The sequence below is a fragment of the Petromyzon marinus genome, chromosome 19 (assembly GCF_048934315.1).
Source record: "Petromyzon marinus isolate PM22_M1 ecotype Great Lakes invasive population chromosome 19, UKy_Petmar_22M1.pri1.0, whole genome shotgun sequence".
In the NCBI taxonomy this organism is placed as follows: domain Eukaryota; kingdom Metazoa; phylum Chordata; class Hyperoartia; order Petromyzontiformes; family Petromyzontidae; genus Petromyzon; species Petromyzon marinus.
Genome location: NC_133685.1, coordinates 8,056,851 through 8,128,939, shown reverse-complemented (window position 1 = coordinate 8,128,939; position 72,089 = coordinate 8,056,851). Strand labels below are relative to the sequence as shown.

The 72,089-nt window shown below is 52.5% G+C and overlaps 1 protein-coding gene across 2 annotated transcripts; it reads left to right on the top strand.

The window, feature by feature from the left end:
- Positions 1-17,536: 17,536 nt before the first annotated feature.
- LOC116943874 (uncharacterized) lies at positions 17,537-71,776 on the top strand. Of its 2 annotated transcripts, none has more exons than XM_032957156.2 (10): positions 17,537-17,905; positions 62,997-63,126; positions 63,695-63,791; positions 64,719-64,774; positions 65,356-65,406; positions 66,128-66,239; positions 66,906-66,942; positions 68,318-68,416; positions 69,053-69,133; positions 70,070-71,776. In XM_032957156.2, the coding sequence occupies exons 2-10, from the start codon at positions 63,000-63,002 to the stop codon at positions 70,880-70,882; spliced, it is 1,473 nt and encodes a 490-aa protein (XP_032813047.2). In that variant the 5' UTR covers positions 17,537-17,905; positions 62,997-62,999; the 3' UTR covers positions 70,883-71,776. The 2 variants fall into 2 exon arrangements, with proteins under 2 accessions (XP_032813047.2, XP_075924247.1); XM_076068132.1 differs by lacking the exon at positions 17,537-17,905 and adding an exon at positions 21,323-21,540.
- Positions 71,777-72,089: the final 313 nt, after the last annotated feature.

Below are 72,089 nucleotides of genomic sequence, written 5' to 3'. Positions count from 1 at the left end.
GGTGGCGATGACGCACCTCCGACGAGAAAGAAGTCCAACATACGTACATACATACAACATACGTTGAACTCATTTTGCACGACCGTACGTAGCCAACCGTTCTAAACACCTCCTAATCGGAAGTATGTGATACATTATGAGCGTTTTACGTGCGCATCGATGAGCAAGTAAAATCGATTCGTACACTCACGGTGCGTGCATCAATATGTACATATCTTACAATACATGCATTTAAATAATACATCCAACAATAGCTGAATAATGCCATCTAAAACATCACCAGCAAGACTGCGTCCGATCTTGATTTGAAGCTTTCGTGACTGCAGGAAATCCATACTCTTTGGTTATTTCGGTAAAGTCACGTAGTAGGTATAAAATGAAATAAATTACGACGTTTCGGGCGCAACACAAGCGTCCGTCATCAGATGGGGAAAGCGATGGTCTGCTGCTGCGGCGCAGACTGATTTAAAAGGTTTGAAATGGGTGTAGCCCAGGGGTCATAAAGAAGACTGCGTCCGCCTCGTCTACGTGTTCGGGATGGCTTTGCACACGCGAGCGTCCGTGGGTGGCGTTTGAGTTGAGCGCCACGGTGGGCTAGCAGATGTTAACTACCTCGCCTGGTGTGCAGGTGGTCGTCGTGTTCGATCCCGACCCCCTAACGCCTGCTGTTTATTTGCACTGTTCGTGTCTCGTTCATCATCATCATCAGGGTGACTAGGAGATGTTAACTCCCTCGCCTGGTATGCAGGAAGTCGTCGGTTCGATCCCGACCCTAACGCCTGCTGTATATTTGGAGTTTGCGTGTCTTTCTTCCCGTGGTCACGTGGATTTTTCTCTGGGTCCTCCGGGTTTTCCCTCCACATGTAGAATCAACATCACGCGTTTAGAGTATTTGCAGCTCCGAACCCGGCCACCCAAGTTCGATTCCCGCTCACGGCCAACACCAGCGACGATTATCTAAATCTGTCTCGGGCCTCCCCAAGGGTCGACTCAGCCTCAAATGAGTACCTGGTGCGGTGTGTAGTAAGCATCGCCACTGGGGAGACAAAGGCGGCCGGGCGTGGTGCTGGCCACCCACCCCCTCGTGTGCCGTGCCGGCCTTCATAGGTGCTACTCGCTAACAGCACTTGCCCCTACAGTCTGTGAAGGCTACCCGGGGTATCTTTGTCCATTTGTACCAAGGCTAAATGCGACGAGTTTAGCAAATGATTAATGCCGCTGGTGCGCAGCCTTCGGTTTGCGCCAGTCGCAGGCGCGGACTGACAATCCCTTTATTGGCAAATGATTAACGCTCTGATAGCTACATAAATATCATCAATATATAAAAAGCCCCGAATCAAACAAATGATCTGCTTTGGCATTGGTGCCACAAGCACAGATAATAATAGCAACTACAAAAAGAAACCTCAACACATTCGTCGATAACACCGTGTGTGACCTTAAACGATATATAATCGGCGACGTTTCGGGCTATGACCCTTCATAACACGTGAATTGAGAGGCGAGAGAGATGGAGTGGACAGCGAGAGAGTTGAGGTTGGCCCCGATGAGAATTGCATTTTATAAATGTTATCTGGCGACCAGTTTTTTTTTAATAACCGTGTGAGTAGATCCCATAATTGTAGCTATTCTGAGTACCAGACAGTGCCTTCAATGATCATATAAAAGCTAGATTGTAGCAATTCACTACCACAAAGACAAAGACCTCCCGTATAGCCTTTTAAACAGACTGTAGGTTGCAAGTGCTGTTAGCGAGCACCTATGAAGGCCTGCACGGCGCACGAGGGGGTGAGCGGCCAGCACCACGCCCGGCCGCCTTTGTCTCTCCAGTGGCGATGTTTACTATACACCGCACCAGGTACTCATTTGAGGCTGAGTCGACCCTTGGGGAGGCCCAGGACCTGTTCAGATAATCGTCACTGGGAACTTTCTGACCCCGCCCCTACTGGACATCTGTGAAAGAGAGCTCTACAGCTTTATGGGATTCCTTCTGCTGTATAAATACATATTCTGATAGTGACCGTGAGCGGGAATACGAACTCGGGTCGCCGGGTTCGTAGCAAACCACTGCGCCAACAATCCCACCTCCACCACCGTCGCTACCGCCACCACCGCCACCACCTCCTGTGGGCGATTAATTCACTTCGACAATTCGCTAATCGATTGCAAATTAATCGATGCTTAGCTGTCTCGTTCCCGTCGTCTCCTCCCTGCTGCTGCTGCTGTTGTTCCACGTGTCCTTGTTGTTCCGAATTGTCGGCCCGTATGTCACTTCCCCACGCAACGCGAGTTAGCGTCAGCAGTTGCATTAATTTACACTATCTCTACAATGTACGTGTATCTGTTGATTTGCATGCTAAAGCACACACACACACACCTACATTATTACATGAATCTCCGAGCCCATGTACACTATGCATGTGTGTGTCAGTGTGTGTATACACAGCGGTAGTGTAGCGGTTAGCGCGATGCGTTACGAACTCGGTCACCCGGGTTCGATTCCCGCTCACGGCCAACACCGGTGACGGATATCTGAACCGGTCCTGGACCTCCCCAAGGTCGACACAGCTTCAACTGAGTACATGGTGCGGTGTGTAGTAAACATCGCCACTGGGGAGACAAAGGCGGGCGGGCGTGGTGCTGGCCACCCACCCATAGGTGTTGCTCGCTAACAGCACTTGCCCCAACAGTCTGTTACAGGCTATACGGGCGGAGGGGGGGGGGTCTTTGTCTTTATATACAGTACCGTATAGCCTGATGACTGGAATCAATGCATCGTTATTATACCCCTTGTTTATGAAACGTGAGTAGATTTGGCAAATAATGAGTAGATTGGTTGTTTACATAACTACTGGCCTTCGAAGAGCGTTCAGACTTTGATCAGCGCGCCTGTGCGTGATGCACTACAGACAACGATCCCCCGTATAGCCTGAACAGACTGTTGGGGCAAGTGCTGTTAGCGGGCAGCACCTATGGGTGGGTGGCCAGCACTACGCCCGGCCGCCTTTGCCTCCTCCAGTTGAAATATTTACACGTTGCACCATATACTAATTTCGGGCCGAGTTAACCTAGGGGAGACCCGAGAACGGTTCAGATAAACGTCTCCGATGTTCTCCGTGGGCGGGAGTCGAACTCGGGTCTGCCGGGTTCAAGGCGCAGCTCGCTAAGCCATTGCATTACCGCTCCGCACGCAATAGACAAATGGCACGTGCTATGAAGAAGGGGCATTTCCCGAAACGTCGACGATATTTTTTTCTATTCAGGTCACAGTGTTGTTGATGAGTGCGTTGACTTGGTTGACGTTGTTGTTGTTGTTGACTGTGTTTGTGCAACCCCTGCAAAACGCAGCAGCGGCTCCGATTAGCACGGTTGAAAGAAGTTCAACGTACATACTACACACGTCGCCAAAATTGCGTGCTCCAAAGACGCTGACGCCGTGTTTGTGTGATCAGCGCGGTGCATTCGTGATTGGCTGGAATGATGAGAGTGTGTGATAATTACCGCACTTTAAACTAAATATAAACTTTTCAATTAACCAGGTAAGGCCCACTGAGCTACGTAGCTCATTTTCAGAAGCGACCCAGCTATGACAAATGATAGCTCAACGAAGTGGCTTATCACGTGATGTTAATTTTACAAGCGGAGGGAGAAACCCGGAGGACCCGGAGAAAAATCCACGCGACCACGGGGAGAGAGACACCGCAAACTCAAAATATATAGCAGCAGCAGGCGTCAGGGTCGGGATGGAACCCACTACACCCTGCATATACGGCGAGCTAGTTAACATCTCCCCACCGTGATGATGATGAGAGAGAGAGACAGACACCGCAAACTCCAAATATACAGCAGCAGCAGCAGGCGTCAGGGTCGGGATGGAACCAACGACCTCCTGTATACCAGGCGAGGTAGTTAACATCTCCCCACCGTGGCGCCCAGCGTGCACATCACACGCTTACGCCGCTTTGTCACGAACAAGGCCGGGAAATGTTCCTATACATTTGTAATGTGGGGCAATAGCCGTGCAGCAACGAGACTGGCCGGTGCATGGTGCATGCGCATGCACCATCGAAAAAGGTGGACGCGTGTTGAACTTCGTTCGCTCTGTACGTTCGAGAGAACCTGGCTCGGGTTAGAACTCCTGACGTGGAGATCCCCGGCATTCGTGTGAAGGAATGTTTTTTTTGTTTTGTTAACAGTAATTTGTATTATGGGAAATGACGAGAAACATCCAATCGTCATCGTAATCATCATCAGAATATTTATTTAGACTGGAGGAATACGATGAGCTATAAAGCTCTTTTTCACGGATGTCCTATAGGGGCTTTGTAAGAACTTTACAACAACAAAAAGTACAACAATGTGATAGTAGTGCTGAGTTAAAGAAAGGTAACCAAATCAACCCATGCATACAAATACAGTGGTACCTCGGTATAAGTTGTTAATTCGTTCCAGAAGGTAGGTGGACTTATACCGGAAATGATGTGAATACCAAACTAATATTTCCCATAAGAAATCACGGGAAAGAAAATAATCCGTTCCAGAGTAAAATAAAGTATATTTTATATGGCATATTATTATACATTAATGGGGTCGTATAAAATCATTTAGACACTACTTATTACTAAAATGCATGCATACATTAAAATAAAAACACGTGAAAATTCACAGAGAATTACAGCAAGGGGGTTGTGCACTGAACGAGATCTACAGGCAGACTGAGGAGCGGCGCTTTGTCTCAGTCGTGAACGGGGTCTACGCGGGGACGCGGTGACTCATCCAGACCCAGACAAGTTCTAGCAAGCGTGTCGTATCCCAAGCAAGACGTCGTATCCCGAGACATTTATTTCTCGTAAAAACACGACGTATACCAAATTCGACGTATTCCAAAGCGGCCGTGTAACCGAGGAATGACTGTAAAACTAAACCATCCCCATCCTCGCAAAGCCCACTCAGGTATTCACTTGTTTTTCAGAAGCGATCTGGCCACAAACGATGGCTCAACAAAGTGCCCCCCATCATTTGGACATTTATAGCGGCAAAATGATCATCGTGACACTGAGCGAATAATTTAATTTGTTTACGCGGGTTCCAAACATTAAGCCCCTGAAGCAATTTTACAAGGACAACCCGCGAATGTCCTTGGTGGGAAGAAAACAATCACGTATAAAAAGCAACAGAAGTAAATATAAATCATAACAGTAAACAGAATAACAGCGCCGGCTGGAAAACCACGCATTTAAAACAACACACACGGATCTGTGTTTCATGATTTAATCCTTTGTCCTAGAGGAATCCGATGAGCTATGAAGCTCTTTTTTTCCACAGATGTCCAGTAGGAGCACGGGGTCAGAACGTCACAACAAACAAACAATTACAAAAACCGATAGGAGTGCAAAGTATTGGAAAGATAAGCAAGTCCCTAACACTACGTACATAAATACAGTATATAAGTACGATTTGCAAAAGTACGTAAACCTAGACCCGTGCGCTCTATGAATACGCCAAACACGAGGCTCACACAATTCAACGTTCTGCGGGAAATGCTGATTATTGATCGATGGCTGTGCTTTTGAGCCGTGCTTTTGAATTCGTGCAACAGTAACAATCATTTGCCGTGTGCTCCACACTCCATCATTCTTTGCGCCGCGTTAGAAGATAGTCAAACGCATAACTCACCGAACGCTGTCTGTCATTCGTGCGGTTCCCGGTAAGCGAGCTACGTAGGCATCTCATCAGCAAACTGCGTGTCGGACTTGATTCGCTATGGCTGGGGTACTCGTGAATTAAACAAATAAAACCCCGTAGCTCTCGCTGGGAGAGAGGTGACTTCATCTGCACGGAGCATCTGGTTAACATCTCACCGCGGTGGCTAGGAGATGTTAACTACCTCGCCTGGTATACGGGAGGTCGTGGGTTCGATCCCGACCCTGACGCCTACTGCTGTATATTTAGAGTTTGCGGTGTCTCTCTATCCCAGTGGTCGCGTGGATTTTTCTCCGAGTCCCCCGGTTTTCCCCTCCACATTTAGAATCAACAGCACGCGTTTAGAGTATTTGGCTGTGACTATACCTTTCCATGTGATACGCTACTTCGTTGAAAAAGAGCTATGAAGCTCAGTTATCCTTACCTGGTAAAAGAAAATAGTAGTTCATAGTTTATTTATGGTTTAATTGTCTTTTAACTCTCCATATAGAACAATTGCCAAACGTAACAAAGCCTTTACCGTTGCAGCAGCAACCTTTGGAACAACCTTGTTTCCTCCTTTAATCTTCTAGTAAATTTTCCTTAAAACTATATTTCCAAGCAGAATAGTGCCACATACAGCAGCCACATTTGCAAATGCGATAAGTGACTTTGATCCTCACCGTAGTGTCGATAGTTTAATTTAAATGTGCAATGTTAATGAGGGACTGTGTTTTGTTGTTGTTGTCTTGGTGTGGTGTGGGACTGATGTTGTTGTCTTGGTGTGGTCTGGGACTGTTGTTGTTGTCTTGGTGTGGTCTGGGACTGTTGTTGTTGTCTTGGTGTGGTGTGGGACTGTTGTTGTTGTCTTGGTGTGGTCTGGGACTGTTGTTGTTGTTGTCTTGGTGTGGTCTGGGACTGTTGTTGTCTTGGTGTGGTCTGGGATTGATGTTGTTGTCTTGGTGTTGTCTGGGACTGTTGTTGTTGTCTTGGTGTGGTCTAGGACTGTTGTTGTTGTCTTGGTGTGGTCTGGGACTGTTGTTGTTGTTGTCTTGGTGTGGTCTGGGACTGTTGTTGTCTTGGTGTGGTCTGGGATTGATGTTGTTGACTTGGTGTGGTGTGGGATTGATGTTGTTGTTATCTTGGTGGTAATTGGCAGCACGGCCTCTCTGAGTGATTTTTTTCTTGGTTCAACACAAGCAAACTCTGGACTAGTTTCGACGTGCCGTGTCTCATCAGCAGAGCCAGGCTTGCACGGGGCTGAGCGTGAGCGGCTATGGCTAGCTGCCTGTGTAAGGATTTTGGCTATAAGGGTCCAAGTGTGAGTGGCTATAAGCTAGACGGGTCTAAGTGTGATAGACGATAGGCTATACGGGTTTAAGCGTGAGTGGTTATAGGCTAAACGGGTTTTTGCATGGCTATAGGCTACAAGGGGCTGTGCATGAGTGGCTATAGGCTAGACGGGGCCGCTGTGTGCCTTTAGGCTTCATGGAGCTGTGCGTGAGTGGCTATGGATAGCTGACTGTGAAGCGCTGTCTCTCACTGGCATAAATTATCACGCGCGTCAACTTCGCTTGCGGCAGTGATGTTCACGCGCGCGTACGTCGTGTGTTAATATGCGGGGGTAGTGTGTTAATATGCGGGGGTAGTGTGTTAATGTGCGGGGGTAGTGTGTTAATGTGCGGGGGTAGTGTGTTAATGTGCGGGGGTAGTGTGTCAATATGCAGTGGGGTGGTTAGCGTGCTGCGCTACGAACTCGGCACCCACCTGAGTTCGATTCCCGCTCCCGGTCAACATCGGTGACGAATATCTGGACCGGTGCTGGGCCTCCTCTGGGTCGACTTAGCCTTAAATCAGCAGCGGGTGTGGTGTGTAAACATCAGCGCCGTACGTGTCGCTGGTCACCCGACTCACTAGTGTACCGTAGCAGGCATACTGCACACACCCTGCATGTCCATCTACATATATACACACACACACGCATTGTGTGAAGTTGTAATCGAGTACATTCCACGATGTGTATATTTTATACACACGTGTTCACAAGTTCAGATGTATACACGTACGGTTATTCACACGCAACGTTTAGATGTATACACAGACACATTACGTGTGCATATGCCCAGACACATGATTACACACACATTAACAAGAAAAGACAAAGATCTCCCGCATAATATTCAACGGGCTGTTGAGGGGCAAGTGCTGTTAGCGAGCACCTATGAAGGCCGGCACGGCACACGAGGAAGTGGGTGGTTAGCCAACCTCGCGTCTGACCGCCTTTGTCTCCCACAGTTGCGATGATTAATTAAACACCGCACCAGTTACTGAGTCGACCTAGGGGAGGCCCAGGACCGGTTCAGATAATCGTCACCGGCGTTGGCCGTGAGCGGGAATCGAACTCGGATCGTCGGGTTCGTAGCGCAGCACGCTAACCGCTACACCACCGCTCCCCTTCACAAGACAAAGAAACGCACGCACGGATACAAACTACACGCGAAAGCGTTAATCCTGCAGTGGGTCCATAGACCCTGCATGCCCATATACCCTGCATGTCATATAGAATGTATGTCCATATAGAATGTATGTCCATATAGAATGTATGTCCATATAGAATGTATGTCCATACACTCTGCATGTCCATATACCCTACATGCCCATATAGCATACATGCCCATATACCCTGCATGTCCAGTTACCCTATATGCCCATATACCCTGCATGTCGATATACCCTGCATGTCCATATACTCTACATGCCCATATACCGTGCATGCCCATATACCCTACATGTAGACATATTCTGAATGCCCATATACGTTGCATGTCCATATACCACACGGATGATTTGTCGGCTAACATTTGTAAAAGTGAAGACGCACAGTGTCATTCCATTTAATTTAACACTGGCATCAATAACACTGACAATATTACCTAAGGTTATCATGATTAATATCACCAGTATCTTCCCCTTATTTTTGTCGGGTCACATCCGTCGTTTGTGATCGAACTTGAGCAAGAGTCCTGAATCGATTGAGACAACGAGACGTAATCGACGATGAAAGTTGAAATATTACACAGCTGTAAAAAAAAAATTATAATCCTAAACTTATATAAACATCTGACTGATTCTAAATTCGTGTTAAAATACATAACTCACAAATGCTCTTAGTATCGATTGAAGCCAATTTGAAGACTTGTTAATATAAATGAAATACCCCTCGTGCGACGTGATACAATAAATATAATAGTACTTGGCACGGGCCGGACACTGCAGTTGGAACGACCCAGGGAGGATTTGCGTGGCCCCCTGCGAAAGCGTGGCACGCAAATAATTCGTGAAGCGTTCCATCACGAACAAACAACCCACCCCCGATATACGACGTGTCCGGACTTTTGGGCCGCCCTCCCCGTATTGAGCGAGAGGGGCGTGCGGTGTGGATTCACGGTCGGTGCGAGTCAGCGAGCGCGCGGCGGCGGTCACTGGGCGAGTGCTTCGGGGCAGTGCCTCGCCACGTCGATGATGATCCTCCACCACCGCGGAGTGACGGAGCGAGTGGAATGGAACAAAGACAAAGAGCCACCCCACCAACAACCCCAAACACCCGCACGCCCTTCACAGACTGTTGGGGGCAAGTGCTGTTGGCGAGCGCCTATGAAGGCCCGAACGGCATGCGAGGGGGTGGGGTGGCCAGCAACCACGCCCGGCCGCCTTTGTCTCCCCCGGTGGCGATGTTTTACTGCACACCGCACCAGAGAGAGAGAGAGAGACGTATGAAATGAGCCGAAATAGGGGAAGCACAGGACCGGTTCAGATTACCGTCACTGGTTGGCCGTGATCGGGAATCGAACTCGGGTGGCCGGGTTCGTGGCGTTGCGCGCTGCCGCTCCCCACAATACGCGCGAACACACACGGACACACACGTACACATCTACACACGGACACTGCACAAACACATGGACACACAGAATACACACCGACACGCACGGATACACACGGACACACGTTGACACGAGGACACACAGCTATACACGGACACACACGCACACAGTGGACCTACGGGCACACACATAGATGCAGTCCATACACACGCACCGATGCATATGAATACACACATGGAGCCACACACACGTAGAGACTATAGGATCTATAGAGTACAAGGTGACTGGTACTCAACCAGAGCAAATGGCCCAGATGCACACATATACGGCGCAGTATATATACACACAGTCCACGCATACATACGGTATGGTCTGTGCAAATGAAACTGATTAAACTTAACTTTAAGCCGAAATACACACAAAGATCCCCCGTATAGCCTTTAGTAGACTGTTGGGGCAAGTGCTGTTAGCGAGCAACTATGAAGGCCGGCACGGCACACGATGAGATGGGTGGCCAGCACCACGCCCGGCCGCCTTTGTCTCCCACAACCAGTGCCGATGTTTACGACGCACCGCACTAGGTACTAATTTAATGCTGAGTTGACCTAGGGGATGCCCAGGAGCGATTTCAAATGAGCGTCAACCGAACCCGGATCGGCCAGTTCATAGAGCGGCCACATACACAAACGCAAAGACAAAGATCCCCCTTGTAGCCTTAACAGACTGTTGGGGCAAGTGCTGTTAGCGAGCGCCTATGAAGGACAGCACGGCACCCAGTGGCGATGTTTACACACCGCACCAGGTAACTAATTTGAGGCTGAGTCGACCCTAAGGGGGGAGGAGGCCCAGGACCGGTTCAAATAATCGTCGCCGGTGTTGGCCGCGAGCGGGAATTCGAACTCGAGTCGCTGGGGTTCGTAGCGCAACGCGCTAACCGCTGCACCACCGCTCCACGCGGACACACACAGACAGATCAACCCGTGTGTATAAACCTCGTATACACAGATGGTGCGTCCCCCACGCGAGACGTGTACACACAGCATACACAGAGACACACAGACAGACGCGTGCCAATCGACACACACACACACGCGCCCTGCGCTTAGCCGCACACACACACAGAATACAGGCAGTATATATGCACGCACACACACAGTATACAGGGAGTATATATATATACACGCACACATACAGTATACAGGCAGTATATATATACACGCACACACACACAGTATACAGGCAGTATATACACACACAGTATACAGGCAGTATATATATACACGCACACACACGTGCACAGATGCTATGGTGTATACGTGGCGATGCTAAACATTTGTAGGAAACGAAACCAGACGTTGCGAACACACGGGCAGACACAGGCGTAACGATACAAATGGCATATAGGAATACTGCATGCACACGTGAAGTATACGTGCAGTACGAAGATCCCCAGTATAGCCTTAACAGGCTGTAGGGGCAAGTGCTGTTAGCTAGCACCTATGGAGGCCGGGACGGCACACAATGGGGTGGATGGCCAACACCACGCCCGGCCGCCTTTATCTCCCTTGTGGCGATGTTTACACAACCCACCAGATACTCATTCGAAGCTGAGTCGACCTAGGGGAGGCCCAGGACCAGTTCAGATAATCGCTACTGGTGTTGGCCTTGAGCGAAAATCGAACTCGGGTCGCCGTGTTCGTTGCGCAGCGCGCTAACCACTACACCAACACTCCCCAAAGACGTGCAATATATACACAAGAATACGCACGTGGTCTCCAATGCTACAGCACGTGCATAAAATAACAAGAAAAAACAATCCAATTGCGAACACACAAAGCCGAAGAGCCTCCCCGCGTAGCCTTGCCAGACTTTTGAGGACAAGTGCTGTCAGTGAGCGCCTATTAAGGATACAATATGGTGTTATGTGTAGTGGGGTTGCTCTTGGTTGGCATTGAGTGACACGCACACACAGACACGGGCATACACACAAGCAGGGATACACACTCGCGCGTACAAAGAAAATCCTCACACATGCAGTGTGTGTGCGTGTACATGGGGGAGCGGTCGTCTAATGGTTCGCGCACTGCGTTACGAACCCGGCGACCAGAGTTCCATTCCCGCTCACGGCCAACTACCAGTGACGATGATCTGAACAGGTCCTGGGCCTCCCCCCCCTAGGTCGACTCAGCCTCAACTGAGCACCTGGTGCGGTGTGTTGGTAAACATCGCCGCTAGGGAGACAAAGGCGGTCGGCCCATCCACCCCCTCGTGTGCCGTGTCGGCCTTCATAGGTGCTACTCACTAACAGCACTTGCCCCAACAGTCTGTTGAGTCTACACGGGGCGAGGGAAGTCTTTTGTTTATGCGCACACACACGTACTGCATATATACACGCGCGTGGTTCATACACACGCGTGGTGCATACACACACGCACGTGGTGCATATACACACACGCGTGGTTCAAATACACACGCGCGTGGTTCATACACACGCGTGGTGCATACAAACACGCACGTGGTGCATATACACACGCGTGGTTCATATACACACACACACGCGTGGTGCATATACACACACGCGTGGTGCATATACACACACGCGCGTGGTGCATACACACACACGGGTGGTGCATACACACACACGCGTGGTGCATGTACACAGACGCGCGGTGCATATACACACACGTGGTGCATATACACACACACGCGTGGTGCATACACACACACGCGTGGTGCATACACACACGCGTGGTGCATACATACACACACACGCGGTGCATACACACACGCGGTGCATATATACACACACGCGTGGTGCATGTACACACACGGCTACAATCGGTTAGTGTGCGCGCGCGCGCGTGTGTGCGTGTGTCTTTGCGCGTGTGTTCAAAAGCTGTTTCGTAGCGAGGAGAGCGACCGAGAGGCGTTTGTTTATACGGAGTTCGCCGACTAATCACCCACACAGCGGCTTCTTCTCGCACTGAGCGAGCGAGCGTCTACGGCGTTTCTCGCTTCACGCCGCCGCTCGATCTCTCTCGCCATCTCGCTCATCCACCAATTCTCTTTCTCAGCGCACGGCCGTGGCAAGGTACACGCACACACACACGCGCGCAGCCCCTGCACGACAGCAAAGACAAAGAGCCGGGGACATTGCGCGCGCACGGGCGTACACACACACACACGCGCAACGGTGCAAACGGCATGCAGAAATACGTGCACGTGGAGTGTATGTGCACGTGGAGTGTACGTGCACGTGGAGTGTACGTGCACGTGGAGTGTACGTGCACGTGGAGTGTACGACGTGCAAGTGCAGAGATAAAGATGCCCAGTGTAGCCTATAGCAGACTGTTGGGGCAAGTGCTGTTGGTGAGTAGGACCGTATGAAGGCCGACACGGCACACAAGGGAATGGGTGGTCAGCTGACAAAATGATACAAAGATCCCCCGTATAGTCTGAACAGACTGTTGGGGCAAGTGCTGTTAGCGAGCACCTATGAAGACCGGTACAGCACACGCGGTGGTGGGTGGCCAGCACCACGCCCGGCCGCCTTTGTCTCCCCAGTGGCGATGTTTACACACCGCACCAGGTACTCATTTGCGGCTGAATCGACCTCCCCATGCACGATGACACACGCAGAGAGTTACGCACACGGTGACACACGCGCAGTAGCACATAGTCACACACGGTTGGCTACGTACGGTACGAAATAAGTTCAACGTACATACCACACACACGCGCGCGCATAGTAACACACACTGTGATCATACGCGCAGTTACACAGTAACTCAGTCACACAGTAAGACACATTCACACGTGCAGTGATACACAGACACACGCACAGTAACACACACAGACACACGCACAGTAACACACACAGACACAACATCAGGAACACAGGTCAACGCAGTAACACAGACACGCACACACAGTAGCACACACATTAACACACTAACACACGGTTAACGCAGTAACACGGACACGCACACACAGCAACACACGCGGACACACAGTAGCACACCAACACACAGTCAACGCAGTGGTACACACGCGTGCACAGTGACACACACAGACACATGCGCAGTAGCACAGTGTTACATACACGCGTGCACAGTGACACACACAGACGCACGCGCAGTAGCACAGTGACACACACACACGCGTGCACAGTGACACACACAGACACACGCGCAGTAGCACAGTGTTACACACACGCGTGCACAGTGACAACACACAGACACACGCGTCCGCAGAAACAACAAAACAAAGTCAGGCGTTCTCTGTGGAGCTCAGCACCACACAGGGTGTGCGTCCAAGTGTTGTTTGCGAGCGCCTATGAAGGGCGGACAGCAACCGCATGGCCAATGCAGCTTAACAGCACCAGTGGCTGGTGGTAACCACACACACACACACGTGCACAGTGACACAGACACACGTGCACAGTGACAGACACACGTGCACAGTGACACACACAGACACACGTGACACAGACACACGTGACACACACAGACACACGTGACACACACAGACACACGTGACACACACACACCAGCCGGTGCTCGTTTTAAAGCCGAGTCAACCTAGGGGAGGCCGTCGCAACAGACGGTCGCGAGGCAGCGAATAACGATGGCTGGGTTCGCAAGGCGCGCCGAATAGCAGACTCGGAATCGTTATTTATATGCTGGAGGAATCCGATGAGCTATGAAGCTCTTTGTTTTTATCCGGCAGATGTCCAGTCGGGGCACGTGGGGTCAGAACGTGACGACGACGACGCTGCGGTTGCGACTTCATGGCGTGGGAACCCCGCCGAGTCCGCTCCCGAGTCTGCGAGGCATCCGTTCGCGAGTTCTCGTTATTGCGACATCGACATCTGTAACCCCCCCCCACCCAAAAAAAAGATAAAGGGAGCGCTTTATAGCTCATCGGATTCCTCCTCCTCCTCCTGTGTGAATACATATTCTGATTCCCGGACGTACAAGCCCGGTCGCCCGCCTGTCTCTCTAAGTGACATTCGGCAACGTCGGGACACGCCCGAATAACGACACTTATCCGGACGTGACCTACACACACATTCGTGACGGCTGCAAGTGCAAACGCTGTACGTACACCTACACATGTACTGTATATATACACACACGCGCGCGCGCGACTGTGTGTACGCGCGCGTGCGTGTAGTCGCTGCCGTGCGTGAGTGGGGAGCGGTGGCGCAGCGGTTAGCGCACCGGCGCGGCGAACCGGTTCGACTTGCGTGCCTTTAAACGAGCACGTGCTGCGCGGTGCGTCGTAACCATCGGCATTGGGGAGACAAAGGCGGCCGGGCGTGGTGCCGACCACCAACTCCGCCAACAGCACTCGCCGTGACAGGTCCGTCGAAGGCTACGCGTGGCACCTTTGTCCGCTGCCGCGAGATGTTGCCGCGTGTGTGGCGGCGAGCGGCGAGGAAGCTCCATCGCCTTCCTTTGTGTGCTCAAAACCTCGCTCGCTCGCTCGCCCGTTCGCGTCTCGTGGTGTGCAGCAACGACGCTGCGTGTACAGCAGCAGCAGCAGTAGCGGGGGCGACAGCAGCTTTGGCCGAGGGGCGGTGCGCGCGCGATTCCTCGGTGCTCGGAACGCAACGCTGGTGTCTGACCCCCCCCCCCCCCCCATTTGCATGCAGCGCAGAGCCTCTCTCTCTCACCATCTCTCTCTCTCTCACCATCTCTCTCACCATCTCTCTCGCTCTCGCCATCTCTCTCACCATCTCTCTCTCTCTCACCATCTCTCTCTCTCACCATCTCTCTCTCTCACCATCTCTCTCTCTCACCATCTCTCTCACCATCTCTCTCACCATCTCTCTCACCATCTCTCTCTCTCTCTCACCATCTCTCTCACCATCTCTCTCACCATCTCTCTCTCTCTCACCATCTCTCTCACCATCTCTCTCACCATCTCTCTCTCTCTCTCACCATCTCTCTCACCATCTCTCTCTCTCTCACCATCTCTCTCACCATCTCTCTCACCATCTCTCTCTCTCTCACCATCTCTCTCTCTCTCACCATCTCTCTCTCTCACCATCTCTCTCTCTCTCACCATCTCTCTCTCTCTCACCATCTCTCTCTCTCACCATCTCTCTCTCTCTCTCACCATCTCTCTCTCACCATCTCTCTCTCTCTCACCATCTCTCTCTTTCACCATCTCTCTCTCTCACCATCTCTCTCTCACCATCTCTCTCTCTCTCTCACCATCTCTCTCACCATCTCTCTCACCATCTCTCTCACCATCTCTCTCACCATCTCTCTCACCATCTCTCTCTCACCATCTCTCTCTCTCTCACCATCTCTCTCACCATCTCTCTCACCATCTCTCGCTCTCACCATCTCTCTCTCACCATATCTCTCTCACATCTCTCTCACCAGCTCTCTCTCGCCATCTCTCTCTCGCCATCTCTCTCTCTCTCACCATCTCTCTCACCATCTCTCTCGCCATCTCTCTCTCACCATCTCTCTCGCTTGCTCTCTCTCACCATCTTTCTCTCACCATCTCTCTCTCACTATCTCTCTTGCTCGCTCTCTCTCACCATCTCCCTCTCTCTCTCACCATCTCTCTCTCGCTCTCTCCCTCCTCCTGCAATTTCTCGCTTCCGCGCGCCGCGAGTGTGCGCGCACCAACAACAACAATAACAACCCCCGCCCGCACACCCCCCCCCCCCCTCCGTGTTCTCATAGAGGCAACATATGTTCGTTATCGTCCGCACCCGGGATAATCAATAACAATATGAATAACAACAATAACGATGAGGATAAAATACACACAGCAAGACATGGGGAAATATCTCCCGAATAGCCTTAAACAGACTGTTGGGGCAAGTGCTGTGAGCGAGTAGTACTTATTAAAGACAAAATATATTCCGGATAGCTATGAAGGCTAGTACCTATCACACACACACACGCTGCCGACTGTTGCCCTTGCGCGCGTGTGTGTGTGTGTGATGAGTCGGGAGACCCCTCTCACAGGTCCAGAGCTACCACCACAGCAGGCACCAACAACAACGCTGCTCAACAACAACAACAGCCGCATGGACAACCGCGGAGTGGATGTTCTCTGCGGCCGTTAGCGTTAGGAGCGCGTGAACGCGGCTCGGATCGCGTGAACGGGGCTCGGGGCTCGTGAACGGGGCTCGGATCGCGTGAACGGGGCTCGGGGCTCGTGAACGGGGCTCGGGGCGCGTGAACGGGGCTCGGATCGCGTGAACGGGGCTCGGGGCTCGTGAACGGGGCTCGGGGCTCGTGAACGGGGCTCGTGAACGGGGCTCGTGAACGGGGCTCGGATCGCGTGAACGGGGCTCGGGGCTCGTGAACGGGGCTCGGGGCTCGTGAACGGGGCTCGTGAACGGGGCTCGTGAACGGGGCTCGGATCGCGTGAACGGGGCTCGGGGCTCGTGAACGGGGCTCGTGAACGGGGCTCGTGAACGGGACTCGGATCGCGTGAACGGGGCTCGGGGCGCGTGAACGGGGCTCGTGAACGGGGCTCGGGGCTCGTGAACGGGGATGAGCAGCAGATCGACGTAACACGCGACACTCCCTTTCACTCTCCGCGCCCGCAACTCGGAATTAATTGTGGAGCGAGAGGAAGGCAGCGGACGGGGGCGCCGAGAGGCGTGTGGGGGGGTGCCGTGCATGGGGGGGGGGGGTGTTGGGTTGGTGGGGGCGAGTGGGTGGAGGGTGGGTGGGTGTGAGAAGGGGTTGGGCAGTGTTCGTGGGGAGCTCGCTGGGGTAGAGGGGGGTTGGGGGTTGGTGGATGAAGCGGGGTGGGAGGAGGGGGGAGTCGTGAGACCACGTGACCGGCGCGGCTTCATCATCATCAGCAGCAGCAGCAGCGGGCAGGGCTTCGCGGGGCGGGGCTTGCCGGGGGGGGGGGGGATGAACCCCACCGCGTGGTGCCCCACACCCCCCCCCCGGACACCCCCCCCCCCCCAGCATCGCCACCAACCCCACGCCTCCCCCTACCCGCCCACCGAGCCACACGCAGCCAACACAGCCGCCGCACACACCTCCCCATCCACCGCGCACGGCCGCCTCGCTCCGTCTCTCTCCTCCCCCTTTCTCTCTCTCTCTCCCCCCTCCTCTCTCCTCCTCTCTCGCACACACCACACACACGAGAGAGAGCGAGAGAGAGAGAGCGAGAGAGCATTACCATCATCACCATCATCGCAGCCGCCGCTGCCGCCGCCCGTGCACACGGCAGCAGCAGGAGCAGCAGGAGGAGCAGCAGGAGCAGCAGCAGGAGCAGGAGCAGCAGGAGCAGCAGCAGGAGCAGCAGGAGCAGGAGGAGCCCTTCGCGAGAGGAGGACAAAAACGCGCGAGGTGAGCGCGGAACGCCGTCACTGCGGAGGGGGCGACACAGGAGGGGTGGGGGGGGGGGCTGTGGGGGGGTGGTGCCCCCCACCCGAGGAAAAGGGGGGGGGGCGCCGCCGGTGAAGGCGTCGCGGTGACGAGCGGCTGTGGGGAGCGAAGAGGTGGAGGAGGTGGAAGAGGAGGAGGAGAGAGGGGGGTGGGGGGAGTCCGTGGTCTCTGTTTTCATGCGGGGCTATTTCAAGATGGCTGCGTGGCATGAATGCATGCGATTTAGAGAGAGGGAGCCAGAGCGAGAGGCAGGGAGGGAGGCGGTCTCGCTGCTACGATGATGATGCTGATGATGATGATTGTTGTGGTGGTGGTGGTGGGTGCTGGGCGGACTGGTGCGAGCGGTGATTGCCAACACTCCCGCCTGAGTAGAGACCCAAAGCCAGCGGATTCTTCTCCCTCCATCTCTGTCCGCATCGCTTGCGTCTCTCCCCCCCCTCCATCACCACCACCGCTGTGTCGCGGATGGACAATGCTGGCGTGTGTTGTGTGTGTTGTGTGAGTGTGCGTGTTGTGTTGTGCGCGCGCACGTGTGTTGTGTGTGTTGACGATGGTAGTTGTGTTGTGCGCGCGCGGTGCCGTGTGTGTTGTGACTGGTCCGCGTGTGTGTGTGTATGTGCGAGTGTGTGCGCGAGTGTGTGTGTGAGCGAGTGTGTGCGTGTGTGCGAGTGTGTATGTGCGAGTGTGTGTGAGCGAGTGTGTGCGTGTGTGAGCGAGTGTGTATGTGCGAGTGCGTGTGTGCGTGCGAGTGTGTGCGCGCGAGTGTGTGTGCGTTCGAGTTGTGTGTGCGTGCGAGTTCGTGTGAGCGAGTGTGTGTGCGAGTGTGTGTGTGAGTGTGTGTGAGTGTGTGTGAGTGTGCACGATCGCGTGCGTTCGGTACCTAAACCTCTCTCGACCGCGCATTGCAGCTTCCACGATTCTCACGCGTTCGCAGCAAATTAGCGGCGTGCGTTGTGGTGGTGTTCGATATCGATGTGCATCGTTGTTGCCTGCTGTGCGTGGTCTACCCGAGTCTTCGGGATTCATCGTCGTCGTTTGTTTTTGGTGGAGTGTCGCCCGCGCTCGCCGTCATCGCTTGTCCGTCTCTGTGTGGGTGACAATCTCCCCCCAACACACGTGGTGGTGGTAGTGGTGGGAGCGCATTGACATTCACGCGTCAGTGTCCGTCTCAAAGGTCGGTACAGAGCAGGGGGGGGTGAGAGAGAGAGAGGGGGGTGGTGGTTAGAACCTCCGATTTAACCGGCATGAAATAAATTAAAATAAAATATCGACCGACCCGTGGGTTAACGCGGACACAGCCGAGCGAACAGTGAACACACACGAGCGGGATGGTGTACACACACACACGCGTGTGTGTGTCAGTGTGAGCTATTACAGCACTTGCCCCAACAGTCTGCAAAGGCTAGACCGGGGGATCTTTGCCTTTGTGTGTATCTGTGTGTGGTAGTGTAGTGCGCGCGGGAGCGGTGGTGCAGCGGTTAGCGCGCCGCGCTACACGAACCCGGCGACCCGAGTTCGAATTCCCGCTCACGGCCGCCAAAACCGCCGACGATTATCTGAACCGGTCTTCACCCCCCTAGGTCGACTCAGCCTCAAATGAGTACCTTGTGCGGTGTGTAGTAAACATCGCTACTGGGGAGACAAAGGCGGTCGGGCGTGGTGCTGGCCACCCACCCCCTCGTGTGCCTTGCCGGCCTTCATAGGTGCACGCTAACAGCACTTGCCCCAGCAGTCTGTTGCGGCTATACGGGGGGGGATCTTTATGTATTTTCGTGTGTCAGTCTTTGTGGCTGTGTTTGTGTGTATCGGTGTGCGTGTCTGTCTGCGCCTGTGTGTGTATCTGTGTGCAAATGTGTTTGCGTGTCTTTGAATGTTTGTGTGTGCTCCTGTGTGTAGGCGTGTCTGCGTCCGTGTGTGTCTGTGTCTCTGCCTATGTGTCCGTGTGTTTGTGCGTGTATGTATCTGTGTATGCGCCTGTGTGTGTGTGCATGTATGTGAGTGTGCGTCTGTATTTGTGTCGTCTTCATATGTATCTGTGTATGTATGTGTGTCTGTATCTCTGTGTGTGTCTGTCTCTGTGTATGTATCTGTGTATGTGTCTGTCTCCCTGTGTGTCTGTTTCTGTCTCTATGCGTGTCTCTCTGTCTGCTTGTATGTATCTGTGTATATGGCTGTGTATCTGTGTCTCTGTCTGCCTGTGTATGTATCTGTGTATGCGCCTGTGTGTGCATGTATCTGTCAGTGTGCGTCTGTATCTGTGTGTCGCCTTCGTATGTATCTTTGCGTGCCCCTGTGTGTATCTGCGTATGTGTCTGTGTGTTTGTCTCTCTGTCTGTTTATCTGTCTCTGTGCGTGTGTCTCTGTGTATTTATCACTGTAGGCGCCTGTGTGTGTTTGTGTCGTATTCCTGTGTATCTGTGCGTGCCCCCTGTGTGAATGTATTTGTGTCTGTGTGTCTGTATCTGTGTGTGTGTGTCTCTGTGTGTGTCTCTCGTGTGTGTCTGTCTTTCTCGTGTGTCTCGTGTGTGTCTCGTGTGTGTGTGTGTCTGTCTCGTTTGTGCGTCTCGTTTGTGTGTGTCTGTCTGTGTGTCTGTCTCTCGTGTGTGTGTGTGTCTCTCGTGTGTGTGTCTCTCGTATGTGTGTCTCTCTCATGTGTGTGTCTGTGTGTCTCTCTCATGTGTGTGTCTCTCTCATGTGTGTGTCTGTGTGTCTCTCTCATGTGTGTGTCTGTGTGTCTCTCGTGTGTGTGTCTGTGTGTCTCTCGTGTGTGTGTATCTGTCTCTCGTGTGTGTCTCTGTGTGTCTCTCGTGTGTGTGTCTCTCGTATGTGTGTGTCTCTCTCATGTGTGTGTCTGTGTGTCTCTCTCATGTGTGTGTCTCTCTCATGTGTGTGTCTGTGTGTCTCTCTCATGTGTGTGTCTGTGTGTCTCTCGTGTGTGTGTCTGTGTGTCTCTCGTGTGTGTGTGTATCTGTCTCTCGTGTGTGTCTCTGTGTGTCTCTCGTGTGTGTGTGTGTGTCTCTGTGTGTCTGTCTCTCGTGTGTGTCTGTCTCTGTGTGTCTCTGTCTCTGTGTGTGTCTGTGTATGTCTGTCTCTGTGTCTGTGTGTCTCTGTGTATCTGTGTGTGTGTGTGTCTCTGTGTGTGTGTCTCTGTGTGTGTGTCTCTGTGTGTGTGTCTCTGTGTGTGTCTCTGTCTCTGTGTGTCTCTGTGTGTCTCTGTGTGTCTCTGTCTCTGTGTGTCTCTGTGTGTCTGTGTCTCTGTGTGTCTGTCTGTGTGTCTCTGTGTGTCTGTGTCTCTGTGTGTGTGTCTCTGTGTGTCTCTGTGTGTCTCTGTGTGTCTCTGTGTATCTGTGTGTCTGTGTCTCTGTGTGTGTGTCTCTGTGTGTGTGTGTCTCTGTGTGTCTCTGTGTGTCTGTGTCTCTGTGTGTCTGTCTGTGTGTCTGTGTGTGTCACGAAAGTTGTCTCTCTCTCTCTCTCTGCGCACCCGCCGGCCGGCCACTTCGCTGCTTTTCCCCTTTCGGGAGTTTGCGCGTCGAGAAAATGGCGGAGTCGGTTCTCATTTCACGCGAATCGCAGGAGACTCGCTCGCGCGCGCGATGGTAACGCTACGCACAACAACAACCGCAAAAAACAACAGCAACCAACACACACACACACAACCACACCACCACCGACCCTGCTTGCGGATGCTAAGAGAACTTCTCCCGCGCGCGAGAAAGAGAGAGAAAGACCATTGAGAAACCCGCACGGCGCGACATTTTCGCCGCTTTTCCCTCTTCCACACCCACCCCTCTCTCTCGCGCCGCGGCATCGGACGTGGCACGCGATTACCGCTTTACTTGTACATTTACTCACCACGCCACACACACCAACATCACACACTACACACCACACACACACTACGCCGCATGCGTGTATAGTCGTGTGGCGAGTGTTCTACCAAAGGGATACTCCGTGAACTTTGTCGACATTTTCGCCCGCCGCAGTCGGCGGCAGCTGTAGTAGGGATCGTTGTACGATAATCAGCGGACTAGTCGGTGTGGCGGTGTGAGTTTTCTTTCGTGCAGATGCCTAGCGAACAAACGTCTTGACGATAACCGTGCAGCAAAAATAAACGCGCGGCACTTTGCAGATGATTGCTCATCTCGCACGGAGTCGGAGGCAAACTTGGTGTTGACTGGAAGTCTTTCTCAACAGCCCAAGTTGAACTCATCATCGGTTAGGCGTGGTGGTGGTGTTGGTAGTGCGAGTTTTATTTCGGGCAATGTCTACCGAATCACCGTCTTGCCCTTAACCGTGAAACAAAAATAAACGCGCGACACTTTGAGGTGTTGTTTGCTCACCCACGCACGGAGGTAAAAACTCCGTGGGGACTCGAGTCTTCTAAACAACAGCCAGGAGTCTTCGTCACGTCGTGGTGCGTCGCAAATATATCTTCTCATCGCGATTAATTTTCGGGGTTTGCCTCGTTGCTGTCGGCGATTTTCGTTCCGGATTTAGCAGCAGCAGCAACAATCCACGTTTAATGATCACGCGCGCGTGTTGTGTGCGTGAGACGCGCCGCGCTATATACGAACGCGGCAGTCACCGGGTTCGATTCCCGCTCACGGCCAACACCGCTGACGATTATCTGAACTCGTGATGAGCCTCCCCCCCCCCTAGGTCGACTCGGCCTCAAATGGGTACCCGGTGTCATGTGTAGTAAAAATCATCGCCGCTGGGGAGAGAGAGAGAGGCGGCCGGGCGTGGTGTCCCTGGCTTCATATGTGCGACTCGCTAACAGCACTTGCCTCCGAGGAGTCCGTTTAGGCTGCACGGGGAGTATACCTTTGTGTTAGTTGTCATTTGAGACGAACTTCTTGCTGCTCGTTTGTGTTCGTGAAAGGGGGGGGGGGCCGGGGGGGGCCCGGCTTGTGCATCCGATTTAAGGAACGCGGTATTTTCTGGAATACGATTCGCCGCTGTTGCGCTTACTGTTGATTGCCCCACGGTTGTTCCCGACACGTGCGAGTGAGTGCGTGTGTGTCTCTGTTGTGGGGCAAGTGCTGGTAGCGAGTTACATGCTATGCCGTGGAGATCGTTGTCTTTTGGTGTGTCCGTGTGTGTTTTTTACCGTCTCTTACTTACCTGGCGGGGAGCGGTGGTAGTCGTGTGTGTGTGTCGGTTAGCGCGCCGCGTTGCGAGTTCGATTTCCGCTGACGACCACCACCACCAACTCCCGCTGACGATTTATCTGAACCGGTCCTGGGCTTTCTCCGAGGTCCAATCGGTCTCAAATGAGTACCTGGTGCGGTGTGTAAAAATAATCGCTACCGGTGGAGACAAAGGCGGCCCGGCGTGGTTGCTGGCCACCCACCACCACCCCCCTCGTTGCGCCGTGCCATGCTTTCATAGGTTGGTGCTCGCTAACGGCACTTGCTTCAACAGTCTGTTAAGACTATACGGGGGATCTTTGTATTTTGTTTGTCTGGTTACGAACATAGCGAGACGTGTGTGGTTCGCCCACCGCGCATAATATATCCACGAAACCGGCCGGGCGAGGGCTGAGTTTGATTCCCGTTCACGGTCTCCTGAGGTCGAGCTACGTAACGACACCCGCACTGACACACGCGTGGTGAAGCATGGCCAAGCAACCAGCGACGCGACGTGCGGGAGGAGTTATTCGCCCTTGCAGTTGTTTGGCAAATGTGTTTGTCAACGATTGCTCTTGTTGTTGTTGTTGTCGTCGTAATAATATATACACTGATCAATTAATCTGCGCACTGCGTGGCGCATGCCTTACCGGACCGCGATTATCATCGTGGAGTGCGTGACAACTCGACTGAGTGACACTGCCCCCGTGCCCCCCTGCACGCGCGTGATTAACAATGACAAGCACACGGCCGCGGCTATCAAAGATACTGGACACGTTGCCGACGCGCATGCAACGACACGCAGATAAAGATCCTCCCCCCTCCCTCCCCTCGTGTAGCCTTAACAGACTGTTGGGGGGGGGGCAAGTGCTGTGAGCGAGTCGCACCTATGAAGGCCGGCACGCACCGTGGCCAGCACCACGCCCGATCGCCTGTCTCCCCAGTAGCGATTATTACAGACCGCTGCAGGTGCTCATTTTGAGGCTGAGTCGACCTAGGGCAGGGCTATGACCGGTCACTGTTAATGGTCGCTGAGCAGGGGGTGTCGAACTCGGGTCGCTGGGGTTCGTATCTGCGGCGCACAAACCGCTACACTGCACACACCAAAACAAAGATACCACCCCCCTCCCGTATCGCCTGAACAACACACTGTTAGGGAGGGCAAGTGCTGTTAGCGAGTAACACTTATGAAGGCCGGCACGGCGCACGATGGAGTGGTTGGCGAACGCGCGCACATATACAGCACGTGCACTCGCACGCAACGTGTTTGTTAGTACATCATCATCAGCCATGCTCAATCCACTGCTTGATGAAGAACACCCCCCCCCCCCCCACCTAGAATCCGCTGTCACTTCTCGACAATCCTACCATGAGTACGGATACCGATCCAGCCGGCTATTGCCTTACACGCGAGATCGATTTTATCGCTCCGTCTCTCCCCCCCCCCACCCCCCCGTGTGTTACGGAACGACCTCTCGGACGAGTTCCGCTCTTCGGGTTCCCGTCTGCCCCTATTCTTGAAGCATCGTCCATCGTTCCTTCGAGCGATGTTACAGATAAATCTACATATCCGTGTGTGTAGCGTAAAGTTACGGATTCGGCAGGATACACGCATTGCGACACAAAAAAGTGGGTCTCTGTGTTAGTCCGTGGGTCGCTGTAAGTGTCTTCGTGTAAGTCCGTGGGTCTCTGTGTAAGTCCGTGGGTCTCGGTGTAAGTCTGTGGGTCTCTGTGTAAGTCTGTGGGTCTCTGTGTAAGTCTGTGGGTCTCTGTGTAAGTCTGTGGGTCTCTGTGTAAGTCCGTGGGTCTCTGTGTAAGTCCGTGGGTCTCTGTGTAAGTCCGTGGGTCTCTGTGTAAGTCCGCGGGTCTCTGCATGAGTCTGTGGGTCACTTCAGCAATCTACCAATCTCCGTGTAAATAATCGGCGCTTCCGCTCAGTCCAAAAACTCGCTACACTCACCAACCACGCGGTTTCAAAAGCGGGCGGTGCGGATTAAAACCGGTAACCGTTGTCGGAATGGCAAACTCGGTTCGGAGAGGCAACAACCGGGCAAGCGATTGCTGTAATTATTAGTTTTAGTTTGTTTAGTAACTCGCTCGCACCGACAAGTACTTCGCTCTGCGTCCACGTCTTTTTTTCCCCTTTCTCGCGAGGGTTCACATCACGCACGGCCGACTCGGGTGGCGTCAGTTCGCCAGGCCGAATCATCGTGCAAGAGTGCAATCGGCGCTTCCCCCCCCCCCTCTTCCTCCTCCTCCAATGCAAGGTTGCAAGAAGTTTCGCGTACTTACGGTATATTGAACTTCTTTCGCACCGTACGTCGCCAACCAGCCGTGCTGATCCGGAGGTGTTATTGATCGTAACTAAGACGGCAGCACGCTTGAGAAAATGTCAGTGAAGTCTCGCCGCCCCAACCCAAAGCTGTCTTTTTGTTCCCTGACGAAGGACCATGCCCGGCAACGTCGGCCTTCTGTAAAATAATAATGGCCTACGTACGGTGCGAAATAAGTTCAACAGATGTACATACATTACCGTTCTAAGGCGGTGGTGATGTATCAGGGTTTCTGTTGTGCAATTGATTGAAGAGCCGGGTCTATAGAGTTTACAAATCGATCTGTGGATTCGGCGCTTGCCCCAATTTCAGCTTTGGTAGAATAACAACAACAACAATGACGATAACAACAACAATGACGACAACAACAACATCGACGACGATGATAACGAGAGTTGCGCGTGCGACGAGTGACACGTTAGCGGTGCGCTCGTGTGGCGTCCCGGAATACGAGAGAATTATCCACCGCGTGCTCTGTGGGGAGACCTCGCTGCGGTGCTTGGCAGGGCTGCTTGCTCATCTTATGAACACGGAAGTAGGTCTTTCGCGACCAATATCAATATGTAAATGTGTGTCGTGAAACCCGCCACCACCCGACGCAGCCAATTAGCAAGGTTTGTGTCACGTTAACAGAACGTGGCCAATTCGTTACTGGTACAGCACACCGGTGTGTTGGAGAGCAAAGCCACGAGAACGAAGTTTTGCCAGCAATTAACAACCAACTTCATCAGGGCCACATCCAGATTTCTTGGAGAAATCCGTCTGTTTCGTTCCTAAAATAAAGGGATAGATGTGATGACATCACTTGTGAGCCCTTTGAATGCATATTAATGACGATGGGTATCCCATATTAAGGCTGCTTGCTGTGCGTGCGTTCGCGCGCGTGTTATGGGGAGCTACTCGCTCAGCACCACTTGCCCCAGCAGTACGTTCAAGCTATACGGGGGGGGGGGGGGTTCTTTGCTCGTGTAGCGGTTAGCTCACGGCCAACGCCAGTGACGAATATCTGAACCGGTCCTGGGCCTCCCCTAGGTCGACTGAGCATACAATGATTGCCTGGTGCGGGTGTGTAAGCATCGCCACTGGTGAGCCAAAGGCGGTCGGGCGTGGTGCTGGTCACCCATCCCCCCTCGTGTACCGTGCCGGCCTTCATAGGTGCTGCTACTCGCTAACAGCACTTGCCCCAACAGTCTGTTGAGGCTATACGGGGGGGGGTCTTTTTTGTCGAGGTTCCTGCGCGCGTCGTGGTGATAGCTAAAGCCAGCGCGTGTGTGTGCGCGTGCGTGTGTGCGCGCGTGTGTGCGCGCGTGTGTGTGCGTGTGTGCGTGCGTATTTGCGCGTGTGTACGTGCACGTGTGTACGTGCGTGTGACTCGTGCGCCTAATCATATTCATGCGTTATTGATTTGTTCCCTTCGTGGCTGTGAATGCATCCACGCGCGCGCGGGCACCCATAGATACGCGCACGCGCGCGAACACACGTGATAACGCGAGAACACACGTGATCACGCACACATGTGTACAGACGTAACGCACGCATTTATACGTTACCAAGTGCACATATTACACGGAAATACGCACGCGCGCGAACACACGTGATCACGCGCAGACGGGCCCGCAAACGCACATATATAATAACCATGCATAACAATGACATACACACGAACACGCACACACGCATGCGACAAATATAACATGCACACCATACAAAGGTCCCCCTTATAGTCCTATACTGTAGGGGCCAAGTGCTGTTAGCGAGTAGCACCTGGGAAGGCCGGCACGGCACACGAGGGGGTGGGTGCCCCCCCCCCTTTGTCTCCCCTAGTGACGATGTTTATGCATCGCACCAGGTACTCATTTGAGGCTGAGTCGACCTAGAGGAGGCACAGGACCGATTTAGATAATCGTCACTGGTGTTGGTGGCCGTGAGCGGGAATCAAACTCCATACGTGCACGCGAATACACGAACACAAAAACAAATACAAAGATCCCCCGTATAGCCTTAATAGACTATTGGGGCAAGTGCTGCTAACGAGCTCCTCTGAAGTTCCGGCACACACGCAAAGACACACACGCACACACACGAACAGACACACACGCACGCACACGAACAGACACACGGACAGACACACGCAAACACACACGAACACACACGAACAGACACACACGAACACACACGAACAGACACGAACAGACACACACGAACACACACGAACAGACACACGCAAACACACACGAACAGACGCACGCAAACACACACGAACAGACATACGAACAGACACACGTGAACACACACGCAAACACACGCAAACACACACGAACAGACACGAACACACGAACAGACGCACGCAAACACACGAACAGACACACACGCACGAACAGACACACACACGAACAGACACACATACGAACAAACACACGAACAGACACACACGCACGAACAGACACACACACGAACAGACACACACACGAACAGACACACACACGAACAGACACACGCACACACACACACGCAGTAGTCGGCCAGCCGCGCGCGGGAGTGCTGTTTGCATTGCACGCGCGTGCGTCTCACCCATTGATCGTGCGCGCGCCCAGCGCTCGCGGTGGAGACGGCGCGGGATTTGATTTTGGAGACGGGGGGGGGGTGAACAGGGTGGGGTGGTGGGGGGTGGACGTAGGGAGGAGGGGGCGGGGGTGGGCGGAGGGGGCGGGGGTGGGCGGAGGGGGGGCGGCTGTTGTGCGCGTGCTCGTGTGCGCGTGCTCGTGTGCTAGGTGTCTTTGTGTGTGCGCGCGCGCGTGTGCCATTGCGTGTGCACGCACGTGTGTCTTCGGTGCGGAAATCAATGTCCCGTGTGTGGTGGAGGTGAGGAGGATGAGGGGAGGTGATGAGGATGTGAAGGACCAGCGGAGACCCCACGAGCTCTGTGCAGCAGCGCACACCTGGGGCGGTGTCGGGGAGTCTGACGGAGATGGACGGCGTCTCGTTGCTTTTGGCGTTCGATCGTCGACTTCGTCTTCATCTTCTGTCGGCCCCTGGTTCAATGCCCCGCGAGGTGCCCGGCGGGCGGGCGAGCGGCCGCGCGTGACATTGACCACCGAGCACTGCGCTCCTGCGAATCTTGCCACCGGAGTTTCTTGAGCCGCCGCCGTGCACATTGACAGGCAGCGTGGGGGGGCTGTGGGGGGGGGGCTGTGGGGGGGGGGGCTGTGGGGGGGGGGCTGTGGGGGGGGGCTGTGGGGGCCACGAGCCCCCCCCCCCGCGCCAGTAGCCGGACGAACTCGGCCCGAGAATCGAAAACCAAACGACTTGATGACGAAAGCGGCGCGACACCGCGAATAACGCGGCCTATGTGACTCGTCATATGTAACAAGCGTAACTCGTGCTATGTGAATCTTGCTATGTAACAAGCGTAACTCGTCCTTTGTAACTCGTGCTATGTGACTCGTGCTATGTGACAAGTGTAACACGTGCTATGTGACTCGTGCTATGTGACTCGTGCTATGTAACAAGTGTAACACGTGCCATGTGACTAGTGTAACACGTGCTACGTGACTCGTGCTATGTGGCTCGTGCTATGTGACTCGTCATATGTAACAAGTGTAACACGTGCTATGTGACTAGTGTAACACGTGCTATGTGACTAGTGTAACACGTGCTATGTGACTCGTGCTATGTGACTCGTGCTATGTGACTAGTGTAACACGTGCTATGTGACTAGTGTAACACGTGCTATGTGACTCGTGCTATGTGACAAGTGTAACACGTGCTATGTGACGCGAGCCATGATAACGCCTACTGTGTGACACCTACACTCGTAAAACACACGCGTGTCCAGTGACAAAGACCCACCGTATAGCCTCAGCAGACTTTTGGGAACACGAGTTGTTAGTGGTGAGTAGCACCTATGAAGGCCGGAACGGCACACGGAGGGGTATGTGGGCTGGCCATCACCACGCCGGGACGCCTTTGTCTCCCCAGTGGCGCGATGTTTCCTACACATCGGTAGCCGTGGAGCGGAAATCGACACCGGGTCGCCGGGTTCGTGTGTATATGAAATATACACACGCGTGGAACACACGTGTGTATATGAAATATACACGAGTGAACGCTGCTAATGTGTCTCGTCAAGTCACTCGTGAACGCACTTTTTCCGTAAATACACTAGTGAACTTACTGCACACGTGTGTCCAGTTAATACACGAGTGAACACACCTACGGTATAGTAAATACACTAGTGAACTTACTGCACACGTGTGTCCAGTTAATACACGAGTGAACACACCTACGGTATAGTAAATACACTAGTGAACTTACTGCACACGTGTGTCCAGTTAATACACGAGTGAACACACCTACGGTATAGTAAATACACTAGTGAACTTACTGCACACGTGTGTCAAGTGAATACACTAGTGAACTTACTGCACACGTGTGCCCAGTGAATACACGAGTGAACACACCTACGGTATAGTCAATACACTAGTGAACACTGCACACGTGTGTCAAGTGAATACGCGAGTGAACACACATACGGTATAGTAAATACACGAGTGAACTTACTGCACACGTGTGTCAAGTGAATACACGAGTGAACACTGCACACGTGTGTCCAGTGAATACACGAGTGAACAAACCTACGGTATAGTAAATACACGAGTGAACTTACTGCACACGTGTGTCAAGTGAATACACGAGTGAACACTGCACACGTGTGTCCAGTGAATACACGAGTGAACACACCTACGGTATAGTAAATACACGAGTGAACTTACTTGCACACGTGTGCTCCGTAAATTCCCTCGTGAACACACGCGTGCATGGGACAACCCACCAACTGCATACGTGCACCTGTGTAGTTGAACATGCTACGTGCGTGTGTGTCTGGTGGACACATTTGTAAACGCACGCGCATTAGAGAACACGCGCACACGCGTGTCATGAACACACTCATTTGTAGTGAGCACGCGTGTGGAGTAGTGAATACACGCATGAACACTCCGCGTGTGTGTGTATGCTATACACACAGGCGAACGCACGTGTATAACAAGACAAAGATTCCCCGTATAGCATTAACACACTTTTGCTGCAAGTGCTGTTAGCGAGCACCTTTGAAAGCCGGAACGGTACCCGAGGGGGGGTGGGTGGACAACACCACGCCCGACCGCCTTTGTCTCCCCGGTGGCGATGTTGAGATACCGGCTCCCAGGTACTCATTTGAAGCTGAGTCGACCTAGGGGAGGCGCTGGATGGGGGTTCAGATAATTATCGTCACTGATGAACGTCAGCGGGATTGGAATTTCTGTGTCACTGGCTTCGTACCGCTCCACAAAGACAAAGATGCCCCGTGTAGCCTCGACAGACGGTCGGGGCCAAGTGCTGTTTGCGAGTAACCACCTAATAAGGCCGGAACCGTGGCACACGATGGGGTGGGTGGCCAGCACCACGCCCGGCCGCCTTTGTCTCGCACGCCCGCGTGTACGGCCGTTCTTAATTAAGGTTGATTATCTCCGCGGCTGTGTCCCGGGCTGCGCGTGCTGGTGTGTGTGTGTGTGCGTGCGTACGTACGGGTGTGTGTGCGTGCGTACGTACGGGGGTGTGTGTGTGTGTGCGTGCCTGCGGGTGTGTGTGTGCGTGCGTGTGTGTGCGTGTGTGTGTGCGTGCATACCGCCCGTGTCCAATGAGTCAATCAATCAGCCCGTACCGCAACACGCGCTACTGCCGCTTGCACTACAACACTACACACTCACTCCCTCCCTCCCTCACTCCCGACACGGAGTTGATATCCCCAGATGTCTGGGTGTGGGACCAACTTGCTTCATCCAGCAGTGAATTGACCATGGCTGCTTATGTTGATGTTGGTGGTGTTACTGCCCACGTATGTCGCGCGACCTCTGTGTGCTCTGCGCTTATGTGAAACGCCCCTGTGGGGAGCGGTGGCGCAGCGGTTAGCACGCTGCGTGAGAAATCCCCCGGCGACAACAGAGTTCGATTCTCGCTCACGCCCACCGGCACCGGCGACGATTATCTGAACCGGTCCTGGGCCTCCCCTAGATCGACTCGGCCTCAAATGAGTACCTGTGTGCGGTGTGTAAACACAGTCACCGGGGAGACAAAGGCGGTCGGGCGTGGTGCTGGCCACCCACTCCCTCGTGTGCTGTACTATTAACGAATTGGCACGTTCTGTTTACGTGACAAGGCCTTACTAATTGGCTGTGTCGGGTGGTGGCGGGATTAACGGCGCATTTATTTTTTACGCGATCTCACCCCTTCCAAAAAAACACCCTGTTGTGGTATGTACAGCCCTCTCTTAAAAACACCCTGTTGTATTATGTACAGCCCTCCAAAACACCCTGTTGTGTTATGTACAGCCCTCCAAAATACCCTGTTGTATTATGTACAGCCCTCCAAAACACCCTGTTGTGTTATGTACAGCCCTCCAAAACACCCTGTTGTATTATGTACAGCCCTCCAAAACACCTTGTTGTATTATGTACAGCCCTCCAAAACACCCTGTTGTATTATGTACAGCCCTCCAAAATACCCTGTTGTGTTATGTACAGCCCTCCAAAATACCCTGTTGTGTTATGTACAGCCCTCCAAAACACCCTGTTGTATTATGTACAGCCCTCCAAAACACCCTGTTGTATTATGTACAGCCCTCCAAAACACCCTGTTGTATTATGTACAGCCCTCCAAAACACCCTGTTGTATTATGTACAGCCCTCCAAAACACCCTGTTGTATTATGTACAACCCTCCAAAACACCCTGTTGTATTATGTACAGCCCTCCAAAACACCCTGTTGTATTATGTACAGCCCTCCAAAACACCCTGTTGTATTATGTACAACCCTCCAAAACACCCTGTTGTGTTATGTACAGCCCTCCAAAACACCCTGTTGTGTTATGTACAGCCCTCCAAAACACCCTGTTGTATTATGTACAGCCCTCCAAAACACCCTGTTGTGTTATGTACAGCCCTCCAAAACACCCTGTTGTATTATGTACAGCCCTCCAAAACACCCTGTTGTGTTATGTACAGCCCTCCAAAACACCCTGTTGTGTTATGTCCAACCCTCCAAAACACCCTGTTGTATTATGTACAGCCCCCCAAAACACCCTGTTGTATTATGTACAGCCCCCCAAAACACCCTGTTGTATTATGTACAGCCCCCCAAAACACCCTGTTGTATTATGTACAACACTCCAAAACACCCTGTTGTGTTATTTACAGCCCCCCAAAACACCCTGTTGTGTTATGTCCAACCCTCCAAAACACCCTGTTATGTACAACCCTCCAAAACACCCTGTTGTATTATGTACAACCCTCTCTTAAACACACCCTGCTGTATTATGTACAGCCCTCCAAAACACCCTGTTGTGTTATGTACAACCCTCTCTTAAAAACACCCTGTTGTGTTATGTACAGTCCTCCAAAACACCCTGTTATGTACAACCCTCCAAAACACCCTGTTGTGTTATGTACAACCCTCCAAAACACCCTGTTGTGTTATGTACAGCCCTCCAAAAACCCTGTTGTATTATGTACAGCCCTCCAAAACACCCTGTTGTATTATGTACAACCCTCCAAAACACCCTGTTGTATTATGTACAACCCTCCAAAACACCCTGTTGTATTATGTACAACACTCCAAAACACCCTGTTGTATTATGTACAACCCTCTCTTAAAAACACCCTGTTGTGTTATGTACAACACTCCAAAACACCCTGTTGTGTTATGTACAGTCCTCCAAAACACCCTGTTGTGTTATGTACAACACTCCAAAACACCCTGTTGTGTTATGTACAACCACCGAATCTGCGGGGGTGGCACGGTTCGAGTTCCCCGGCGTCTGAAGGCGTCGTCGTGAGCCCCAGGCCGTGCCACGACTGGGCACGGACGACATCCTCCTCCCCCCGGGGTGTCTTCGCCCAGCCGACAAGTGGCGAGACACACACGTGGATATAGTTCTTGACTCGTCACTCATAACGACGAACAATTACATATGTATTCCTCTTCTTTTCATTAGAATGCACCATTACAATTATAACATGATGATGATGATCGTCATTGTTATGAAACAACAATGATACACAGACCAAAATCGTCAGCTGTGAGTGAATCGTTAAAGATCCGCACGCACCAACCAGCGTGCGACGTGGCGCGCTGCAGTAATTGCTGCTCTTCCCGTGCCCCCCTTTGCTTGCTTGCTCGGAACGTCGGCACGCACGGACAATAACAACAACAAAGGGTTCTCCGCTTGTTTTTTTCTTCCTAAATCAATGTCTGCAAGAAAAGAACAACGCCTGACAATCGTTCAACACGTACCGTGTGTGTAGAACGCGCGTGCTCAGTGCGTGTACAACACACGAGCTTCGTGATGATGATAATAGTATGAATACTGTCCGTGATAATCATAGAACACGTGACAATCACGTGTTATAATTACAGCACACATGGTGCATATCGAACACCCGATTCTTATACAACTCGAGACGATGACGATGGTGGAACAATGCGTAGTATATGTAAGATCACAGAAACACATGATGATGATGATGATAAACTGAACACACGTTGACTATAGAACACTCCGCGTATATAGACACTAATATTAATTTATAACACGTGATGCTTGGTATATACAACACACCATGACCATAGACAAGAATGCATACAGAACACACGATGCTATTCTCGTCTTGTGTATGGTGGCAGTGCCTGTTTCCCTCGCTCTGTGTGGGTTCGGTTTGTGCGATTTTCCCCCGTGCGTGTATCTCACCTATTTGTACCCAAAATTCGCGCTATGCGGTTTGAATTCACTCAGATGCGGCTATGCGGTCGGGCGTGGTGACACCATTGTGTATACTAAGTGTGTGTGTGTGCCTTATGTGTGTACCGTGTGTGTGTATACTATGTGTGTGTACCGTGTGTGTGTACACTATGTGTGTGTGCCTTGTGTGTGTACCTTGTGTGTATGTGTATCGTGTGTGAGTGTACCTTGTGTGTATGCCGTGTGTGTGTTTGTTCCTTGTGTGTGTGTGTACCGTGTGTGTGTACCTTGACGAGAGTGCTTTTGGATAGCGTTCGTGTTGTATTTGCCGTTCCTCCTCCGTTAAAGAGACGATACACACACCGAACACGTGGTGATGATGATGGTATTATGATGATAGTGATGATGCGTTATGGACGCGTGCTACGTCTGGAGCACGTGCTCCTTGTTGTCCACACGACGCGTGGAGGCACTTGGAGCACGCGGTGGCAGGCGGTGGTCGCAGAGGGTCCACGGTGGCTAGGAGATGTTAACTCCCTCGCCTGGTGTGCAAGGGGTTCGTGGGTTCGATCCCGACCCTTAACGCCTACTGTATGTTTGGAGCGTGCGGTGTTTCTCATCATCATCGTCGTTAGGGTGGCTAGGAGATGTTAACTCTCCCTCGCCTGGTATGAAGGAGGTCGTGGAGTTCGATCCCGACCTTGATGCCTGCTGCTGTATATTTGGAGTTTGCGGTGTCTCTCTCTCTCTCATCATCACGGTGGCTAGGAGATGTTAACTACCTCGCCTGGTATGAAGGAGTTTGCGGTGTCTCTCTGCCCGTGATCAGGTGGATTTTCTCCGGGTCCCTCCGGGTTTTTTTCCCCCCTCCGCATTTCGAATGAACATCAATACTTGCGTCTGCTATAAAAGTCCCACTTGATAACCGCTTCGTTGAGCTATAATTTGCGATAGCCATGTCGCTTCTGAAAACGAATACAAAAAGCTCATTGGGCCTTAATTGGTAAAATAAAATAAAAAAAATATAGTCAGTAGTTTCAATAGTTGCAATTGCTAATTGTATCGCGTGTACGCTATGTAGACGCACGACGGTGTTACGTGTCAAGGTTACTTAGGGCGCCAACAATAGAAAGTAGTTATGTCCGGACCGAGCTAGGAACACAAGCCTGCCTGCGAGCTCCCGATTAGCACGGGTCGGCTACGTACGGCGCGAAAGAAGTCCACCACACGCACACACGCGCACGCACGCACGTGCTTGCTGTTGGCTTGTGCTGTGTGTGCTGTGTGCGTGGCCACCCACCCCTCTCTCGTGTGCCGTGACGGCCTTCATAGGGTTGCTTACTCGCTAACAGCACTTGCCCCCAACAGTCTGCTAAGGCTACACGTGGGGAGGAGGATCTTCTCTGCATTGTGTGAGAGAGCGGTGGTGGAGCGGTTAGCGCCACACTGCGCCCGCTAAACCCGGAGAACCGAGTTCGATTCCAGCTCACGGCCAACACCGGTGACGATTATCTGAACCGGTCCCTGGGCCTCCCCCTAGGTCGACTCGGCCTCAAATGAGCACCTGGTGCGGTGCGTAGTAAACATCGTCACGAAAGGAGACAAAGGCGGCCGGGCGTGGTGCTGGCCACCCACCCCCTCGTGTGCCGTGCCGGCCTTTATAGATGCTCCTCGCTAGCAGCACTTGCCCCAACAGTCTGCTAAGGCTACACGGGGGTTCTTTGTCTTTATTTGGTGGGTGTTGGTGGGTGGTGGTGGTGGGATCCGACCGTGACTTTGGGGCCTTGCCCCCCTCTCTCTGTCTCTCCCTTGTCTCGACTCGGCCTTGAATATTATTACAGTATACCACGAGTACCTTGGTATGTCAACATGTGAGCTCGTGTGGAGGCGCGAGGCGAGAGACAAAGGCGGTCGATGTTATTGGTGCCATTAATAGGCGCTCGCCAACAGCGACGCGCTGCAAGTCCGCTCGCGGTGTAGTCACAACGAGGGGAGTGGGGGTGCACGTGTGGTGTGTGGTGCACGTGTGTGTGGTGTGTGTGTGTGGTGTGTGTGGTGCCCGTGTGTGTGTGTGGTGCACGTGTGTGTGGTGTGTGTGTGGTGCCCGTGTGTGTGTGGTGTGTGTGGTGCACGTGTGTGGTGTGTGCGGTATGTGTGTGTGGTGTGCGCGTGTATGGTGCACGTGTGGTGTGTGTGTGTGGTGTGTGTGGTGCACGTGTTTGTGTGTGGTGTGTGGTGTGCGTGTGTGGTGTGTGTGGTGCACGTGTGTGGTGTGCGTGTGTGTGGTGCGCGTGTGTGTGTGGTGTGCGTGTGTGGTGCACGTGTGTGGTGTGTGTGGTGCACGTGTGTGTGTGTGGTGTGCGCGTGTATGGTGCACGTGTGGTGTGTGTGTAGTGTGTGTGTGGTGTGCGCGTGTATGGTGCACGTGTGGTGTGCGTGTGTGTGGTGTGTGTGGTGCGTATGTGGTGTGTGTGGTGCACGTGTGTGTGTGTGGTGCACGTGTGTGTATGGTGCACGTGTGGTGTGTGTGGTGTGTGTGTGGTGCCCGTGTGGTGCCCGTGTGTGCTGCTTGTGTGTGTATGTGGTGCCCGTGTGTGTGTGTGCTGCTTGTGTGTGTATGTGGTGCCCGTGTGTGTGTGTGCTGCTTGTGTGTGTATGTGGTGCCCGTGTGTGTGTGTGCTGCTTGTGTGTGTATGTGGTGCCCGTGTGTGTGTGTGGTGCTTGTGTATGTGGTGCCCGTGTGTGTGTTGTGCCTGTGTGTGTGTGGTGCCCGTGTGTGTGGTGGTGTGTGTGATGTGTGTGTGCTGGGGCTGGTCTGTGTGCTGGTGTGTGTGTGTCTGCTGGTGTGGTACCCGTGTGGTGTGTGTGTGGTGTGCTGGTGTGTGAGGTGTATGTGTGTGGGGTGTGTGTATGTGTGTGGTGTATGTGTGTGCGGTGTGTGTGTGGTGTATGTGTGTGTATGTGTGTATGTGTGTGTGCGGTGTATGTGTGTGTGTATGTGTGTGCGGTGTGTGTGTGGTGTGGTGTATGTGTGTGTGTATGTGTGTGTGCGGTGTGTGTGTGTGGTGTGGTGTATGTGTGTGTGCGGTGTGCGGTGTGTGTGTGGTGTGGTGTATGTATGTGTGTGTGCGGTGTGTGTGTGCGGTGTGTGTGTGTGGTGTATGTGTGTATGTGTGTGTGGTGTATGTGTGTGGTGTGGTGTATGTGTGTGTGCGGTGCGCGTTTCAAACAAAGGCGAGCCACGCACGCGCGTCCGTGGGCTCGCTCGCTACCACGCGCACTGTACATCACGGTGACAAAGGGCGGATTGTTGTCTTAGCACGCGTACACACACAGACACACACACAGCGACACAGACACACACACACAGACACACACACAGACACACACACACAGACACACACACACAGACACACACACACAGACACACACACACACACAGCGACACACACAGCGACACACACACAGCGACACACACACAGACAGCGACACACACACAGCGACACACAGACACAGCGACACACACACAGCGACACACACACAGCGACACACACACACAGACACAGCGACACACAGCGACACACAGACACAGCGACACACACACAGACACACAGTGACACACAGCGACACACACAGAGACACAGCGACACACAGACACAGCCACACACACACAGCGACACACAGACACAGCGACACACAGACACAGCGACACACAGACACAAAACAAAACAAAGATCCCCCATATAGCCTTAACAGACTGTTGGGGCAAGTGCTGTTAGCGAGCACCTATGAAGGCCGGAACGGTACACGAGGGGGTGGGTGGCCAGCACCACGCCCGACCGCCTTTGTCTCCCTAGTGGCAATGTTTACACACCGCACCAGGTACTCATTTGAGGCTGAGTCGACCTAGGGGAGGCCCGGGACCGGTTCAGATAATCGTCACTGGTGTTGTCCGTGAGCGGGAATCGAACCCGAGTCGCCAGGTTCATAGCGCAGCGCGCTAACCGCTACACTATCGCTCCCCACCACAGACACACACACACAGCGACACACACACACATCGACACACACACACATCGACACACAGACACAGCGGCACACAGACACACACGCACAGTGACACAGACAAACACACATACGGCGAGCAGGCACACACAGACACGCACAGTGACACACACACAGACACGCACAGTGACACACACACAGACACGCACAGTGACACACACACAGACACGCACAGTAACACACACACGCACACACAGACACGGCGAGCGGGCACATACTGGGCGACACACAGACACGCACACACACACGGCGAGCAGGCAGACACACTAGGCGACACACAGACACGCACACACAGACACGCACACACAGACACACACAGACACGCACACACAGACACACACAGACACGCACGCGTGCGGCGAGCAGGCTGGACGGGAGAACGTGTGCGTGTGTGTACAGGCGGACAAACACAGCCGAACAGGCAGACGAGAGGCAACCCGGTCCATCGTCAGCCTTCGTTCCAAACACACACGCAGGCTGTACGTGACGGGGGGGGGTCTTTGTGTGAGTGGGGGGGAGGGAGGGAGTGGTGGCGCAGCGGTTAGCGCGCCGTCGCCACCGAGTTCGAGTCCTGCCGAACCGGTTCTGGGCCTCCCCTAGTCCGACTCAGCCTTAAAACGGAGTACCTTGTGTATAAACATCAGCACTAAGGGAGAGACAAAGGCGGCCGGGCGTGTTGCTTGCAACACACCACGACCACGTGTGCCATGTTGGCCCTTTTACGTACAGTACTCGCTCATAGCACTTGCCCTACCATTCCGTGTAGGCTGTACGGGGGATCTTTGTTTGTTGTTGTTGTCGTCGTCTTGACAGTGTATAGGCTGCACGACAGTAACAACCGACCTCGGAGTGTAAACACGTGGTTTTGTGATGCTGCATTTGCAGCGGTGCGCAATGTTAACACAACGTTGACACAACGTTGACATAACGTTGACAACGTTGACACAACGTTAACACAATATTTGCACTGCCATCACAATACGAACACAATATAACACGATGTTAACACAACGTTAACACAATATTTGCACAATGTTAACACAATGTCAGCACAATACGAACACAATATAACACAATGTTAACACAACGTTAACACAATATTTACACGATGTCAGCACAATACGAACACAATATAACACTATCAACACAACGTTAACACAACGTTAACACAATATTTGCACAATGTTAACACGATGTCAGCACAATAATAACACAATATTAACACTAGTACAATGTTATCACGCTGTCAACACAATGTTAACACAATATGAACACAATCGTAACACAATAAGCACACTATTAGCGCAACCTTAACACAACATTAACACTCAACGCATGAATACGTGGACTTAAACATACAATCTAAATACATGATCGGTGACGTTTCGGATTTGCTGTGAAGAAGGGTCCTTGCCCGAAACGTCATCGGTTAATTTGGTTTCTTCGAAGGCCCATGGTGTTGTTGACGAGTCGAGCTGCGTATGTACGCACGTTGAGCTTCTTGTGGTGTTAGTGCGTCCGTGGTGTTAGTACGTCCGTGGTGTTAGTGCGTCCGTGGTGTTAGTGCGTCCGTGGTGTTAGTACGTCCGTGGTGTTAGTGCGTCCGTGGTGTTAGTGCGTCCGTGGTGTTAGCGCGTCCGTGGTGTTAGCGCGTCCGTGGTGTTAGCGCGTCCGTGGTGTTAGCGCGTCCGTGGTGTTAGCGCGTCCGTGGTGTTAGCGCGTCCGTGGTGTTAGCGCGTCCGTGGTGTTAGCGCGTCCGTGGTGTTAGCGCGTCCGTGGTGCGAGTGCCGGACCCGCGGTGCAAGCGCCACCCCCCGCTAGTCCGACAGGCACAGGGCCCGCACAGCGCCCACACTAGGGTCAAGCGCCAACCTCTAGCCCATAACCACAACACCAAGTCGCCCAAAGTGCCCTGTTCTAACGCTGCAACTAAACTATTTTGTACTTTACCAGGTAAGGCCCCAATGAGCTACGTAGCTCTTTGTCATAAGCGACCCGGCGATCACAAATTATAGCTCAAAGAGGTGGCTCGTCATCCTGTGGCAGCCAAAACACTCCGTGTATTGATTCTAAATGCGGAGGGCAGAACTGGAGTACCTCGAGAAAAATCCACGCGACCCTGGGGAGAGGGAGACACGTGCAAACTCCAAATATGCAGCAGCAGGCGTCGGGGTCGGGATCGAAACCACGACCTCCTGCACACCAGGCGAGAGAGATAACATCTCGCCACCGTGGCACTCGAAACGCAACGCTGGTAAAAAAAAAAACACCGCGTGTCTTGTTCTAGCGCAAACGGAACAGAATGTTGGTCCCACACACTTTCACGCGACCTCCAGTCATCCTCGTAGCAGCGGCTTTTGGCTCAACCGTCGAACGAACACGGTCCACCGCATCGTGCGCTCTCAGATGCTCTCTGCGGCCGTCTGGAACGCTCTTTCCGATATTGGGAAGCCACTGTGGAGCTTTGCACTTTTAAGTCATCCAGATCGAAAACTCATTTCTTCAGAACTGCTTTTTGTGTGTTTCGTTTGTTGTCCTTCCTCCGCACCTCCGAATAGCACGGTTGACTACGTACGGCGGCGCGACAGAAGTTCAACGTGCGTACAAGCTTCCCAGAGCCGCAGCATTTAACCGCAGCGTGTATGTTGCTGCTGCTGCTGCATTGCAAAGCGGCACGCCAACTCGACCGCGCTGCTCCTGCTGCTGCCGCCACCGTTCGTGTTGTTGCTGCTGCTGCTCTGATCCGGCATTGACCACGACCTCTCACGAGTGACCGTTGCCAACCAGGGCCGGAGCCGTCCCCAAGGATGAACGGCGAACTGGCGTCAGACGAAGTGCTTCCGGGCACCACGGTGGCAAGATGTTAACTACCTTGCCTGGTCTATGGGAGTTCGTGGGTTCGATCCCGACCCTTGATGCCTGCTGTATATTTGGAGTTTTTTTCGTGTCGCTCTCTTTATCCCTGTGGTCGCGTGGATTTTTCTCCGGGTCCTCTGGTTTATCCCTCTACATTTAGAAACATGCGTTTAGAGTGTTTGGCTGCTATAAATTTGCACGTGGTAAGCCACTTCGTTGAGCTATCGTTTGTGGCCATGTCGCTACATAGCTCAGTGGGGCCTTACCTTGCTCCCTGAATCCTGGAGGAGTCCACTGAGTGATGGGGGGAGGGGCTGGGGGTTTGGGTTCCATGCGTGTCGGGTGAAGGCACGAATTGCTGTGACGCGATAGGCGATTGGTGTGACGTGATAGGCCATTGCTCTGACGCGATAGGCCATTGCTCTGACGCGATAGGCCATTGGTGTGACGCATTAGGCCATTGGTGTGACGCGATAGGCCATTGCTGTGACGCGCTAGCATTTTTTTTATATTGAACTTCTTCCGCACCACAGGTAGCCAACTGCTAATCGGAGGTGTGGAATATAGGATGATGATTATTATGGTCGTGTGTGTGTGTGTACCTTGTACCAAGGGGGGTCGTTGGGGGGCGGGGGGGTAGAGTGTCGTTCGCCGCTAATGTCTACTTACAAAGCCAGCCCGGCATCAGCGTCCCGGAGAGATATCGAGCGAGCTGTTAAGCCCTGCCTGCTAAGGACGAGCGTTCGGTGTTGTGGTCAGACCACACCGTAGTTAGTTCCTGGTCGAGCTCGGAAGCCTGTAGTTAGTGTGTCACAGGGCTCTCGCTATATGGTGCTGTCCAGATGTCCACAGGGGCAGTGTCAGAGCCAGCAAACAGGGAGAGCTGAATGGAGTTCAAAATAGCTCACAAACAGCTAGTTGGGAAAGACAACCAACGCAGAAGATCCCCTAGGTTTTGATCTTCCAAGAAGCTCCTTGTCCACCCTTAAACCCCATTCACTGCACAAACCATGGCAGCGGCAGATGTGGATACCCCGATGCACAAATGTAACATAAAACAAACCTCCTCAGTAGTGTGCGACTGTGGTCATCCAGAACAGAGCATATAACGACACAATGCCACGATACACAGATACGAAGGAGACATCACAGCGATGATGATACACTCTGCTCCTCTAAACGCGGTTGTCTGGCCTGACCACCTGAATGTGAAATCGTAGTTGTTTGCATCTACATCAGCAGCCGTACGACAGAAGAAGGAGAGAGCCAGCAAGCCTGACAGCTGCCTTAAATGCTCCGCTTAGCGTGCGAGTTAATGATAGCGCTGCACACTTATAATTAAGGCGACTGGAGGCTCTTTAGAAAAGTGGGTTTTGGGCAGGGTCCATCATGGCTGAAAGGGACGACGATGATCGTGGTGACGATGACGATGGCCGACAGACAAGCCTGGTACTACGACACGTACGGGAGAACGACCGCCGTGGAGGCGAGGCGATGCGATCGACTCGCTCGCAAGAGACGGACAGTCGGCCGTGGTGTCGAGCGCACACAGCGGCCGGCAGTGAATGCCGTAAACATAACCCCCCCCTGTCAGCATTCCCAGAAGAGGGGCACTTTGGTCCTCTGGTCTTAGACCACCATCGAATTAAAACTACAACATTTTTTTATTTTACCAGGTAAGGCCCACTGAGCTATATAGCTCTTTTTTCAGAAGCAACCTGTCCACAGACGACAGGTCATCGAAGTGGCTCATCATCACGTGGAAATGCATAGCAGCGTTATGTTGATTCTAAATGCGGACGGAAAAACCCGGAGGTCCCGGAGAAAAAAATCCACGTGACCACGGTGAGAGAGACAGGAAAACTCCAAATATACTGCAGCAGGCGTCAGTGTCGGGATCGAAACCCACGACCTCCCGCTTACCAGGCGAGGTAGTTAACATTACCTTGGCCCATTTACCACGGTGGACTCCATCCGGCTTCCACCACTCACAACCCCTCCCACCCCTGCCTCCACCACCTCCCCGTATCGATTGCTGTGTGAATCGATGCCCACGTGTGTGTTGGCATAGCTGCCCGTGGATATACTACAGGACTGGGTCAGCGCGTACCGTTGTGTGCGGATCTGTGTGTGCGTGTGGTAGGTTAGCGCTACGCTGCGCTATAAACCCGGCGACCCGGGTTCGATTCCCGCTCACGGCCAACACCAGTGATAGTGATTATCTGAACCGGCCCGGAGCCTCCCCTCGGTCGACTCGGTCTCAAATTAATACCTGGTGCGGTGTGTAAACATCGCACACTGGGGAGACAAAGGCGGTCGGGCGTGGTGCTGGCCACCCACTCCCTCGTGTGCCGCTCCGGCCTTCATAGGTGCTCGCTAACAGCACTTGCCCCTACAGTCTGTTAAGGCTATATTGGGGATCTTTGTGTGTGGTAGGGAGCGGTGGCGCAGTGATTAGCGCACCGCGCTGCAAACCCGGTCACCCGAGTTCGATTCCCGCTCACGGCCAACACCAGCGACGATTATCTGAACCGGTCCTGGGCCTCCCCTAAGTCGACTCGGCCTCAAATGAGTACCTGGTGCGATGTGAAAGCATCGCATCTGGGGCGACAGATGCGATCGTGCGTGATGCTGGCCACCCCCCCCCCCCCCTCGTGTGCCGTGCTCGCTAACAGCACTTGCCCCAACAGTCTGTTATGCCTATACGGGGGACCTTTGTCTCTGTGCCTGTGTGCGCGCGCGCGCTGCTCCGTGATTTTTATTGATGCCGGAGTTGCCGTCTCGTTTAGCTACATGGAGAGAGCGAGCGAGAGAGGAAAAAGGCGATGCATGTGTGCGTGCATGCGTGTGTGTTTACAATCAAAGACGCAATCTATAAAGCGCTTTACAGAGAATTAAGAACGGTATAACAACGCGCGGGGGTGAATTTAATGATGGAGATGAGGTGGATACAATGGATGAGAGGAGGCGAATCTGTGATGATGCGTGAATTCGGTGAAAGCGAAATTGATTATAATAAATGATGATGAATGGATTGAATGAATGGGGAATGAGTGATAGCCGTAGATATTTGGGGCAAGCCTTGAACAGACTGTAGGGGACAAGTGCTGTTAGCGAGTAGCACCAATGAAGGCCGGCACGGCACACGAGGGGGTGGGTGACCAGCACCACGCCCGGCCGCCTTTGTCTCTCCAGTGGCGATGCTTACTACACAGCACCGGGTACTCATTTGAGGCCGAGTCGACATAGGGAAGGCCTAAGACTGGTTCAGATATTCGTCGCTGGTATTGGTCGTGAACGGGAATCGACCTCGGGTCACCGGGTTTGTAGCGCGGTGTGCTAACCACTGCGCCACCGCTCCCCATCATCATCACCCCTTCTAGCGATGCGTTCTGCACAATCGCACTTTTATCTGCGTTGCTGTATGCCCTTAATTGAACGTCAGTAATTATCTAATTAGCCCGACCAGCTCTACCAGGCTAGCTCGCTGTTCCGCCGCTAACGGTGTTCGTAGAACTTCTTTCGCACCGTACGTATCCAACCGTGCTCAATCTCTGGCTTGCCCCGTCTCCCTCCTCGGCACTGCGTGCAATGGCTTGGCTAGGAATCGCAGACACGCTCCATGTACGGTGTGTGAGTGATTGTACGTGGGCGTGCTGCTGGCCACCCAGCCCCTCGTGTTGTACCCGTTCCGACCTTCATAGGTGATGCTCGCCAAGTATGTTGAGCTTCTTGGGCACCTAACCTTGCTCCAACAGCCTGGCAAAGGCTTGTACGGGAGATCTCTTTGGTGCGGTGTGTGTAAACATCACCGCCGGTGAGACAAAGGCGGTCGGGCGTGATTTTTCTCCCCCCCCCCCCACCCCACCCCCTCGTGTACCGTGCCGGCCTTAAGAGGTGCTCGCTAACAGCACTTGCCCCAACAGTCTGTTAAGGCTATGGGGGGGGGGGGGGTCTTTGTCTTTGTAGTGGGGAATGAAAGTGGGCCCGGTGAGCCCTACTCGGCGTGGTGCTGGCCACCCAACCACCCTTACCGGCCTGAATAGGTGCTGGCTTTAAAGCACTTGCCCCGCGTCATTTGTTGAAGGCTATTCGGGGGATCTTTGTTATCATTCGTCATCATCCAAAACGACGAGGCGGCTACGAAAGGCGGCCCACGGCTCGACAACCCAACGTTGCTATATCGATATGTTGAACGTCTTTGTGTTGTTGAAGTTCTTTCGCACCGGTACGTATGTTGAACTATGTTGAACTTTATTTTGCGCCACACGTAGCCAATCGTGCTAAGCGGAGGTGTGGGCGGTGCGTGGGGGAGGGTATTAAAGTAAAGAGGCAAAAAGCTGTCGCAGAGAAAATGAGTTTTCAATCTCGATTTGAAAAAGCTGGTGGTCTCGCACGGGGAGCGTTGGCACTGTGGTTAGCGCGGGGAGCGGTGGCACGGTGGTTAGCGCGGTGCGCCTACAAGCCACGGGCGAACCGAGTTCGAAACCCCCCATCCCTCGCTCGCCATCCCTCGCTCACGGCCACAACATCCGTGACGAAATTATGAACATGGGTAACCGAGGGTTTAATCGGCCTCACATCACACGGATTATTGTCATAAAAAAATAACGATCGGCACTGTGGAGAGACAAAGACGGCCGGGCGTGGATCTAACAACACAAACCCTTTTGGGTCGGAGTCGGCATTCGCCTAGATATGTCAGGCGTTCGTTCGGAGTTGTCTCCACAACGCGCCATTGTGGATAGATGCGTTTGTTAGGGTTCTAGCAGCATTGAGGCTCATTGTTGACTTTGATAGGATCCTCTGTGTGTTGTGTGTGAATGCGATTACACACGAGGCCGAGTACACAAACTGCGTGTGCACACAAAGACAAAGATCCCCCGTGTAGCCTTAACAGACTGTCGGCGCAAGTGCTGTTAGCGACCACCTTTGTCTCCCCGGTGGCGATGTTTACACGACGCGGGTACTCGTTATGAGGCTGAGTCGACCTAGGGGAGGCCCAGCACAGGATCACATGACACTATGTAACGCAATTTTTGTTCCTGTGTACTAAGCGTTATTTTTGTTTATTGCTTATGCCTAAAAAGTATAGAAGGTGGCTGTTATTCCCCACATACTTTGCTTTTGTGACCAGGACTTTGTGAACGAAAGACACAATCGCTTGTTTTCTCATTGAAAATAGGTACATTTCAAAATATCGCTAAATTTCTAAATATCACTAAATTTCAAAATTTCACTGTCATATTGTGGGGAGCGGTAGTGTAGCGGTTAACCCGGGCATCCGAGTTCGATTCCCACTGACGGGCCAGACACCTCGTGACTATTATCCGAACAGGTCCTGGGTCTCCCCTAGGTCGACTCAGCCTCAAAACGAGTACCTGGTGCGGTGTGTAAAAATAAAAATAAAAACATCGCCACTGCGGAGGTGAAGGCGGGCCGGTTCGTGGTGCTGTCCACCAACCCCCATCGTGTGCCCGTGCCGGCCTTTCATAGGTTTGCTCCTCGCTGTAGCAGCACTTGCCCCACGACAGTCTGTTGCAGGCTTACACGGCGTGGATGGCGGCTGGTCGTCGTTTTCGCACGAACCACCACAAAGCCAGCCGACTTTATCGGCGGGCTTTTTATCAACTCTAGCGTCGCACTCCGACCACGGTAGGCCAAGTTCCTCGTGGAGTTGCCGAAACCATAGATGTTGGCTCGTTCTGGTAGCTCAAAATTCGAACTTTTAGATGGTCGTTTTCGGGATTTATGTTTCTTTCTCAAAGGTCACCGCGTTGAGTTACAGACTTCGGGGCTACGCTTTCTTTGTACCTGACGTGCGATTTCTATCCCTTCGAGAAGCCCATTCGAATCTATCCATTCGTGAATATCGGAAGTCGGCGTAGGAGGTGGGGGTGGTTGGAGGCTTTACCCCTGGCTGGAAATGTGTGATAGGTGTTCAAACACACAATCGACACACATACACACCGATTGCCGGACATCAAGTTTGTATTAACCGCACACATACATGTGGCAAAACAAGCCAAACACGCTTTGTTATTAATCATGCCTGCGTTGTCTTTGAAATTGATTGGCCTACACGGGGGAAAGACAGCCTTGTCTCAACCACCAGTGTTAGACACCAGAGAACAACAGCGGAAGGCAAGTATCACAGTATTTATGAGTAGTTAAAACAATGTGGTATCGGTATTACTGCCGCTGCTTGCGTTGGTTAAATAACTCGACTCGTTTCCTGTTAATAACTCTATGGGCCTTGAAAGGTGAACGCGTGCAATAGGCGACGTTTCGAGCAACGACCCTTCTACGTTGAGTGACTCGCTACAGACGACCGGAAGCTATTTAAACTTGCCCATTGGGTCACAAGATAAAGGTCCCCCGTGTAGCCTGTAACAGACTGTTGGGGCAAGTGCTGTTAGCGAGTAGCAGCACCACCTAATGAATGAAGGCCGGCTCGGGGGGGGGGGGTGGGGATGTGGGTGGCCAGCAACCACGCAAGACCGCCTTTGTCTCCCCGAGTGGCGATGTTTACTACACACCGCGCGGAGGTTCTAATTTTGAGGCTGAGTCGACCTAGGGGAGGTGTCCCCAGGACCGGTTCGGACAATCGTCACCGGGGGTTTGGTGGCCCTCTAGGGTGGGAGGGAATCGAACTCGGATCGCCGGGTTCGTAGCGCAGCAGCACGAACAGCACTGCCAAGCGGGATCTGGATCTGTGCTTCCCCTAAGTCGACTCAGCCGTAATCACAACACCGGGAGACGAATGTCATGGGGGGGGAGAGGGGGGGTAGAGGCCACGCGCCACCCACGTGCGCCATGTCGACCTTAATAGGTGCTCGCTAACAGCACTTGCTCCTGCAGTCTGATGTAACAACAATATTAATCATCGGGGGATCTGTGGACTTTGCATGGTGCAGGCAAAAGTGTGCATCGTATAAATCAAATTGCCGTCAAGTTGAACGCGCGTGCGTGCATCCACTCGCGCCGGTACAGTGCGCATCTACCGCTCTGTATCCTCTCTCCCTCCTCTCGCCTCCCTCTCTCCTCCCCCTTCTCCCTCCCTCTCTCTCCTCTCTCTCCCTCCTCTCACTCCCTCCTCTCACTCCTCCCTCACTCCCCTCCCTCTCTCTCCTCCCTCCCTCTCTCTCCTCCCTATGTCTCCTCCCCCTGTCTCTCCACCCTCTCTCCCCTCTACCCCGTCTGTAACCGCGTTACCCCAACTCACTGCTCCCCCACAAGCCGGGCAGCCCAATCCACGCAGTGAGCCCTTTGCCTCCTCGCCTCTCCCTCCTCGCCTCTCACTGCCCTCCGCCGCTCATAGCCGGCCGGCAACCAACAGCAGCAGCAGCAGAGCCCGGACCGCCTCTGTGTGGAATCTTACTTGGCGCAAGCAGCATCGTGGGGACAGGGACGAGGACACGCGGACAGACACACGGACAGACATACGGACAGACACGCGGGAGACACGCGGAAAGGAGACGCGTACGCACACAGATTTATACACGGACAGACACAACGTTATACACACACAGACAGACACAGTGTTATACACACGGACAGACACAATGTTATATACACAGACAGTATTATACACACACACACAGACACAATGTTATACACACACACGGACAGACAGCGTTATACACACACAGACACAGTTACACACAGACAGTGTTATACACACAGTGTTATACACACACACACGGACAGACACAACGTTATACACACACAGGCAGTGTTATACACACACAGACAGTGTTATACACACATAGACACACGGACAGACACAACGTTATACACACACACAGACAGTGTTATACACACACAGACACCGCGTTATACACACAGACACAGTTACACGCACACAGACACAGTTACACGCACACAGAGAGTGTTATACACACACAGACACAATGTTATACACACACACGGACAGACAGCGTTATACACACACACACACACGGACAGACACAGCGTTATACACACACACACAGTTACACAGACAGTGTTATACACACACAGACACAATGTTATACACACACACGGACAGACACAGCGTTATACACACAGACACAGTTACACAGACACACAGACACACACGGACAGACACAGCGTTATACACACACACACGGACAGACACAATGTTATACACACAGTTACACAGACACACACGGACAGACAGTGTTATACACACAGGCAGTGTTATACACACACGGACAGACAATATTATACACACACAGACACAGACACACACAGCCACAGTGTTATACACACGGAGAGACAGTGTTATACACACAGTTACACAGACACACAGACACAGTTATACACACACAGACAGTGTTATACACACAGACACAGTGTTATACACACACAGACACAGTTACACAGACACACACGGACAGGCACAGCGTTATACACACACAGACACAGTTACACAGACACACACGGAGAGACACAGTGGTACACACACAGACACAGTTACACAGACACACAGACACACAGACACACACGGACAGACACAATGTTATACAGACACGCACGGACAGACACCATGTTATATACACACACAGACAGTGTTATACACACACAGACACAGTTACACACACACAGACACAGCGTTATACACACACAGACACACACGGACAGACAGAGCGCAGTGGTTGTATTAATAGCGCGGTACAGGGACGACCCCGTGGCGCTGTGCAGTCAATGGCGCAGGAGTCTCTGGGTGCCGCTGCGTCCGGTGCTCGCCTAGAGCCCAAGAGCCCCGCTGCTCTGTCTGTCTCTCTGTGTCTGTCTCTGTCTCTCTGTCTGTCTGTGTGTCTCTCTGTCTGTCTCTGTGTCTGTCTCTGTGTCTCTGTGTCTGTCTCTCTGTCTCTCTGTCTCTGTGTCTCTCTGTCTCTGTGTCTGTCTCTGTGTGTCTGTCTCTGTCTCTGTGTCTCTCTGTCTGTCACTCTGTCTCTGTGTCTCTCTCTCTGTCTCTGTGTCTCTCTCTGTCTCTGTGTCTCTGTCTCTGTGTCTCTCTCTCTGTCTCTGTGTCTCTCTCTCTGTCTCTGTGTCTCTCTGTCTGTCCCTGTGTCTCTCTCTGTGTCTGTCCCTGTGTCTCTCTCTGTCTCGCTGTCTCTCTCTGTCTCTCGCTCCCCGCTGGAGTTCCGAGCCACGCTTCCTCTTCCCATTCTTTCCGTGAAGCTCGCCGGAAGTTTTCCGTGAACTCGTTGAGCCCGCGGGCTCCGCGAAGTCTCCCAGTTCGCGCCCACGTCGTGAATCGGAGCGCGCCCTGCCTTTACTGCGCTGTCAGCCGCACCTCCGATTAGCACGCTTGGCTTACGTACGGTGCGAAAAAAGTTCAACAAAGACCCCCCCCCCCCACCCACACACACACACCTATAGCCTGTAACAGACTGTTGGGGCAAGTGCTGTTAGCGAGTAGCGCCGATGAAGGCCGGCACGGCACACGAGGGGGTGGGTGGCCAGCACCACGCCAGGCCGCCTTTGTCTCCCCGGAGGCGATACACGCCGCACCAGGTAATCATTTGAGTCCGAGTCGACCTAGTGGAGGCCCAGGACCCGTTTCAGATAATCTTCACCGGTGTTGGCCATGAAAGGGGAATCGAACTCGGGTTACCCAGGTTAGGAGCTCAGCGCGCTAACCGCTAACACTACCGCTGCCCGCAGTCTGTCTCTCACTCACACACACAGAGCCATGATTAAAAACCGGGTTTCTCAAGTACGGCGAGTTGATGATTGACGTTGATCGCTGCCCGTCCCTGCAGTGACTGGCATAGTGACGCGCGCATCATTCGGCGGTGATGCCTCCCTCCTCCTCCTCTTCCTCCTCCTCTTCTTCTTCCTCCTCCGATGCTGATGATGCTGCTACGTTGTCAGCGCTACAACAAAAAAAACAATCGATAACAACAACCCCAACAGATTCGTTGTCTGAAAATAAAACAAACACGCACACACACACACACGTAATACAGGTTTTTTTGGGGGGTTGTATCGCGTAAATATGTGAATGTGTCATTATGTACCCGTGACAGCTATTTAGTATAGTTGTTCACGTGTATATACACGTACAGTACAACTGGGTGACGTTTCGGCCAATGGCACACGTGTGTTGCTCTTAGAGTTGCAAGTAAAGAGGAGTGTTGTCAACTATCCCAGCTGTTTCTCGTGACGTTAATTGCCGGGTCGCGCAGCCCCCCCGTGCCACAACGTGGTGCACTGCTCACCAAATGCCGCAGTCCTCCGGGATTATAAGACGCACCTCGCCCGTTGTCAAATAACGTGATGGGAAAAAATCTGGTCGCACGCACCGGATTATAAGACGCACACACTCCCCAAATGTTTCGTTTGAAAGCCTGGAGCTGAAATGCGTCTTATAATCGGGGAAAATACGGTGCTGTTTGAGAAAGCGAGGGACCTCGTCGATTTGTTGATTCGGCGGAGCTTGGGGCTCGCGTAGAACTCCGGGTTATGAGCGTCGGCGGTGATCGACGGATCGATGATTTGGCCCGATGACGGACACGCTGTGTGTGTCTGCACGCTGGCTGTGTTGTGCAGGCTGCACATAGCGTGCATGCGCGCACAGCTGAGTGTGAATGTGTGTGGGTGCCTTGGTGAAACCTCATGCGTGTGTAGATGCGTTGGTGAAAACGCACGCATGGCTGTGTGTGTGTGTAGCTTCATTGGTGAATACGCATGCATAGCTAAGTGTGTGTGTGGATGCAATGGTGAATACGCATGCATAGCTACGTGTGTGTGTGTGGATGCAATGGTGAATACGCATGCATAGCTAAGTGTGTTTGCGTGTGTGTGGATGCAATGGTGAATACGCATGCATAGCTCAGTGAATATCCGTGTGTGTGGATGCAATGGTGGATACGTATGCATAGCTAAGTGTATGTGTGTGTAGCTTCATTGGTGAATACGCATGCATAGCTAAGTGTGTTTGCGTGTGTGTGGATGCAATGGTGAATACGCATGCATAGCTAAGTGTGTATGTGTGTGTGTGTAGCTTCATTGGTGAATACGCATGCATAGCTCAGTGTGTATGCGTGTGTGTGGATGCAATGGTGAATACGCATGCATAGCTAAGTGTGTATGCGTGTGTGTGGATGCAATGGTGAATACGCATGCATAGCTAAGTGTGTATGCGTGTGTAGCTTCATTGGTGAATACGCATGCATAGCTCAGTGAATATGCGTGTGTGTGGATGCATTGGTGAATACGCATGCATAGCTAAGTGCGTGTGTGTAGATGCAATGGTGGATACGTATGCATAGCTAAGTGTGTGTGTGTAGCTTCATTGGTGAATACGCATGCATAGCTAAGTGCGTGTGTGTGGATGCAATGGTGAAAACGCATTCGGTGTTGTACTATAATGCATTGCGTTTGTTCTAAAATGTATTATTCTGTGTTGTACTAAAATTAATTCCGTGTGTTGTACCTAAACGCATTTTGTATGTTGTAAAAATCATAATATCGCATGTTACACTAAAATCCATTGTGTGTTGTGCTATGAATTCTGCATGTTGTACTAAACAGTCTGTGGGTTGTAATAAAAAGCAATGCTGTGCGTTGTACCTTAAATGCATTATATGCGTTGTACAACAACGTATACTATGTGTTATACTAAAATTAATTATCTGTATTTAAACGCATTATTTGCGTCGTATTAAAATGGATTGTGTGTTTATACTCAAAATGGATTTTGCGTGTTGCATTAACACGCATTCATTACTCAAGGCATTCTTGTCGCACTATAAAATCCCTTGCGTTGTGCTAAAATGCGCCGCATTCTGTGTCGTGATAAACCAGTGGCTCTTTAAGGAACCGCTACTTCTTTATGAAGGAGCCCCACCAACGTCTTCGTACTGAAATATTGATGGGGGAGTCTTTTTTTTAGTTTGACCGAATTCCCCCAACAAAAAAAATCGCTCCTCTTCGTTATTTTTTGTTGGTTTGACGATCGCCGTTCTAAACTGTAGCTCGTGTGTTGAAGTGCACGCATTGTGTTCGTCTTGGTGCGCGCACTGTTCCCGGGTCTGACACTGGTGAGACGAGGCCAAAGCGAAGGTTGCCTCTGGTGTAGGCCAATCAGTTTCAAAGAAACAATGCGTATATGATGATTATTATTACTATTATCCAAGCATGGTTGTGTGTTGTTGAATGTTTTCCCACAGGGTAAGCGTGGCTCACGCAGACTTGATGGCTTGCAGTAATTGTGCGCCTCTTTGGTGGTTTGAACATCTTCAAGCCTCCTGTTTTATTGCCAGCAAGGGTTTAAACGTAATATTTTTCAACATTTTGGACACTCGCAAAAGTCCAACAGATATAATAATTGTGCATGTTGTACCACAATACACTGTGTCAGAGAGGCACGTGTTCAGGAAGGCGCGGGCTGCTTGTACGCCAACACGGATTGTGTGTGTGACTCAGCGTGCATGCGCATGTGGGTGAGCTCGCTAACATCACTTGCTTCCTGAAGGCTGTTAAGGCTATACGGGTGATCTCTACCTTTGTGTGTGTGTGTGTACACCAATGTGTGAAAGCGCGTATATATGTAAATACAATAGATATACTCATGTATTTGCGTGCGTATTGCTGTGCAGACTGTTACAGTATGTATAGGTACCGTATATATGTATTATTATCTTCAATAGGCGTTTTCTCCCCTCTGCTGTCTGTCGGCTTTAGCGTCACACTCCACGGCAGGCGAATTACTCGGTTCACCGATGATGCCCGTGTGATCGGTCGACTCGGCCTCAAATGAGTGCCTGGTGTAAAACATCGCCACTAGGGAGACAAAGGCGGCCGGGCGTGGTGCTGGCCACACCCCTCCCCCCCCACCCCCTCGTGTGCCGTGCCGGCCTTCATAGGTGTGCTACTCGCTATCAGCACTTGCCCCAACAGTCTGTTCAGGCTACATGGGGGGGGGGGGGGGGTCTGTGTCTGTTTGTGCAGCATCTGCAGCGGTGGTAGTAGCGGCAGTAGCGTGCAACTCTGGGCTTCATACTGAACCCTGCCGAGTATTTAAACACAATCACACTCCGCTCGTGTTGGTCTCACATTCTGCGTTTCATTTAATTCCATTGCCTTCACTTAATTCCCTCCACGTTCAGAAGACTCGGCGCTCAGAGTGTCCTGGCCGCAATGGATCCCCGCGTGATGATGATGAGAAGCTACTTTGGCTGAGCTGTTGATCTGCGCAAGTCAATGTCGCTTCTGAAAAATAGCTACACAGCTCAGTTGATGTCTTAACTAGTAAAATACAAAATATAAAAAAAATATTTACTTATTTATTCGAGCGACTTGCTTTACCCCCACCCCACCCCCCTCCGTCTTGTAACTCGCCGACCCGTGCCAATATCTGGACACTTGCGAAAAAGAGTTTCAAAGCTCATCGGATTCCACCTCCAGGACAAATATCTTTTGGATTCTGATATTCGGTAATCTTTTTTATGGTTGACGGATTTCATCCTCATGCAGTAACTGTATAATCACAGAGAGTCAACTATAGTATTAGAGATCTGTGTCTCTGTGTGTGTGTCTGCTTGTGTCTCTCTATGTGTGTCTCTCTGTGTCTCTCTCAGTCTGTGTCTCTCTCAGTCTGTGTCTGTGTGTGTGTGTGTCTCTCTGTGTGTGTCTCTGTGTGTGTGTCTCTGCTTGTGTGTCTCTCTATGTGTGTCTCTCTGTGTCTCTCTCAATCTGTGAGTCTCTCTGTGTGTCTCTGCTTGTGTGTCTCTCTGTGTGTCTCAGTCTGTGTCTCTCTGTGTGTGTGTCTCTGCTTGTGTGTCTCTCTATGTGTGTCTCTCTGTGTCTCTCTCTCTGTCTGTGTGTCTCTCTCAGTCTGTGTCTCTCTGTGTGTTTGTCTCTGTGTGTGTGTCTCTCTATGTGTGTCTCTCTGTCTCTCTCTCAGTCTGTGTGTCTCTCTGTGTGTTTGTCTCTGTGTGTCTCTCTGTGTCTCTCTCTCTGTTTCTCTCTCTCTCTCTCACACACACTTAACTTCAAATTTTACAATCTTTGGAAGAACGTAATCAACCAGGTAAAGTGTTAACTGTTGTGTTAACCGACTCTCTGTGTTGTATTGCATTACATTTCTAAAGTTCACTCGGTTTGTTTTCTCATTCATTCATACCTGATGACGGTTGATTGTGTTGCAATCGAAACGTCGTATTCTATTATTTTAATTTATTTCTACGTGACTTTACTGAAAGAACCAAAGAGTTTAGCGCTATACATTTGTACCCAAATGTTTGGTGTGTGGTCCCGGCTCGAACTGTTACAGTATTTGTCTAGGCGCGTCCACTCAGAGCCATCTATTAAAATGTATGCTGCTGTCGATGGTTTATGAATGTAATGCTTTGTTTTACATGCACGTGTTGTACATAAGCACGTGTGTGTGTGTCGCATATGGATGGACGTATATGCATGTCCGGGGTATGTGTAGTATTATTATGTATGTATACTGTACATGTGTGCTCTGTGTATGTCCGTGCACGTGCGTATTCTGTATAACGAAACTATATGCTATACACATGTACACCTATATGCGTATTAATATCGTGCGCGTGTATACGTACATAGACATACATATATAAATATGTATATATGTATACGCGCGCATACGTACATGTATACATATGTGTACACGCATATATAAATACATATGTATATTATATACTGAAAAAAGACAAAGATCCCCCGTGTAGCCTGTAACAGCAGACTGTTGGGGCAAGTGCTGTTAGCGAGCACCTATGAAGAACGGCACGGAAAACGAGGGGGGGTGGGTGGTCAGCACCACACCTGGCCGCCTTTGTCTCCCCAGTGGCGATGTTTACACATCGCGCCAGGTACTCATTTGAGGTTGAGTCGACCTAGGGGAGGTCCAGGACCGGTTAGGTTTGTTGCCCTTTATCGGCCGTGCATCACCCTTCACAGGCGAGACTCTCTCAACCCTTGCCCCGACAATAATGTCAAAGTTATACGGGAGAAGATTTGTATATATATTTATAATCTATGTGTGTGTTTATAAAAAAACGTATTTATGTATGTGTGCATGTATAAAATGTGTGTATGTGTGTGTATAAAATGTGTTTGTGTGTGTTTTAAACGTGTTTATGTATGTGTGTATAAAGCGTGTTTATGTGTGTGTGTGTATAAAACGTGTTTATGTGTGTGTGTGTAAAAGGCCTCCAAACAGAAGGACCTTTCCCTGAAACGTCGCCTATTATGTTTTTTTTTATTGTAAGGCCCCAGTGTTATTATTAACGAATGTGTTTGAGTGTTATTGTTCATTGTGCACCGCTGCCAACGCAGCAGCAGCAGCAGCATCATCATCATTATCACCAGACCATATGTGCGTGTTCATAAATAAGTCGTCTAGGAGTGTTTCTAAACTGCCCCTCGGCTGCACGTTTTGTCCGCGCGTGTGCGTGCGGTCCATTCCGTTCAGGCGTTGTGTACGGGGAGATATTTGTCTTTGTGTATGAGCATGCATGGTGTGAACCATGTGTTGTTCGACCCTTTGTGCGTGCGCGCGTGCACCCGTGCTACGAACCCGGCGACCAGAGTTCGATTCCCACTCACTGTCTGCAACGGTCCCGGGCCCTCCCCTAGATCGACTCAACCTCCACAATGAGCACCTGGTGCGGTGTGTTGTATAGTAAGCGTCGCCAAGAGGGAGACAAAGGCGGCCCGGCGTAGTGCTGGCAACCCACCCCGATCAGTCTGTTTAGACTATACGTTTTTTTTATTCCTACAACGTTATACGTGCAGGCAGTAAGCTGCACTATTATCTCGGTTTCCTGAGTTCGACTCTAGATAACACCTAAAAACGCCAGTGGCGAGTGATAATTATCAACCCGCCCTGACCATCGTGGTGAAGTATGGTTAAACAGCGATGTTAACCAACACGGTTATCACTACTCTACCCCTATCCACTACCCCTAAACCTTCTTAACCACTCCCGCTTGTTCTGCTGGCACCATAACTACACCACCACTTTCCACAACAACCTTACTCTTTATCTCAACACCTATCATCTTATGTACCGTTTTATAATTGTTGTAAAGCGCCCTGGAATAAGGCCCTACATATATCTGTATTCGATAAGATGTAAATCTCCTAACCTAACGGGATATATCATCATTCAAACGATACATCACCTAATATCCCATAATCGAATCTCACCGTAGATATCTCATAAAATAATAGATAACTCGCAATCTAACATCTATTAATCTGATCCAATATATCGCATCTCATTATTTAAGAAATCTCAGCATTGAATGGCTGTTTCAGAAATTAAGATATCTCATGCTGAATTAGCTGTAGCATCATCATCATCAGCAGCGTCTAAAAGAGAGCTCATTTCATGTTTATCAGAATGTCATAGATGTATCATTCAAGACATTTCTCGATGTTGAATAAATGTCTCATTATTTATTGAGTGTGAATCGAACTCGGGTCGCCCGCCGATTTTGGAGAGTTTTTTGGCTCGAAATGTTCCACGAGCTGATACCCCACCTCGTTGAGCTATCATTTGTGATGATGTCCAAGACGCTGCTGAAAAAATCTTCCCTAGCTCAGTGGGCTTTACCTGGTAAACATTTGTAAAATAAATTTTGATTTAAAGCTTTCGTGACTGCAGTAATTCATATTCTTAGTTTTTTCGGTAAAGTCACGTTGAAGAGAAACAACAAAATAATAAAATATATATAACATATACTTCAACGTGACTTTACCGAAAAAACTAAGCATATATATTTGTAAAATAGTTTCGTGTTAGTTTATAAAGTGCAGCGCTCACCACTGCGCCACCAATACCAATATCCGCAAACGAAGTGACGGTGACGTCAACAAAACGCCTGTGCCAGGCTAGGTGCACTTTAAGTACACGTTAAGTTGTCGAAGGCTCACGCTGGCAGGAGGTCTCGGGACAGACCCAGCAGGTGTGTATTAACTCTGTTTGTTTGTGTTTACTCTGCTTGTGTGTGTGTGTTTACTCTGCTTGTGTGTTTGTGTTAACTCTGCTTGTGTGTGTGTTTTGTGGGTTTGTGTGTTTGTGTGTGTTAACTCTGCTTGTGTGTTTGTGTGTGTTTTGTGTGTTTGTGTGTGTTAAATCTGCTTGTGTGTTTGTTTTTGTGTGTTTGTGTGTGTTAACTCTGCTTGTGTGTTTGTGTGTGTTTGTGTGTGTGTTAACTCTGCTTGTGTGTTTTGTGTGTGTGTTTTGTGTGTTTGTGTGTGCTAACTCTGCTTGTGTGTTTGTGTGTGTTTTGTGTGTTTGTGTGTGTGTTAACTCTGCTTGTGTGTTTGTGTGTGTGTTTGTGTGTGTTATCTCTGCTTGTGTGTGTGTTTGTGTGTTTATATGTGTGTTAACTCTGCTTGTGTGTGTGTGTGTGGTTTGTGTGTGTGTGTTTGTGTGTGTGTTAACTCTGCTTGTGTGTGTGTTTGTGTGTGTGTTAACTCTGCTTGTGTGTTTGTGTGTGTTTTGTGTGTGTGTTAACTCTGCTTGTATGTTTGTGTGTATTTTGTGTGTTTGTGTGTATTTTGTGTGTGTGTGTTAACTCTGCTTGTGTGTGTGTGTATTTTGTGTGTGTGTGTTAACTCTGCTTGTGTGTTTGTGTTAACTCTGCTTGTGTGTGTGTTTTGTGGGTTTGTGTGTTTGTGTGTGTTAACTCTGCTTGTGTGTTTGTGTGTGTTTTGTGTGTTTGTGTGTGTTAAATCTGCTTGTGTGTTTGTTTTTGTGTGTTTGTGTGTGTTAACTCTGCTTGTGTGTTTGTGTGTGTTTGTGTGTGTGTTAACTCTGCTTGTGTGTTTTGTGTGTGTGTTTTGTGTGTTTGTGTGTGCTAACTCTGCTTGTGTGTTTGTGTGTGTTTTGTGTGTTTGTGTGTGTGTTAACTCTGCTTGTGTGTTTGTGTGTGTGTTTGTGTGTGTTATCTCTGCTTGTGTGTGTGTTTGTGTGTTTATATGTGTGTTAACTCTGCTTGTGTGTGTGTGTGTGGTTTGTGTGTGTGTGTTTGTGTGTGTGTTAACTCTGCTTGTGTGTGTGTTTGTGTGTGTGTTAACTCTGCTTGTGTGTTTGTGTGTGTTTTGTGTGTGTGTTAACTCTGCTTGTATGTTTGTGTGTATTTTGTGTGTTTGTGTGTATTTTGTGTGTGTGTGTTAACTCTGCTTGTGTGTGTGTGTATTTTGTGTGTGTGTGTTAACTCTGCTTGTGTGTGTGTGTGTGTTTTGTGTGTTTTAACTCTTGCTTGTGTGTTTGTGTGTGTTAACTCTGCTTGTGTGTTAATTCTGCTTGTGTGTGTGTGTTAATTCTGCTTGTGTGTGTTTGTGTGTGTGTTAATTCTGCTTGTGTGTGTTTGTGTGTGTGTTAATTCTGCTTGTGTGTGTTTGTGTGTGTGTTAATTCTGCTTGTGTGTGTTTGTGTGTGTGTTAATTCTGCTTGTGTGTGTGTTTGTGTGTGTGTTAATTCTGCTTGTGTGTGTTTGTGTGTGTGTTAATTCTGCTTGTGTGTGTTTGTTAATTCTGCTTGTGTGTGTTTGTGTGTATTTGTGTGTTCACTCTGCTTGTGTGTGTTTGTGTGTTCACTCTGCTTGTGTGTGTTTGTGTGTGTTTGTGTGTTCACTCTGCTTGTGTGTGTTTGTGTGTTCACTCTGCTTGTGTGTGTTTGTGTGTGTTTGTGTGTTCACTCTGCTTGTGTGTGTTTGTGTGTTCACTCTGCTTGTGTGTGTTTGTGTGTTCACTCTGCTTGTGTGTGTTTGTGTCAACTGTTGGTGTGTTTGTGTGTGTGTGTTAACGCTGCTTGTCTGCTTGTGTTTGTGTGTGTTTGTGTGTTCACTCTCCTTGTGTGTTTGTGTCAACTGTTGGTGTGTTTGTGTGTGTGTGTTAACTCTGCTTGTGTGTGTTAACGCTGCTTGTCTGCTTGTGTTTGTGTGTGTTCACTCTTGAGTGTGCACCGCAGCAAAAGCAGCAGCAGCAGCAGCGACATCGCCACAGAATGCGCGTGTTTTATTTGACCTGTGCTAAAGAGCTTAGTAGCTCATCGGATTTCTCCAGGATATAGAGACCGATTCTGATATTCTATTCGGTATATTCGATGCCCCCTTGTAATGTGAACGTGTCACAGAGCTGTAGATAATGTCGTTCAAGATGATTCCTGTTGCTCTTCAAGTGGGCAGCGGTAGTGGTGTGGTTTAGCCCACTGCTGCTGCTGCTAAGTCGGTCGCGAAAAATCTTGAACCGATCCTAGGTCGACTCGGCCTCAAATGAGTTTACCTGGCGCGGTGTGTGTGTGAAATAAGCGATGGTTGGAGACTTAAGGCGGCCGGGCGGGTCACAGCACAGTAGCCCCAGCTGGTGTTCGCAAACAGTTCACTCGCACACAAAAACATTACGATGATCCATTTATAGATACCCCACGGATTTTATGGCTGCAGCGTACGCCGCCATCACTCCCTATGATGCAATGGGGTATCTACACATGGATCACGTGTGTGCGTGACGACACGTTATGGGGAACGGGAGATCGACACCAACAGCGGTGATGGGCCTCCCCTAGGTCGACTCGGCCTCAAATGAGTACCTGGTGCGGTGTGTAGTAAACATCGCCACTGGGGGGGAGACAAAGGCGGTCGGGCGTGGTTGCTGGCCACCCACCCCCTCGTGTGCCGTGCCGGCCTTCATAGCTGCTGCTCGCTAACAGCACTTGCCCCTACAGTCTGTTAAGGCTACCCGGGGGATCTTTATCTTGTTGTGCGAGAGGGGGCGTGGTGAGGGAGGGCGTGGTGAGGGGGCGTGGTGAGGGGGCGTGGTGAGGGGGGGGGTGAGGGGGGGGGTGAGGGGGAGGGGCGTTGTGAGGGGGGCGTGGTGAGGGCGTGGTGAGGGAGGGCGTGGTGAGGGGGGAGGGAGTGGTGAGGGGGGAGGGAGTGGTGAGGGGGGGTGGTGGGTGGTGAGGGGGGGGTGGTGAGTGGTGGTAGGTGGTGAGGGGGGATGGGGTGGGGAGGGGGGAGGGAGTGGTGAGGGTGGTGAGTGGTGAGGGGGGTGGTGAGTGGTGAGGGTGGTGAGGGTGGTGAGTGGTGAGGGGGGGGGTGGTGAGTGGTGAGGGGGTGGTGAGTGGTGAGTGGTGAGGGGGTGGTGAGTGGTGAGGGGGGGGCGGTGAGTGATGAGGGTGGTGAGTGGTGAAGGTGGTGAGTGGTGAGTGGGGGGTGTGAGTGGTGAGGGGGGGGTGGTGAGTGGTGAGGGGTGGTTAGTGGTGGGTGTTGAGTGGTGAGTGGGTGGTGAGTGGTGAGGGGGGTGGTGAGTGGTTGGTGAGTGGTGAGTGGGTGGTGAGTGGTGAATGGTGAGTGGTGAGTGAGTGGTGAGGGTGGTGAGTAGTGAGTGGGTGGTGAGTAGTGAGTGGTGGGGGTGGTGAGTGGTGAGGGTGGTGAGTGATGGGTGGTGAGTGGTGAGTGGGTGGTGAGGGTGAGTGGGTGGTGAGTGGTGAGGGTGAGTGGTGAGGGTGAGTGGTGAGGGTGGTGAGTGATGAGTGGTGAGTGATGAGTGGTGAGGGTGATGAGGGTGGTGAGTGGTGAGGGGGTGGTGAGTGGTGAGGGTGGTGAGAGTGGTGAGTGGGGCTGTAGTCCTCTCTGGTGGCCACTCTCGGAATGGCATGCTGGTTCCACGATTAATCAGCACGACTGCACTTAGCGTATACTGTATATTTCAAACTACAATTATCGCGTTATTTGGTAAATCATTAGTGAGGAAATCAAAATAATATTGAATGAAAATGAAATGAACAACAATAATCCCGAAATAACGACATGTTATAAAAAATGCCCCGCAGTTGATACGATTACCGTGGATGGTATATTTGACAATATTTCAGAGGGCTTATCACCACGTCGCGGCAACCCCCCCCCCCCAGACTCCATCCCGTCATACAAACGTGGAATTTCCAGGACTGGCGCAGGATGAGTGCCACTCGGCTTCAAACTCGTCATGCGTCGTTGTGGAACGTTATGGGTCATATCCTACGTAAATAACCGTTCTCTTCACATGTTAACAGATCTGTGTAGTCGATTGGCCACATTGGCTTTCCAAACCAATAATATTGGGAGCAGTTCTATCTCCGTGTCAATCTATCGCTATGTTGCCATCCGTATTTGGAGTTTGCTTTCTCTCCCTCCCTGTGGCCGCTTGGATTTTTTTTTACAGGACCCCTCCGGGTTTCCCCCCCTACCTCCCCTCCACATTTTTAGAATCAACATCACGCATTGAAAGTACTTTGCTACAGCGATAAATTGTCACGTGATGACGATCGGCCACTTCACTGAGCTATCACTTGTGACAGCGAGGTCGATTCTGCAAAAGAGCTAAGCAGCTCAGTGGATCTTGACTGTTAAGATATAAAGTGTCTGTCTCTGTGTCTCTGTGTCTATCTCTCTCTGTTCTGGGGAGCGATAGTGTCGCGGTTAGCGCGCTGCGCTATGAACCTGGCGACCCGGGTTCGATTCCCGCTCACGGCCAACACCAGTGACGATTATCTGAACCGGTCCCGGGCCTCCCCTAGGTTGACTTAGCATCAAATGATTACCCGGTGCGGTGTGTAAACATTGCCACTAGGGAGACAAAGGCGGTCGGGCGTGGTGCTGGCCACCCACCCCCTCGTGTACCGTTCCGGCCTTCATAGGTGCTACTCGCTAACAGCACTTGCCCCTACAGTCTGTTAAGGCTATATGGGGGGGTTTTTTGTCTTTGTCTATCTCTCTCTGTGTATCACTAACGGTGCCATTGTTGATGTCTTCCCCCTCTTCTTTCCCCATCCCTCCTCGTCCTCCCTCCCCACCTCCTCCTCCCACTTCCCCTCTTCCTCTCTCTGCCCCCCCCCCCCATCCTCCTCGTCGTCACAGTGAATGAGCCACCCGATGATGCACCGCACGACGCGCATCAAGATGACGGAGTTTAATCCGCACCTCATCTGCGTGCTGTGCGGGGGATACTTCATCGATGCCACCACCATCACTGAGTGTCTCCACTCGTGTACGCACACGCACACGTACACACTCGTGTACGCAGGCACACACACACACATACACAAAGATCCCCCGTATACGCCTTAACCGACTGTTGGGGCAAGTGCTTTTAGCAAGCACTGGGGAGACAAAGGCGGCCGGGCCTGGTGCTGGCCACCCCACCCCCTCTCGTGCCCATACCAACTCTTTTAGGTGCTCACTGACATCACTTTGTTCAAGCTATTCGGGGGATCTTTGTTTTTTGTTGTGGGGAGCAGTGGCACAGTGGTTAGCACACCGCGCTACGGACACGGCCACCCCCAGTTCAGATTCCAGCTCGTGACCAATAACAGTGGCAAATATTTTAACCGGATTCTTGGCCTCTTCTACATCGACTCAGCCTTAAATGAGCACCTGGTACGGTGTGGTGTAAATATCAGCACTGGGGAGACAAAGGTGGCCGGGCGTCATCCTGGCCACAGCACTCGTGTGCCATAGCGGCGTTCATAGGTGCTTGCTATAACAGCACTTGCCCCAACGGCCTGTGGTGGGTTATACCGGGGGCGACCGTTACCTTTGTCTTTGTCCCTTCGCAGTCTGCAAGACGTGCATCGTCCGCTACCTGGAGTCGAGCAAGTTCTGCCCGGTGTGTGACGTCCAGGTGCACAAGACCCGGCCACTCCTAAACCTCAGGTTAGTACGGGCTTGGCTGTGGGGTACGGTGGTGCGAAATAAGTTCAGCACACTCGGGTGACTCGGCCTGGAGTCCCAGGCCTCGCCGCACGTGCATTGGCACCTCGTCGCACTCGTCGCGCACAAAGTGCTTGCCGCAAATGAACCGCACAATACCTCGCTGCTGACCTCGCTGCTGATCTTGTCGAGGAGCGTAAACCATCATCGCACGAAACTCCCCGGTCATCCTCGCAGCAGCAGCAGCAGCAGCGGCGGCGGCTTTTGGCTGTGGTCACCGCATCGCGCGCTTTCAGATGCGCCTCTGCGGCCGTCTGGAACGCTCTTCCTTCCGATATCAGGAAGGCACCAGAGGCTGTGCACTTTAAAAATCCCAGATTGAAAATTAATTTGTTTACGACTGCTTTTTGCGTTTAGTTTTCTGTCCTTCCCCCGCACCTCCGATTAGCACGGCTGGCTACGTACGGTGCGAAAAAAGTTCAACCTCCAGCGTCGGCACAGCTCCTACAGCGAGGCAGCAGCCGCGCGGGGACACCACGGGCACGTTTCCCCCAAAGCTTAAAAAAATACTTGAAAATTAAAGATAAACAAAAGTGCCACTTTTTGACCTCGTGTTTTGAAGTTAAGTCTTTACACTACCATAATAGAGGTTTGCGTTTTTTTTGGGTTAGATTTCGCAAATATATAAGTTTGTCGTTAAACCCACCACCACCCGACACGGCCAACTAGTGAGTGTTGTCACGTAAACAGAACTTGACAAATTCGTCACTAGTACAGCACACCGGTGTGTTGGAGAGCCAAGCCACAACATTTACAAACTGAGTACGACGTTTCGCCGGTAATTACAACCAGCTTCATCAGGCGGCAGCCAGATGGAGATGACAGCGCCACGTTCGCACGCGTGCCACTAACGCGTCCCTCGTGTCTCAGGTCCGACAAGACTTTGCAAGACATCGTCTACAAACTCGTCCCCGGTCTCTTCAAAGGTGAACCCCTTTGTGCTCGCGGTGTCCCCTTGGCATTACAACAAAGACGAAGACCCCCGCCCCCCCCCCCCCCCCCGTCTAGCCGTCAACAGACTGTTGGGGTGGGGGGGGGCGAGTGTTGTCCGCGAGTAGCAGCACCTAATGAAGGCCGGCATTGTGGCACGCGAGGAGGAGGGGTGGTGTTGCTTTTTCCCCTCCCTGTGCTGATGCGTACGCAATGATGCACTTAGATACTCGTTTTGGCGGTGGTGTGGTGTTGGTGGTGGTGTGGTCGTGGCCTCAAGGTGCACATGGCCTGGCACAAGCGTCGTGGTGACGTCGCCGCCACTTAGTGGCGAATGGCGGTTGTTGTTGTTGTCGTGGTAACATCTTGATCTTGGCAATGGAGACGGTGCCTTTCCCATTTCACGGTATAAAAACAGAGTCCCCCTCCCTCCCCCCCCCCCCCGCACTGGTTATAAATCCTAATTTGATTATCTATCCAGGAAGGCATCACCGATTCTCAAGACCGTTTTCTGGGGTCCCGCGTTCCCCTGTTCCCGTTTCCCCATGTTCACACGTTCCCCTGCGTGTCGCTGCAGATGAGATGAAGAGGAGGAGAGACTTCTACTCGGCACACCCTGCGGCTGACGGTGAGTGGGACCTCTCCTGCGGCACGCGGTGGCGGTTTCTCTGGCGATGTCGCGATGATGCCAGTGGTGGTGATTGATACAGGAGGTCGTGGATATGATCCTGACCCCCCTGACGCCTGCTGTATATTTGAAGTTTGCGTGTCTCTCTCTCTCTCTCTCCGTGGTCGCGTGGATTTTTCTCCAGGACCTGCGGTTTTTCTCCCCCCGCATTTCGAATCGACATCGCACGTTCAAATGTCCACGTGACAATAAGCCGCCACTTCGTTGGGCTGTCATTTGTGATGGACAGGTCTCTTCTGAAAAATGAGCTACATAGCTCAGTGGGCCTTGCCTGGTAGTCAAAAGGAGATGCGTTTGCGGTCAGTTTCAGATTCGTTTTTATAGTGGCAGGGGAGGACCGGCCTTGCCCGCGACGCGCCATCGCACTGGCTGCCAGCACAGTCCACGGAGCGCAGGCGTTACACGACCGCTGGCGCTGGACGCATGTTGTATGTATGTTGTATGTATGTTGTATGTATGTTGTACGTATGTTGATGTTATTTCTGACCGTACATAGCCAAACTGCGCTAATCGAAGGTGCCGGTCAAGGAGATGTAATGTACCGATCGCGGCGTGGGGACCCGGGCCGTTGTCGCCGTCCATGCCGCACGGTGGGGTTCTTGGCGTGTTCTTAGCGTGACGCCGGTTTCCCCATCCCCCCCCCCCCGCCCGTCGTTTGCAGTCGGCTCCAACGAGGCGCGGGGAGAAGTGGCGGATGAAGACAAGCAGATCATCACCGACGACGAGATCATCAGCCTGTCTATCGAGTACCACCATGCAGCCGCCAGCCACACGTGAGTGGTGCAGTCACACCACGGCTGTGGCGGTGGTGGTGGTGATGATGATCGTGCTGGTGGTCATGATGATGATGGTGCTGCTGGTGGTGCTTTAGTAATGAATTATCTTGTAATTTCTTGTTTGTGCGGTGAGTTATCATCACTTAACCTATGCGGCTTGCCATCAGAACGGAGCGGACTTTCAATCCTACTCGCCAGGGTTCACTCGGCCCATCGTCTCTTCTTCCAGGGGGGTCAATGAATGAACTTTTGCTCTGTACGGAAATCAACAGCAGTGGGCTTGTGCCGTGCGCAAAACTCACTCCCGGCCATAGTAATGTGCAATTTCCACCACTGGCCCGGAGCAGGAAAGGGTCAAGTTTACGTTTGCGTTACACCCCTGTGTGGTTTCCGCGCCCGGCACAAATCTGCCACTCAAAGCGCCATAATTTACCCGCGCCTCCGATTCGCGCGGTTGGCTACGTACGATGGCAGAAAAAGTTCAACTCTCAGGGCAGCATCACATTTGTAGTACCCAGCGTGAAATTCGAAAATTCTAACAAATGAGCGAATTTCTGTTTTTTTATATACGTATATTTTTTTTACACGTTACTGTTTATCACTTTGTGCTGCCGGACGCCACGCGGAACAGCGGTGACGTTGACTGCGTTTTTGTTTTTTCAGCGCTCCCAACAGCGAGGAATTCAAGATCAACGGCAAGGTAAAAGCTGCTGCGTGGCTCGTGGGTGGGGGCGGCCACAGAGGGCTGAGCTCCCTGCATCCCCCACTGAAGTCTCGGCCGTTCTAACAGCAGTAGTGGTTTTGATTTAAAGCTTTCGTGACCGCAGGGATTCATATTCTTGGTTCTTTCGGTAAAGTCACCACGTAGAAGGGAAACAATGAAATAATAAAAATATAAAACAATAAAATTCTCACGACGTTTCGACTGCAACACAAGCAATCGTCATCAGGTGTGAAAACCACAGCAAGAAAATTAGGTGTTTTTATTGTTTAAACCGTCATCACGCAAACTCCGGTTGTCGCCCTCGCAGCAGCAGCAGCAGCAGCGGCGGCCCTTTCCGAACGGATCGGCATTGTGGCCCCGCGCTTAGTCTCCTGAGCACGTACCGTTTGATGAGAGTTGATGAACCCCCTCCCTCTCCGCTGAGTAGTTTGCCGCACCTAGGCCCCCCCTTTTAATACGGCCACGCTGCAGGACCTCCGCGTGCTGTGTTTAATGCCTGCCGTGTCACCCCGTGCCGCTGTCATCCCATGTCACCTTGTGTCACCCCGTGCCGCTGTGTCACCCCGTGCCGCTGTGTCACCCCGTGTCACCCCGTGTCACCCCGTGTCACCCCGTGTCACCCCGTGCCACTGTGTCACCCCGTGTCACCCCGTGTCACCCCGTGTCACCCCGTGCCACTGTGTCACCCCGTGTCACCCCGTGTCACCCTGTGTCACCCCGTGCCACTGTGTCACCCCGTGTCACCCCGTGTCACCCCGTGCCACCCCGTGTCACCCCGTGCCGCTGTGTCACCCCGTGCCACCCCGTGTCGCCGTGTCACCCCGTGCTGCTGTGTCACCCCGTGTCACCCCGTGTCACCCCGTGTCACCCCGTGTCACCCCGTGCCACTGTGTCACCCCGTGTCACCCCGTGTCACCCCGTGTCACCCCGTGCCACTGTGTCACCCCGTGTCACCCCGTGTCACCCTGTGTCACCCCGTGCCACTGTGTCACCCCGTGTCACCCCGTGTCACCCCGTGCCACCCCGTGTCACCCCGTGCCGCTGTGTCACCCCGTGCCACCCCGTGTCGCCGTGTCACCCCGTGCTGCTGTGTCACCCCGTGTCACCCCGTGTCACCCCGTGTCACCCCGTGTCACCCCATGCCACTGTGTCACCCCGTGCCGCTGTGTCACCCCGTGTCACCCCGTGTCACCCCGTGCCACTGTGTCACCCCGTGTCACCCCGTGTCACCCCGTGCCGCTGTGTCACCCTGTGTCACCCCGTGTCACCCCGTGTCACCCCGTGCCGCTGTGTCACCCCGTGTCACCCCGCGTCACCCCGTGTCACCCCGCGTCACCCCGTGCTGCTGTAGGACTGCGCTAAGCGCTACCTGCAGTGCCCAGCCGCCATGGCGGTGATGCACCTGCGGAAATTCCTGAGAAACAAAATGGACATCCCCAGCAACTACCAGGTGAGCTCACGCTACGTTAACAAACGGCGGCCTGTGTGATACGCTAGCAAACGGCAGTCAGTGTGCGACAATGACAAATGGCGGTCCGAGTGCTACGGCACGCTTTGCAGATTTCCCTGGACAGGCAGCTGCCTCTTAGCAGAGCACAACGCTGGAGGGGAAAGTCTGGGCGCAGGTGGCAACAAAAACCCCGCGGTGGCACTTGAACATCCGGCTTTGTGCGCGCGTTGTTTTTCCTGAATCTTGCGTGTCTCTAGTTACGTATGTATATGTGTGTGTACGCGTGCATACAAGGGGTAGCGGCAGCGGTTAGCGTACCACGCTACGATCCCGGCGACCCGAGTTCAATTTCCCGCTCAAAGCCACCAACGGTGACGGTCCTGGGCCTCCTCCCTACCTAGGTCGACTCTGCCTCAAATGAGTACCTGGTACGGCGGTGTGTAGTAAACATCGCCACGGGGGAGGCAAAGACGGCCGGGGATGGTGCTGGCCACCCACCCCCTCGTGTGTACCACTTGACCCCCCCCAACAGTCTGTTACAGGCTACACAGGGGGCGGGGAGGCGAGAATGATCTTTTGTCGTCTTTGTACGCGCGGGAGCTGCGTGACCGCGCGCCTGACCGCACCGTTCCGCAGGTAGACGTCATGTACGAGGACGAGAGCCTCAAGGACTACTACACGCTCATGGACATCGCGTACATCTACGCGTGGAGACGGGTAAGCGAGCAGCACCCGGAGGCTGTCCTGGCCCTGCCCCCTTGCTTGCCCCTCTACCCCACCCCCGACGCTTGCAGGCTCCGAGCCAGGTGCTGGCAAGTGCCAGCACCCGCGCGCGCATGCTGTTGGTGGTGAGAGCGGTGGTGCAGCGGTTAGCGTGCCGTGCGCTTTATGAATCCCGCTCGGCGACCACCAACGCCGGTGACAATTGATCGGAACCGGTCCTGGGCCTCCCCCAGGTCGACTCAGCCTCAAATGAGTACCTGGTGCAGTGCGTAAAAATATCGCCACTAGGGAGGCAAAGACGGCCGGGCGTGGTGCTGGCCGCCCACCCCCACATGTGCCGTGCCGGCCTTCATAGGTGCTACTCACTAATAGCACTTGCCCTAACAGTCTGTTAAGGCTACTTGGGGGATCTTTGTCTTATTATGTGTGTGTGTGTGGTCACCGGTGTGTGCGCGTGTTCACTGGTGTGTGTGTGCGCGTGTTCACCGGTGTGTGTGTGTGCGCGTGTTCACCGGTGTGTGTGTGCGCGTGTTTACCGGTGTGTGTGTGTGTGCGCGTGTTCACCGGTGTGTGTGTGTGTGCGCGTGTTCACCGGTGTGTGTGTGTGCGCGTGTTCACCGGTGTGTGTGTGTGTGTGCGCGTGTTCACCGGTGTGTGTGTGTGTGCGCGCGCGTGTTCACCGGTGTGTGTGTGTGTGTGTGCGCGTGTTCACCGGTGTGTGTGTGTGCGCGTGTTCACCGGTGTGTGTGTGTGTGTGTGCGCGTGTTCACCGGTGTGTGTGTGTGCGCGCGTGTTCACCGGTGTGTGTGTGTGCGCGCGTGTTCACCGGTGTGTGTGTGTGTGCGTGTTCACCGGTGTGTGTGTGTGTGTGTTCACCGGTGTGTGTGTGTGTGTGTGTGCGCGTGTTCACCGGTGTGTGTGTGTGGGCAGGACGGGCCCCTGCCCCTGCGCTACCGCGTGTTCCCCGTGTGCGTGGGCATGCGGCGCGGGCAGCAGGAGGCGGCGCTGGAGGCACAGCTCAAGAGTCAGGCCCTGCGCGAGAGGAGACGCGGCCCCCCCCCTCTTACTCCCCCTCCCCCCCCCGCGACCTCCCCTGCGGGGCCGGCCCCGTCGGCCCCGTCAGCCTCGTCGGCCTCGTCGGCCCCGTCGGCCCCGTCGGCCCCGTTGGCCTCGTTGGCCCCGTCGGCCCCCTTGGCCCCGTCGGCCCCCTCCAACCGCAGCCCAACGCCAGCCTGCGCCGAGCGGCCCTTGCCTCCCTCGCAGCCAAACGGCCTCACCAACGGTGCCTCCTCCTCTACCGCCACCGCCACCGCCACCAGCACCGCCACCCGCACCGCCACCGCCATTGGCACGGCGGCGGCGGCGGGCCCCATCCATCCGACCGCCAAGAGCAACGGCAAAAGCAACGGCCTCAAGCGCCCGCGCCCGGGGGGCCATGGCGAGCGGCCCGGCCACGTGCCTCCGCGAGCGTCGCCCGCCGGCGCCCCCACCGCCGCCTCCTCCTCCTCCTGCTACTATGACCGGGCCTCTGCGTCGAGGCCCGTCGTAGGCCCCGGCAGGACCGCGTCGTCGGCCCCCGGCGTGCGGGCTGGAGTGGCGGCCCAACCGTTGGCTCTGACGACGCGGCTGCTTTCTCCTCCTCCTCCTCCTCCGTCGTCGTCGCCGTCGCTCGTGGCCGCGCGGAGAGCGAAGCTGCCCAAGTTGAGCAGTGGTAGCGGCCTGCAGGGGCCCACGCTGGGCTAGGAGATCGGTGTGGAGGGGCGCTCCCCCCCCCCCTCCCCCACCTCGGCCTCTGTCCGTCGTCGGCCACCCCGCACGCAGCAGCAGCTCGCCCCCCCCCCCCCCCCCAACCCCGGTCGCAACCCACATCGCCGTCGCCTCGGCTACCAACAAACATCGGAATCCTTCCCTATACTCCGTGTGTGTGCTTGTTGTTGTTTTTGTTTGTATTGTGTGTGCGTGTTGTTGTTTTTGTGCGTACTGTGTGTGTGCGTGTTATTGTTGTTGCGTGTACTGTGTGTGTGTGTATATATTTATAGGGTTGCTACCGGTCCACATTTGGCTTGGACAGGCCAGGAATTGGCATCTCTGTTCTGAAATCATCATCATCATCATCACGGTCCATGGGCAGATAGCCGGCCCCTGTAGATGTCCACTTAACATTTTATAATTTGTTTCCACTTTCCTCTGTCTTGTGCCAATATGGCTCAAGTAGTGGCCACATCTTTCTGGCACCAATCTCTTATGATGTCGTCATCAAGCCATTCTCTGTGAGGTCTTCCTCTCCTTCTGGTACCTTCCATTTTTCCCCGAACAACAAACTTATAATTCTTCTTGTTGTCGTCCGTCCTACATATATGTGTCCAAATAGTACCAGTTTCCTTCTCATCACTGTCCGTTCGGACAGCGGGAACGAATTTGTACCGAGATCTGCTATCGGTATTGTGTTGAACCACATTACGGAAGATCGCTGAGTACCGATAGACCTCGTGCCGACTCGGAAATGTGTCTGTGTTTGGTCTACGGTGGAAATGGTGGCAACCTTAATAGAGTGTACATCTCATTGGATTGTCAAGTGTTTAGGTAAAAATTGCCACAACTTGACGGTTATTAAAATGTAATGTGCTCGGATAAAAATAGGATTTTGAGTGCCTCGTGAATGCACAACATCCTGATGTGAAAACTGTGACGGCTTCCCCAGGGGTATTCCGTTTTTTTGTTTTCAGTCAAGCAGCAGAACAACAACGACAGTCGCAACAAGGCCCGATAACGCACGTTTTAATCTTCCCAGCAACGTGTTTGTCTCTTGCATTTTAAAATTTCAATAACAATGATTATTGACTCGTGACGTGCACAGTTTTCGCCCACTCGTAGAGAGAGAACGACTCGAGAGGGCGTGAGGAACCACGGGCGATCGCCAAAGCTCTGCGGTGCTCTCGATGCTAAGGTG

What these genes read in the sequence shown, in the direction of transcription:
- LOC116943874 (XM_032957156.2), top strand. Translation starts at nt 63,000, where the DNA reads ATGAGCCACCCGATGATGCACCGCACGACGCGCATCAAGATGACGGAG. An exon ending in CGTCCCCGGTCTCTTCAAAG is followed by an intron (nt 64,775 to 65,355) that starts GTGAACCCCTTT and finishes GTGTCGCTGCAG; the next exon opens with ATGAGATGAAGAGGAGGAGA. An exon ending in CATGCAGCCGCCAGCCACAC is followed by an intron (nt 66,240 to 66,905) that starts GTGAGTGGTGCA and finishes TTGTTTTTTCAG; the next exon opens with CGCTCCCAACAGCGAGGAAT.